This window comes from Dermacentor silvarum, chromosome 3 (assembly GCF_013339745.2).
Source record: "Dermacentor silvarum isolate Dsil-2018 chromosome 3, BIME_Dsil_1.4, whole genome shotgun sequence".
Taxonomy (NCBI): Eukaryota; Metazoa; Arthropoda; class Arachnida; order Ixodida; family Ixodidae; genus Dermacentor; species Dermacentor silvarum.
Window position 1 is genome coordinate 139,982,528 of NC_051156.1, and position 60,948 is coordinate 140,043,475.

The 60,948-nt window shown below is 46.4% G+C and overlaps 2 protein-coding genes across 3 annotated transcripts; one reads left to right on the plus strand and one right to left on the minus strand.

The window, feature by feature from the left end:
- Positions 1-5,260: 5,260 nt before the first annotated feature.
- On the minus strand, positions 5,261-58,661 carry LOC119445827 (histone-lysine N-methyltransferase SETD1). Of its 2 annotated transcripts, XM_049663665.1 has the most exons (16): positions 57,387-58,661; positions 57,174-57,254; positions 56,995-57,085; positions 56,321-56,457; positions 55,632-55,736; positions 53,677-53,947; positions 51,285-53,041; positions 42,587-42,760; positions 39,303-39,369; positions 38,131-38,250; positions 33,140-33,404; positions 28,656-29,659; positions 26,991-27,148; positions 21,846-21,974; positions 16,323-16,580; positions 5,261-5,778 (listed from the first exon to the last, which is right to left on the minus strand). In XM_049663665.1, the coding sequence occupies exons 4-16, from the start codon at positions 56,453-56,455 to the stop codon at positions 5,605-5,607; spliced, it is 4,617 nt and encodes a 1,538-aa protein (XP_049519622.1). In that variant the 5' UTR covers positions 56,456-56,457; positions 56,995-57,085; positions 57,174-57,254; positions 57,387-58,661; the 3' UTR covers positions 5,261-5,604. The 2 variants fall into 2 exon arrangements, with proteins under 2 accessions (XP_049519622.1, XP_037566048.1); XM_037710120.2 differs by lacking the exons at positions 56,995-57,085; positions 57,174-57,254; positions 57,387-58,661 and adding an exon at positions 56,613-56,928.
- Positions 58,662-58,858: 197 nt separating this feature from the next.
- LOC119445828 (uncharacterized) lies at positions 58,859-60,283 on the plus strand. The gene has a single exon (XM_037710125.2). It carries the CDS (start codon positions 59,088-59,090, stop codon positions 60,030-60,032), a length of 945 nt encoding a protein of 314 aa, XP_037566053.1. The 5' UTR covers positions 58,859-59,087; the 3' UTR covers positions 60,033-60,283.
- Positions 60,284-60,948: the final 665 nt, after the last annotated feature.

The following is a 60,948-nucleotide window of genomic DNA, read 5'->3' on the forward strand; positions in this document are numbered from 1 at the left end:
AGGAATGGACAAACCGGCCCAAGTGGCACAAAAGCTAGGCGCGCTGGCAGACGAGGGGTTAGTTCCAGGAAGCGACGCCAGTAGAAGGTCTGCCACCGGACCGGGAGTTGAAGACCGGCCATCGGGTTCCGGACCCGAGCCACCAGAACTTTACCTGAACGGGGCCTCCTGCCATCCTGTTCCCGGGCGTCGCCACTCCACCCGATCACGGACTGCTGCCCAAGGCCGGCGAACTCCTGCGCCCGTAGGCAGAGCGTAAGCAGTCGGGCTACGGACCCGAGTTTGTGCCCAGCTGCCTGGTCCGAACGCCGCCTCCAACTGCAAGTGCCACCAAGCCGCCGGCGTCCCTCTCTCCAAGCCAGAGCTGTCGCGCTCTGATCGCCGCCGTTCAACGGTCCAACACATCGACCTTCGGTGAGACCAACGCCGCTTCTCTTGTCTCGTTTACGCTTCTCCACGCAGAACTGTAGTGCGCACTCACACTCACGGCCTGCCTGAACTTGTGTGTCGTTGATAGTGTTCTAGCTCCGAGTGTGTTTCTAGTGAATTTTTCATTGTTTGTTTTGAGTTTATTTTCACTCTAGTTCCATTAAAAACTGTGTTCGTTTTTTGGAAACAAACGGCTTTGTCCTCAATTGGTTTCCGTATGAAACATTAAAGAACCTGCATCACACTCATCATTACGATTATATATATATATATGTGTGTGTGTGTGTGTGTGTACGCCAGTGTCGTGTTCTTCCTTGTGTCCTTGTCTACCCAGTGGTGTTATTTTTTCCAAAACATGAATATATATATATACGTGCTCGCTGTGAAGGATTCCGGCTGTAAGAGTACGGACTAGAGCTCATCGATCCGCTGGTATGTCAAGACAATGTCTGCATCGGTAGCCGGGTTCTTCACAGCGAGATTGTTGAAGGCCACAGTCCCAATGTATTGTACCCTGTCCAACTCAGCCATTACATCATTGACAAAGCTACAGAGTGCAAGAACATTCTCAATGTACAATGTGTACGACTCGCCGGAGTGTTGTTAGCAAGCATTGAGTTTGCTTCACAATAGCGGAGCGAACCACCAGCATGCCAAAAACTTGCCGAAGGTGCTGCTTGACATTGGTCTAATCAGAGAAATCAATCTCATGGTTGAAGAACCAGGTCTTTAACCCACCTGTCAGAATGAGACATGGCAAAGCTTGGGGAGATCCCACCGATTAGCAGAGCTTACCCGCTCGTAATCGTCCAGCCAGTCCTCAACATCTTCACCGCGAAGACTAGCCGATGAAGAAGGGACGGCCGCCAAGAGCCACCACTGCAAATCCAATAGCTGCTCCTGTGCCGCAAGCACCCAGCTTGGAGAGTGACTCTCATGGCAGCAGCAGTCATCATGCCAAGAGGGGAAGGGACCAAGGAAGATCGAGGCACTCGTCTGGCAGTGACCAGGGATTAGTAGTGCCTCATGGAAAGATGATGCAATGTTGCATACAGAGTGTCCCAAAACTTCCTGCAATTATTTTTTGCAGTCTGCAACGACGCCTGGTGGGGTGGGGCTTCGGGTGGAGAAGTTAGTGGGGGATCTAAGCTTCGAAACGAGACCAGTCTCAGTTGCCTGCGGGCAGTTGTTGAGGCAGGTCATGTTCCACACTGAGGTTTCTACTACCCTCGCTGAGAAAAAAAATGGCCCAGTTTTTGGAGCAGCGTTATGCAATCAAGTTGTGTGTGAAACTGGGGGAAAACGGTGCGGAGATGCTGGAAATGCTTCGGAAAGCCTACGGTGACGACACAATGAAACGAAGCCACAGTTTAATGTGGCACAAGAGGTTCCGGGAAGGTCGGGAGTCCGTCAACGACGACGACCGCTCGGGATGCCCGTCGACATCATAAACGGACGACTCGGTGCAAAAAGTGCATCATGTTTTGAACAAGGACCAGCGATTAAGTGTTCGGATGATCGCAGAGGAGTGTGGAATACCCAAAACAATTGTTTATTGCATTTTAATGGAGGATCTTCAAATAAGGAAAAGCTGCGCGAAAATGGTGCCAAAAGTCCTGATGAGTGAGATGAAGGAAGAGCATTTGTTGAAGTGCCAGGAATTGCATGAACGCTATGAAACGGACCCAGAATTTTTGTACAGAGTGATCACAGGGGACGGGACGTGGATTTTTGAGTACAATCCCGAATCAAAGCGTCAGAGCAGTGAGTGGCACACCAGAGAGTCTCCTCACCCGAAAAAAGCAAGGATGAGCAAATCGCGAATCAAGGCAATGCTCATTGTGTTTTTTGACAGAAAAAGTGTGGTTCACAGTGAATTCGTGCCACAGGGACAAACAGTCAACAAGGAGTTTTACTGTGAAGTGCTCAAACGGATGTGAAACAGGGTTTGACATGTCCGAAAAGAAATTTGCAACAATTGGATCTTGCACCATGACAACGCGTCAAGCCACACCGCACTCACTGTCTCCGAGTTGCTGGCCAAAATTGGTGTGGCAATGCTGCCCCAGCTGTGGTACAGCCCCGGTCTGGCACCACCAGACTTCTTTATGTTCCCAAGAATCAAATGAACCCTGAAAGGAACTCGGCATGGGACGCTGGAGACGGTAAAAGCAGCTGCGACGACCCTACTGAAGGAGGTTCCCGTTGACGGCTTTCAGGGTGCCTTCAATGATTGGGTGAAGCGTTTGCAACGGTGCATCGACGCAGGGGGAGAATACTTTGAAAAGTTTTGAAAATATTGTAAACAAATATTGAGTAAATGATTTATAAAAAAAATTCCGGAAAGTTTTGAGACAGACCCTGTATTTTTGCAGTATTTTCTTCGTTCTATGTCAGACCTTAAATTTTTTCCGGTCGCTCTATTTCTTTGATTAATGTCGGGTACGTTTTTTCATTTGCTCTATTGTTTTACGGGCATGTATACGTAGACATTGTCTTCCTCCATATCGACTTTGGTTAACATGCTTTTTTTGACTAGGACACCAGGTGGGCCCATCCCGGAGAGAGGACCGTTTATGATACAGTGTTGTTCATTCTTTACTATGTTGGCGCAATTACGCTCGTACCATTACTTTTACTTATTCTGCGTGTCATTCCAGCCTTTTGTCTCCTTGAGAGATTCCTTTTGCGACTCGCTAAGACGTTCTAGCGGCGCAAAAGTACTGATTTTTTACCACGAGGCCAGATAAATATCCAGATTTCATGCACGTTAAACCCGTGTGGAGTCGCCAAAGAAGCACCTGTCTTCAAAAAAGTCAAGGCGACAGCGTACATCGCACGCGTGCACAAAAAAAGAGAAAAAAACTTGGATTAAGCACGGCAGCACCCGGCCGTCGTTCCCATTGCCATACACCTCCGCCCCGCAACTGCAAACCCACCCTCATCCAACTCCCCCCCTCTCCCCCTCTAAACACGCACCACCAGTTTTGGGCTTGTCCTTATCGCAAAAATGGCGACGCAAGTTCACGCCACTAAATCTAGACTGTAATAGCGCGACGCTTTGACAAATACTGTGAAGTTAGGAAAGGTGACACATGTCTCAAGGGGCACAAAGGAGGTGTGTGAAAGGCGGCACATGCTATGTGAACAGAGACAAATTACAGTTAAATCTGCTTATAACGAACCTCCATATAACAAATTCCTGTATATAACGAAGCTTTCTATTCCCCGCCGTTACTCCATAGAAGCACATGTATTTGAGACCTCTGCGTAACGAGGTGGCAGCGGGAGACCCCCTCGATATAACGACTTTTTCCCTCTGACAACCTAGAGATTTCGCCCCAAATTTTGTCATTTTTGCGCGAGCAGCAACCGGAAGCACCTCCGCCGCGACGGAATGCGAAGCGAGCGCACGTGTGCGAGGCGGGCCTGCATCCCTCGACTTGGCGATCTTGCCGCCACGGGCGTGACCTTTCCCCCTCCCTTCATTCAAACCTGATCCTGCCGCTTCCTGCAGCTGGCCTAGCCCGCCAAGCCGGCACTCTCTCCGTTTCCTGTTGATGTTGCCGACGCGCTGGTACACGCTGTGACACATCACACTCGATGAGCGCAGACACGTGCTGTCAAACGCTGGCGGCATGTGGAAACGCCTCTGGAGAAGCGAGCGAAGTGACCTTCGTGCTGTTGTCTATCGCTTCAACGCAAACTAAGCGCTGAGAACACACAGCACGCACAAAGCTACGAGCCGCCTGACGCACCTACACTGCTAGACTCTCAGATCGCTTTCAAGATACAGCCTGCGCGACCGCGCACTGCCGCGCAGTATGCAGTTGATGCCAGAGTGCAGTACAATGCCGCCCCACTATCTCTCCCCCCTCGCTCCCTCGCCGGTGCGTCTAGCAAAACGGAAGAAGGCGCGCTTCCTCCCTGCTTTTCTTGCGCGCGCGAGATTCAGACGCGGTTGTCGGCTCCCCTTGCACGTTTTCACTCGCACATACAGCATACGGCACGTGGCGACTGCGTTATCGCCCTTGGACTAAATTATACGGAATATCCATGAGCCAAAACCAATTTAGGGGCCATAACGCGTCATAGACACCATCTTTAAATAGCAAATACGGATGGATCTCAAGGGCCATACTTTTGCTGGCGGAAACCGAAAATACGTCATAGTTGTCGCCCCCGGCACTTTGGGCGGCCAATGCCATCATCAAGCCACCAAGCCAAGCGACATGAAAAGTCAAAATGGCCGCTCGGGCCGGCGCGGGGTGAAAATTCGCAACATATGATGCGGGAACGGTCCCCCAGTTGCGACGCAACAGCGGGGTTACCAATGCATTGGGTTCTATGGGAACTGTGCTGGGACCGGCCGAAAACGATCGACGTAACAGCCGGGAAAATGCAGCCCCCGGGAACGTAACTGCGGGGTTCTACTATAACACTATACGACGCTACGACGCCATCGTGACGCACGCTCTTCGTTTCCGATGCCTCGCGCTTGTGGGAAACGACACGCGTTCATGCATCCGGTAACTGGTGCGACATTCCAAGGATGAGTGCTTTGACGAAAACGGAAAACGGGTGCGCGTTACAATTGAGGGCGCGTTAGAATCGAGTAAATACGGTAAGCGTTTCTTTTTCGAATTTTCGTGCGGAACCTGCATATAACAAAATCCTCTTTATAACGAAGTTTTTCGGGAATTTGTCAATTTCGTTATATCCAGGTTTAACTGTAGTAGAAGAGCTACTTAACTACAAGCGTTCATGTAATCCAGCCAGATCTTATTCACTGCAGCGTCATTTCAACAGCACAAATGCATCTCGACAGGTGTTATACAAAGTGCATTCCATTTAATACAAGTGTAGAAGTAACCAATGTACATGGGAAATTACAGGAGAAAAAAAAACAAGGCGGGAATTAATGCATCACAATATGACTCTTATGTACATTATGACGTATGTGTGTGTGTGTGTGTGTGTGCGTGTGTGTGGCCAGAGGGGACTATACAATGCCAACACCGGGAAAAGGCTTCGCGAAGACTCGGGAACATGAATTCCAGCACTGCTCCCCAGGCCTCCCCTTTCCAACACAACCAGTACAGAGATGAAGATGATGATGAGTTGATGAGTTGCAAGCTGTACACTGTACAAGGTGACTACGCCACCGATGAGAGTTCAGTTCAAGAAGCCCCTGCACTGCGGTGCTCCACACAGACACACAATTTTTTCGTCCTCAAGTGGGAACTTGTAGTCATAGGTGATCTCCTCGTTGACGTTGATGGGCTGCTTTGAGTAGATGACGATCTTCTTCTGCCCTTCCACTGTAATCACCTTGGCATAGCAGTTTGGCTGCACAAAACATGGAGAAAAAGCTTGCTTTTATACTCGCAAGTGCAATAAAGAAAGCATGAAAGATTCTCTCCTAGACTCGCTTGCTTTCTGCCCAGCAGTAATTCTACATCATGAATGCTTCAGTCAAGCTCTTGAGCTCCAATGAAAAAAAAATGGAGAGGGAAGTTGTTTCTGGAAGTACTATGATGAAGAAATTTCAAGCAGAGCAAGTAACCATAACTGTAAACTATATTGTTCAATTGATACCGACCACCTAAGAGAGCCTGCATCCTAATATGTTCCCAGCCTATTATTCTATGCATCTATTATACTACCACTGCGCTTTTCTTCCAATTTAAGAGAAACCATTGTTTAGGACTTTTGATGAATGCCAGGAGCACGTAGCTTTATATAATCCAGCCTCAAAGGGTGGCATGGCTTGGAACTTGTTGGAAACGTCTCCACGGATCATGAAGCAACTACGTACATCCACAGGCCAACAAGGCTTGTGGTACGTACGGGATGATGGGAAACACATGCTGAAAAGAAATCCTCTGAAGGAAGCAACTTCACAGCACGCAATATGGGACGAGGCTCACAAGGCAGTAGAATTCACACTAAAGAAAACTTTGAATTGTAACACTAACACGAACTCTCTAAATTCGAGATTTGTTCCACAAGTTTTGTACAATGAGAAGACACACAGTTATACTTGAGGCTTGTACCACTGTTAGCTAGAACTCAAGTTCCGTCAGGCTGCGCATGGCCAACAGCACCAGGTTGAGATTTAGCTTTTATTTAGCCTACTCTGTCACACTATATATGAGCATTTATTTAAAAAACCGGCAGATGCCACGCCCTGTGGGAATCGATGTTATGCGAAGCAGTGTGCCTACCAAGTTAACGAAACGACCATGAGAGCACCAAGCATGGCGGCTCCTTTATGACCTACATGACACGCATGTCATGATGTCATGAGTCCTCAGGAGCCCCTTTAGCTACACCTAAGAGGCCTTAAGGTAAAAGCCTTAGTCATGCTCATGACTATTACTTCTACCACCATCCTTTAAGTGTTTTCTTCACTTAGTGCCCACGTCCGAACCCATTCCAGTGGTTTTTGAGTGTTAAACTGTTTTCGCCGAGTCACTGACATTCTTTCCGAGTCATGTCATTGTCATTTTTGCTCAGTCATGGTCATGACTACGACTTCTACCATGATCCTTTAGCGCATGTTGGTCCAAGAGAACCCTGCCAACCTTCAAGTGTCAAGGAACACCCCCCCCCCCTTCCCTTCTAGTAAAGATGCTAGGTGTAGCGTGCAACATGTTTGGGGCCAACAGTTGGGGTGGACAGGCTATTTTGATGGCAACGTGCAACCCACGTGATGCAAACTGGGTGCAATCGGTCTTAGAATTAGTGCCAGCTCTGCTTTGCATACTGTAAAACCTCGTTAATTCGGATTTCAAGGGGCCGAAAAAAAAAATGGCCGAATTAACCGACTGTCGAATTATCGCGGGTATAAAGAAAATAACTAAGAAATGCCTAGTATGTCAACCCGCTTTTACTTACTGAATGAATTGCCAAATCCTGTTTCAATTTTGCACAAAAGCAGTGCAGAAACTTCAATTCTCGTCATCTTGTATCTGATTAGCGCTCACAGCGGCAAAGGCCTCGCGACTTCCTTCGCACCGCGGCCGCGACGCGTGTCTTCATCTGAGGCACGTTTTTCACTACCGCACTCACATACATGATTTTTAAATGCGTCAACATTTCTATGCATACTCAACGAGAAAACTGTCCGTGCGTCAGTCCGTCAGTCTCTCGCGTTAGACGATAGCTTTCAAGATAGAGACCGCAGCAGCGAGCGACTTCACCTTCGTGCCGCCTGGCGCTTCAACGCAAACGAAGCGACGAAAACACAACACGCAAAGTTAGCAGCAGCCGGCGCAGTCTGTCCGCTTAGCAAATCACTTTCAAGATACGGTCCGTGCAGCCGTGCCAGAGTATGTTTGATCGGCCCGTGCCGCCGCCGTAGTCCTTTGATCACGGTTGATAATACAGTGGAATCTCGATGATACGATCACAGCTAATACGAAGCCGTGATCGTATTTTCGGATGATACGAACTTTTCTGTGGTCTCGGCCGAGCCCCTATACTTTGCAACGTGCTCGAGAACGGTTGTTACGAATTGATTTACGACCCGCGTCGGTTGATACGAATAAACGCCGCCCCACCGACGGCCGCGAAAGAGAACAGCGCGCATTCATACGCTTTCTCCCTTTCTCTTTTGGTGCAGAGGCGCGAATGTGGCGCCGGACAGCGCGGAGGCCGCGACTGGGCACGAAGAGTTTGAAGCGGTGGCTCTTTTGTTGCTTTTGTGCTTTTCCTTTTGTGCTTTTCCCCACGCAGGTGTGGTGAAGTGCGGCCGCCGCAGCAAGCGCAGGTTCGTGCGGTCTATCGGAAACTAAGCGGCGTAAGGGCACAGGGAATACAAAGGTCAGAGCCATGTGGAGATCGCTGATACGTTTCCTTTTGTGCTTTTCCCCACGCAGGTGTGGTGAAGTGCGGCCGCCGCAGCAAGCGCAGGTTCGTGCGGTCTATTGGAAACTAAGCGGCGTAAGGGCACAGGGAATACAAAGGTCAGAGCCATGTGGAGATCGCTTTCAAGATACGGTGCGCGCGACAACACCGACAGCCGGCACAGGCGCAAAGTACAAGAACGCATTTGTTGGCAGACTAGAAGCCACCCCACCCCCTCCCTCCCTCCCTCCCTCCCGCGCTGCCTTCCCGCTTTGCTCCTTCCGCGTGGGGGATTGCGTCGCCAGTTACCCTTGCGCCCGTTTGCAAGATACGCATTTGGTGCCGCAGCCACAGCGTCACCACCCCCCCTCCCTCCCATGGCCCCACGGCCTTTCGCGCGACTAAAGTCGTGTTTGCTCTCCGCTGTGCGTTCGCTCTCAGTGAAGGCGCGGGGGACTCGCACATACGGCGCACAGCGACTCGCACATACTCTCACTCGCACATACTCGCACTCGCACATACGGCACTCGCACATACGCATACGCACTCGCACTCGCACATAGGGCGCACAGCGACGATCGCCCTTAGACTCATGCTCAACGTAGTAGTAGTGATTTTATTGAATAAGAAACGTCTCATGTTCCTCCTTCGCATCGCGCTCGTTGATCTCTTCTCCCATCGGTGGGCGCACCTTGTTGAAAAGCGTACTCGCTTCCGCCCTTGTCGGCGAGATTTTCTCGCGGAAGCCGCATTATAACCGGTATTTCGTTTCACGCGGCTGCACTGTAAGCGGTATGCGTATACAGGGAGTTCTATGGGAGGGTAAATGGGAGTCTGAAAAGGCCACGTTCTAGCCAGTTCTGCACTATAAACGGTTACGTTATAAGTGGTCTATACTGTAAATGCTTTTTACGTGCGTGTGCCTGAGTGAGCTCACCTCTGACTCTTTAATTTAGCTAGCTTTAATTGTGTTTTGATGATACAAATTTCGGCTAATACGAATATTTTTCGTCACCCCGTGAGATTCGTATCATCGAGATTCCACTGTAGTTCGGCAAGAATGAACAGCTTATAATGATCGGATTGTCATCAGCACACATGGCGCAGCCACCTGCAGTACTTTGCTTGCGTTATCAATGCACCTTGCGCCTCCGTCCTCACCAATTCGTGTCGCCGCAGCGTTGTTGTTTGTACTGTTTGTACTGGTCGGATCAAGTGTCTTAACACTGATAACGACACCAGGCTACGTGGAGATGCGCAAGTGGTACAAAGCTTACGCATACTTAGACAACTACCGGAGGAGTTTCTAAGGCCACATTGTAGCCAGTTCTGCACTATAAACGTGATTCCACTGTAGTTCGGCAAGAATTCCTCACCAATTCGTGTCGCCGCAGCGTTGTTGTTTGTACTGTTTGTACTGGTTGGATCAAGTGTCTTAACACTGATAATGACAGCAGGCTACGTGGAGATGCGCAAGTGGTACAAAGCTTACACATACTTAGACAACTACCGGAGGAGTTTCTAAGGCCACATTGTAGCCAGTTCTGCACTATAAACGTGATTCCACTGTAGTTCGGCAAGAATGAACAGCTTATAATGATCGGATTGTCATGAGCACACATGGCTCAGCCACCTGCAGTACTTTGCTTGCGTTAACAATGCACCTTGCGCCTCCGTCCTCACCAATTCGTGTCGCCGCAGCGTTGTTGTTTGTACTGTTTGTACTGGTTGGATCAAGTGTCTTAACACTGATAATGACAGCAGGCTACGTGGAGATGCGCAAGTGGTACAAAGCTTACGCATACTTAGACAACTACCAGAGGAGTTTCTAAGGCCACATTGTAGCCAGTTCTGCACTATAAACGGTTACGTTATAAGTGGTCTATACTGTAAATGCTTTTTATGTGTGTGTGCCTGAGTGATCTCACCTCTGACTCTTTAATTTAGCTAGCTTTAATTGTGTTTCAATGATACGAATTTCGGCTAATACGAATATTTTTCGTGACCCCGTGAGATTCGTATCATCGAGATTCCACTGTAGTTCGGCAAGAATGAACAGCTTATAATGATCGGATTGTCATCAGTGCACATGGCACAGCCACCTGCAGTACTTTGCTTGCATTATCAATGCACCTTGCGCCTCCGTCCTCACCAATTCGTGTCGCCACAGCGTTGTCGTTTGTACTGGTCGGATCAAGTGTCACTGATAATGACACCAGGCTACGTGGAGATGAGCAAGTGGTACAAAGCTTATGCATACTTAGACAACTACCGGAGGAGTTTCTGCTTGACAATTTTTAGCCATTGAGCTGGTCGCCAACAAATTGTCTGTCCAATGCGTTGTAGATGGTGTGCTTCATCCGCAACACCTTTGCACTAAGATCAATGCGAAACTGCTTTTTATGTGTGTGTGCCTGAGTGATCTCACCTCTGACTCTTTAATTTAGCTAGCTTTAATTGTGTTTCAATGATAAGAATTTCGGCTAATACGAATATTTTTCGTGACCCCGTGAGATTCGTATCATCGAGATTCCACTGTAGTTCGGCAAGAATGAACAGCTTATAATGATCGGATTGTCGTCAGTGCACATGGCGTAGCCACCTGCAGTACTTTGCTTGCATTATCAATGCACCTTGCGCCTCCGTCCTCACCAATTCGTGTCGCCACAGCGTTGTCGTTTGTACTAGTCGGATCAAGTGTCTTAACACTGATAATGACACCAGGCTACGTGGAGATGAGCAAGTGGTACAAAGCTTATGCAGACTTAGACAACTACCGGAGGAGTTTCTGCTTGACAATTTTTAGCCATTGAGCTGGTCGCCAACAAATTGTCCGTCCAATGCATTGTAGATGGTGTGCTTCATCCGCAACATCTTTGCACTGAGATCAATGCGAAACTGCCGTTTGCCGCAACCGCTGCAGACGAAACCGCAGCTGCTATAGACGGCAACCTTGTAGCTCTGAAGGCAGGCGGCCAACACACACACCAAGACAAAATGAAACTACCGCACACACCAAAACAAAATGAAACAAATGCGAACAAAGCTGCGGTCACTGTCGCTGTGATCATAGATGGTGAATACGCATTTTTTAAGGCGGGCGGCCGACGCGTCCACTGCTTCAAAACGAAACTACTGTTTGCTGCAACCGCTGCAGACGAAACAGTGGTGGGTGTTGACGCAATTATGGATGGCGAATGCGCAATTATGAAGGCGTGCGGCCAGTCGCCAAAGCGGTGCTATGCGTGGCGATAAACGCAAGAATAACGGCTTTAAAGGAGCAATTAGGCACGAAGCGTTCCGGCATTGCTGTTACGTACGATTTCCACTATGATGACTATGGCGATGCGGACTAGGCGAGCGCGGAACCAGGGAATATTTATCAGTGGCTCGGAACCCCAAGGAGGGGCCTGTGGAACCTCTGGGTTCCGTGGAACCCACTTTCAGAACCTATGCTTTAGCGATTTCTTCACTTAGTACCCACGTGAGAACCCATTTCAGTGGCTTTTGAGTGTTAATCTTCTTTCGCTGAGTCATTGTCATTTTTGCTGAGTCATGCTCATGATTATGATTTTTACCATCATCACTGAGTGTTTCCTTCTACCATCATCCTATAGCGTTTCCTTCACTTTGTACCCACGTCAGAACCCATTTCAGTGGTTTTTGAGCGTTAATCTTTTTTGCGAGTCATTGTCATGACCTACATGACACGCATGGCATGACATTTATGTCATGACCTATCACTTATGTTCGTCATACACTCCTGTCATACTATGCCAATTTTGGTACCAACCAAGTTAATGAAAAGCACCAAGACGTAGGCGGCTATTTCATGACCTGCATGACATGCATGTCATGACATTAATTTATGTTCGTCATATACTCTTGTCAATTGACACCAACCACCTAAGAGAGCCTGCATCCTAACATCTTCCCAGCCTATTATTCTATGCAACTATTATACTACCACTGCGCTTTTCTTTTCTTCCAATTTAAGAGAAACCATTGTTTAGGACTTTTGATGTATGCGAGGAGCACGTAGCTTTATATAATCCAGCCTCAAAGGGTGGCGTGGCTTGGAACTTGTTGGAAACGTAGTATGCCAATTTTGGTACATACCAAGTTCACGAAACGACCATGAGAGCACAAAGTCGTAGGCGGCTAGATAGATAGATAGATAGATAGATAGATAGATAGATAGATAGATAGATAGATAGATAGATAGATAGATAGATAGATAGATAGATAGATAGATAGATAGATAGATAGGTAGATAGATAGATAGATAGATAGATAGATAGATAGATACTGTCAAAGTAGCAAATGTGACAGACAGACAGACAGACAGACAGACAGACAGACAGACAGATACTGTCAAAGTAGCAAATGTTCACCAACGAAATGCTTCACACTTAAAACCGTGTTCAGTGTGATGCCTCAAACAAAGTTGTGTGCATTTAACGACATTACAACACACATGCTGTGACATTATAATATTCATCATGCATTAATGACCTGCCTGTGTGAAAACTGCCTTGTGCACACACTGATCAGAAAGAATTCGAAAACAAGAGGTAAGGTGACAGTCACATTACACCAAGCCAGTTGGACTGCCTTCAGCCTGGTGTCAGCTGCACCCTGTCAGCACCACAGATGATGAAGCCAGAAAAACAATAGGGTTAATTGGTGTTTAATTAAAATGTTGAAATAATCGGGTGAAGGGAAATGAAAATGAATGAAAAGGTAACCTGCCACAAGTTGGGACCGAACCCACATCCTTCACACTATGAGTGTTGTGCTTTACCAATTAAGCTATACAGTAGAACCCCGCTGTTACGTTCCCGGGTGCTGCGTTTTCCCGGCTCGTAGTTTTCGGCCGGTCCTGGCACAGCTCCCATAGAACCCAATGCATTGGTAACCCCGCTGTTACGTCGCAACTGTGGGACCGTTCCCGCATCATACGTTGCGAACTGCCACACCGCGCCGGCCTGAGCGGCCATTTTGACTTTTCATGTCGCTTGGCTTGGTTGCTTGACGATGGCATTGGCCGCCCAAAGTGCTGGGGGCGACATTTATTACGTATTTTCGGTTTCCACCAGCAAAAGTATAGCCTTTGATATCCGCTTTTGCTATCTAAAGATGGTGTCTCTGATGCGTTGCGGCCCTAAAATTGGTTTTGGCTCATAGATGTCCCGTATAAAGTCCACGGGCGATAACGCCGTCGCCACACCATATGCTGTATGCGCGAGTGAAAGCGTGCGAGGGGAGCCGACAACCGCGTCTAAATCTCACGCGAGAAAGAAAGAAAAGCAGGGAGGAAGCACGCCTTCTTCCGTTGCGCTTGAGGCACCGTTCGGTTTTCACCAGCTAAAAAAAGTATGGCCTTGGAGATCCGTATTTGGTATCTAAAAGATGGTGACTATGACGCGTTGCCGCCCTAAATTTGGTTTTGGCTCATAGATGTCCAGTATAAATAAAGTCCACGGGCGATAACGCTGTCGCTGTATTCTGTATGTGCAAGTGAAAGCGTGCTAAGGGAGCCGACGACCGCGTCTAAACTCATGTAAGAAAGAAAAGCAGGGAGGAAGCGCGCCTTCTTCCGTTGCGCTTGAGGCACCGTTCGGTTTTCACCAGCTAAAAAAAGTATGGCCTTTGAGATCCGTATTTGGTATCTAAAAGATGGTGACTATGACGCGTTGCCGCCCTAAATTTGGTTTTGGCTCATAGATGTCCAGTATAAATAAAGTCCACGGGCGATAACGCTGTCGCTGTATTCTGCATGTGCAAGTGAAAGCATGCTAAGGGAGCCGACGACCGCGTCTAAACTCATGCAAGAAAGAAAAGCAGGGAGGAAGCGCGCCTTCTTCCGTTGCGCTTGAGGCACCGTTCGGTTTTCACCAGCTAAAAAAAGTATGGCCTTTGAGATCCGTATTTCGTATCTAAAAGATGGTGACTATGACGCGTTGCCGCCCTAAATTTGGTTTTGGCTCATAGATGTCCAGTATAAATAAAGTCCACGGGCGATAACGCTGTCGCTGTATTCTGTATGTGCAAGTGAAAGCGTGCTAAGGGAGCCGACGACCGCGTCTAAACTCATGCAAGAAAGAAAAGCAGGGAGGAAGCGCGCCTTCTTCCGTTGCGCTCGAGGCACCGGCAAGGGAGCGAGGAGGGAGGGATAGCGGGCAGCGTTGTGCTCTGGCATCAACTGCATACTGCGCGGCGGCGCGCGGTCGCGCGGGCCATATCTTGAAAGCGATCTGCGTTGGGGGCAGAGTCTACGCAGTGTAGGTGCGTCGGCGGCTCGTAGCACAAAGCAAGGGAGCGAGGAGGGAGGGATAGCGGGCAGCGTTGTGCTCTGGCATCAACTGCATACTGCGCGGCGGCGCGCGGTCGCGCGGGCCATATCTTGAAAGCGATCTGCGTTGGGGGCAGAGTCTACGCAGTGTAGGTGCGTCGGCGGCTCGTAGCTTTGTGCGTGCTGTGTGTTCTTGGCACTCAGTTCGCGTTGAAGCAATAGACAACAGCACGAAGGTCACTTTGCTCGCTTCTGCAGCGGCGCTTAAATTCCTCACCCCAGCATTTGACAGTGCATGTCTGCGCTCATCGACTGTGACGTGTTCATGTTTGTCTGTGGGCGCTGACACCATGCTTGTTAATATAATTAATAAGCGAATGTTTACAAGTTTACACGGACGATAAAACCACTATTCTTACTTTGTATAGCTGTCTACTACTTTGCTATCGCAATCGACAGTTCGGCTGTCAGGCGAAACTACGACTTTTTGTCACACGTAAGAATTAAACTAATATTGTGTGCAGTTCAACATTACTCCCATTTTTCAATTTTTCCTGTTTCCCGGCTCTTACGTTTTTCTTTTTTTACGGTCATGTGAAAAATGTATCAGCGGGGTTCTACTGTATTAAGATGATTAAAAATTTGATGATTACAAAGGTGATGATTAATATATCATCATCACCCTCATTACGATAATCATGAACTGTGAGTCATATAACGGGCATAATACTTTAGCTTGGCAGCGGTAAAGAATTGCTGATTGCCACTCAAAAGATTGCTTAAATGCCACTCAAAACAGCATTGGCACGCCTCATGGCGGCAACCTCGATAAGGGCATTCCATACCTGCATGGTCGTGACATGACAAATATTTTTTGTAACAACATATGGATGGACACAATAAACAAAGAACACAAAATAGTAGTGATATAATTTTCTAAAATGTTCTAAAGGGATCACGATGCACTGCGAGGTGCCAGATGCATGTATGCCATCACAGGTGCACTTGTGCAAGCAAGTCCACACAGGCATGTGCTGCAGTAACGGATCGGCTGTTCGACTGCCTTGCACCTCTGTACTCTTTCCTCCTCGCTATGTTCTTGCTTCCTCTCAAGCCCATGTCCCCTCTCATGTAGGCAAGCCAATTCATCAAGGGATAACAACTGCTTTTCAGCAATGACCTTTTACCAGGGGTTTCAGCTCGCTGCAAATTTCAGTGTAAAACTGAGAAAACAGATTACGTATCACATTCAAATCATGCCTTGCACCTCTGTACTCTTTCCTCCTCGCTATGTTCTTGCTTCCTCTCAAGCCCATGTCCCCTCTCATGTAGGCAAGCCAATTCATCAAGGGATAACAACTGCTTTTCAGCAATGACCTTTTACCAGGGGTTTCAGCTCGCTGCAAATTTCAGTGTAAAACTGAGAAAACAGATTACGTATCACATTCAAATCATGGTTTTAAACCCAAAGTAAGGTGATCTCCGACGCTTGTTGACACACACAAATGAACCAAATATGACATGATGACTTGACAAAGCCATGTGGAGTCACACTGGTATGCAAAATCTGTTTTCCCCATTCTACACACGGGAGAAAAGATCAGGTACACAGAATTTCCTTATGTTGACAATAACGGCCTATGTTTGTGAACAGTGAAGATCTGCTTTGAATAAGATCGTAAGTGCAGTTTGACCTATTATCTGCAGCATAGCAATGAACTTCACATTCTTTGCGCGCAGCACTCACATTGCAGCTGTGGTTGATGAACCGGGCCAGGTTGCCGCACTTGGTGGCGTCAATGATAGTTTCGACATCTACTCGGAAGAGGTACGAGCTGCCGATGCCAATCTGCGTGTAGAACTGCTCCCGCCGGTCAGCCATGATGGGGCGCACCATCTGGCCCACATACTCGATGACCATCTCGTCGGCCGCAATCGGCTCCAGGGCAAACAGCCCCCAGTCGTGAATGCGACTCTTGGCAAACTTAAGCTGCTTCTTGCGGAACTGCAACGGTGAAGAAAAGGCAGGCAAGGCAACCATAAATGATGGGTACAACGGCCAACAATCTACCTTTCAGACACTGCTGCATTTTTCCTTCTATCAAAGAATCAATTAAGTTTGCACTTAAAGCATCTAGTTTCAAAAGTCAGCTAAATCTGCTTGCTGAAGCAAATGCGTGCTACTTCAACTTAATTTCCAGCACAAAAGAACTTTCGTTGTTCCCCGTCAGTCTCCCATAAAACTGCAAAAGAACAGATAACTGGGCTAGGTGGATTGCCGTAAAATTTTAAATATAGGTAAATGTCTTTTTTTTTGTGTGTGTGTGAGAAAGTGCACCTTTGTCCTATATCGTGGTCTTTGGCACAACTGCCTTCTGGCCATTATGGTACAAGAAAAAAAAAAACACCGAGAGAGAGAGAGAGAAAGCTTCACCATTTTGGTTGTCGCCGTTGCAAGTGTGCAAACTTTGCAAACTCTGTGCAATCATGCTCTACTAATGTCTTGGGGTGCAAAGTTAGCAGGTCTCAACTTGGCTTTAGCTCTGCATTCGAAAATGGTGCAACAGTATATGCGGAAGCAAACCGGTGCATGGCGGCACTGCACTGTTTGGTCTCCGCAAACAGAGTAAAATGGTGCAGCCACCATTTACAGCTGAACGCCGTCGACGGTTGAATGCCATTGCCATCGGTTAAACGCTATCGCGAGCCAATATCAACAATAACGTACCTAAATGAAGTGTCGACAAACCGTAATCGCCGACTCTCTGCAACTTTACGTGGCATCAGCGCGTCGTGCCGCGTTCGCGCCGACTTGGGCCGCGCGAATGTCGATAGCAATGCTTGAGCGGCCGTTAGTTAACATTGATCCTCAAACAACGCGCGGCCGCCTTGGCACGCGTTTTCGCACTGTAGTGAGCACGATAGTACGTAACGCACTGCATGCAGTGCCGCACGGAGAACGGCACAAAAACGAGAGTGCCACAGTTGTAGCTTCCGAGATTGGTGCCACACAGATAACTTCGCACTAGGATGCCGTCATCGTGGCCTCCGAGATCGAAAGTCACGCCCACCGTATGCTGCACTGCTTTGCCCTGAAGCATGCTAGACACATGCCTTAAAACGACTGTTTACCCTAGTGACTTTCCTCATGGCTTTTGAAATCCGAGCGTGGCGCTCCCTCATCTCCGCGGTCTAACTGGAGCGTGGGGGTGTGCTGCCGTGCGCCTAGTTTGGTCGGGCTTCCATGCTTTGGAATGTCGCGTGCGCCCTCCTTTTACAGCGACCAGGTTTGATGTGTTCGTCATAGAGAAACGAATTTGTTCGTAGTAAAAGCACATCGCTGCTGAAAATGTTCATTATATCTGGAAGCAGCTTCAAAAGGCAGGGTCGCAAAATCGTAAATGCCGTGAAATGTGGTCGTTATAACCGATAGATTGTTTTATCTGGGATAGCTATAAGTGGGTTCAACTGTATACACTATTCACTAGTACAGTGGAACCTCGTTGATACGATTCTGCGTAATACGTTTTTCCGGATGATATGTTTTTCTCTCGTTTCCCGGCCAATGTCCCCATAGGGGCAATGTATTTTCATGCGGTTGATATGGTCGCGTTTTGATATGACCACCTGAAATTGGATGATACGGCTGCAAACTGTTATTTCTGAAACTCGTAGCTTTATATTCAAGTGTACTAGATTAAATTACATTCCAACGACCCACAACGACATGTTAAGGGCCAGCGACACTAGCGAAAAAACACACATCTGGGATAGCTATAAGTGGGTTCAACTGTATACACCATGGGTTCTCAAAGTGGGTTCCGCGGAACCCGGGGGTTCCGCAGGCCCCTGCACGGGGTTCCGCGAGCCACTGATAAATTTTCCGTGGTCCCGCGCTCGCCAAGTGGCGAAAACGGCGAGCACGAGGTGCGCTTGATCCACAGAACCTCAATTACCTATGCCCGAGTGTCAAAAAGCACACCACAGTGCGTAACGGCAACGCGCGAACTGCGCAATAAATCCGCAAGCAGCTTGTAGCCACCCAATCTCCGAAAACGGGCAGCCATGGGCAGCGCGCCTAAGCTTTCGCACTTGAATCTCGGAGGCTCTAACTTACCACCATGCGCATTTCTCCCATTTGTAGATAGGGTAGGTGCCGATAGCGTACGTGCGCACTGATGTTATACTTCGGAGGAATAAAAAAAAAACTGATGCGCGGAGCACCACAAGTGCGCGCCGCAAAAGAGCTAAAACGGCGCTAGCGTCCAAAAACGAAGCGATGCAGTCCTCATTGGTATGGTCCTCAGCGGCAATCGTACGCTATACGTGACTGACAGCAACGCTGGAACTCTTCGTTCCTAATTGTGTCCTCAAAGCCTTTATTCTTGCGTTAATCGCCGCGCGTAACACCGCGTTGGCGGCTAGCCGCGTGCCTTCATAAGTGCGTAATCGCGATCTATGATCGCGTCGATAACCAGCACAGTTTCGTCCGCAGCAGCGGTTGCGGTAAATAGTAGTTTCGTTGTGACGGTGCGCGCGTGGGCTGCGTGCCTTTCGCAGCTGCGTAGTCGCCATCCATGATCGCGTCGATAGCGACCGCGGTTTTGTGCGCACTTGTTGCAGCAAACGGTAGTTTCGTTTTGACTTGGTGAGTGCGTCGGCTATGGCGTCGGCCGCCTGCCTTCTGAACCGCAAGGTCGCCGACCATGATCTCGTCGATAACGGCCGCGGTTTTCTCTGCAGCGGTTGAGGTAAGCAGTAGTTTCGCTTTGACTCAGTGCAAAGCTGTCGAAGATGAAGAGCACCGGCTACATCGCGATGGGCGGGCAATTTGTTGGCGACCAGCTCACTAGCGAAAAAATAATCGGGATGTGCGCGCGGTAGTGAAAAGCGTGTCTCAGATGAAGACGCGCGCCGCGGCCGCGCTGCGAAGGATGTCGCGAGGCCTTCGCCGCTGCTAGCTCAAATAAGTCATGAGATGACGAGAACTTCAGCTTCCGCACTGCTCTTCTTCTTTCTAGGGTTTTACGTGCCAAAACCAGTTCTGACTGTGAGGTACGCCGTAGTGGAGGGCTCCGGATTAATTTTGACCACCTGCGGTTCTTTAACATGCACTACAACGCAAGCACGTACACGGGCAAAAGTTTTTGCAATTCGCCTCCATCGAAATGCGGCCGCCGCAGCCGGGATTCGATCCCGTGACCTCGTGCTCAGCCACGAAACGCCTTTGCTAACTGAGCCACCGCGGCGGGTGCCACACTGCTCTTGTGCAAAATTGAAACAAGATTTGCTAATTCATTCAGTAAATAAAAGCCTGTTGACGTAGTAAGCATTCATTTATTGTTTTCTTGATACCTTGGGTAATTCGACATTCGTTTAATTAGGACATTTTAATTCGGTTAAATGGGGGGGGGGGGGTTCCTTGGCGCTTCATGGAGCTTAGCAGGGTTCCCTGGAACGAACATGCTTGAGAACCCCTGGTATACACTATTCACTAGTACAGTGGAACCTCGTTGATACGATTCTGCGTAATACGTTTTTCCGGATGATATGTTTTTCTCTCGTTTCCCGGCCAATGTCCCCATAGGGGCAATGTATTTTCATGCGGTTGATATGGTCGCGTTTTGATATGACCACCTGAAATTGGATGATACGGCTGCAAACTGTTATTTCTGAAACTCGTAGCTTTATATTCAAGTGTACTAGATTAAATTACATTCCAACGACCCACTAACGACATGTTAAGGGCCAGCGACACTAGCGAAAAAACACACACTGCGTGCCAGCGGTGGCAAAATGAGCACGCCACAAAAGCTGCCCCGAAGCAGGTTTTTCGTGCCATGGGAGGGATCAGTCCTGGACTGACTTAAATTGCCACGTGGCCCTGTGGCAAACGAGCCGCGGGCGTAGCTGACCAATGAAAGCTGCCCCCTTCAGTGATATGAGCGCGGGCACGGCCGGTCTAGAGGCGCGTGCTCACTCATTAAAGAAGGAAAGGAGCGTGCGCCTTTAGACTGGCCGTTTCCCACTCACAGTATCGTCTGCTTACGTCACCTTTCGCTCGCGCTTGTTTGTTTACCGTAAAAAAAAAAAAAACACAGAAGACGGCTGTGATGACGACCAAGATGACGGCACCGAAGGAGGTGGTGACAGCTGCGGCAACCGGTGCTTATAACTATTGGCAACGCACTCGCAGTGTTACATACTCATCGCAGCTTCATCGCAAATGCGCAGTTGAGTGAGGAACCGGCGGCTTCATTTTTTTTTTTATCTTTCAAAAGAACTTGTTTACACACTTCGACTTGTTTACGGACTTCAAAAAAAAAAAATTCAGCGAAAACTGTCAAGCTATTTTAAAGTTGCTGAATAAAAGTGTGTTGGCTGCGGTTCGTGTGGTGTTGTGATGCTGCTTTGCATAACAGGCATGTTATGCGGAGCAGTATCACTCGACGCTACAGGAAACTTTGCTATCAAGTTTGTCACCAAGTAAGCCTGTTTTCTTACATATTGGGGCTTGCTTTGGATGATACAATTTTTGAATGATACGTTTTATTTTCTGGTTCCCGCGAAGATCGTATCAACGAGGTTCCACTGTATAACCAATCAGCCAAAGTGAGATTTCACTCAAACAGGCATTTAACCTCCTCGGAGCCAAAGACTGCTAAGGGAAATAATTGCTTTTGACTTCTATTCTTATTACCTACTGCTTTGTTACCGACATGTAAAACCCATTTTTTTTAATATACCGGTTAGATGCTGAAGGCAGGATCGCCATGTAAGTTGAGAAGGTAGCCATCTCCTCATGATCCTTGCATTAAAAACTGTTTTTGTTGGCCTAAACACAAATATAATGATGTCACACCGTGTGGTAGATTGGATGGGGTAGATGCATCTTACATTTTCCTGTCAACTCACGGTATTCAAAAGGCACGTCACTGGTGATTTTCGAGGGCTGCAACAGCACAACAGTTTAGACCAAATCGTTGGGAACATTCACAAAAGCTGACGCCAATAATGTGCTTAAACCATTTCTATACAGTTCCGCATGCATCTGACTTTATATACGGTATGAATAATTTATGCAACTCTTTCTGAATTAATCCTTGAAAAAGATTAAGAGCAAGGTACCCCATTGGGTACCAAAAGAATTAGGAGGTTAAACAAAATGTAATGAAAAGTTTTGATGTCATTACTAGGCCAACATAAGGCAACCAGACAGGGCCACCTCTTCCTTAGCCAGTGCATATTGCTCATGACCAAGCCAACTTACCTTCAGCTGGTTGAATTTGAGCAAGTCGCTAATCACTTCGGCTTCTCCAAAAGATGTCAGTAACCTCCTCTGGTTTGACCGTGCTTCCCTGCTTGACTGGGCAGCAAGACGAGCTTTGCTCGCTGGGTCCTGCATCACAAACAATGCATCAGTAGTAAGTACAAATAGTAGGCGTTCACAAACATTCACTAACCGTAAATGTTTGATACCACAATTGAAGGAACACACAAGCTACATTAAGTTGTAGGTGAATACTATAAATGCTAGTTCTCTCACAAGAAAAAGCTTTAAAGCAAAAAGCATTTTTAAAAAGATGGGTGGTAATGTCACTGAAGGATAGCAAGTCCAATAAAACATTTATGGCTCATTATTATGAAAAAGCACTGTCAAAGCAACTTAAAAAAGAATGAACTGAGGTTGGAAGGTGAATTCTTCAGCTTGAAGCTTGACAAGGAACAAACAGTTCAGAAAGTGAATATGAAAAGGATAAGCAATGAAGTATTGTAATAAGTGCAAATAGAAACGACAATCGAGCACTTAACATTCCATACTCGTTCTGTACACTTCCTAATAACCACGACACCCATTTCAGCCAGTGCCATGCCTGCAGTCTTTTGCCTCTTTGTTGCTATGCTTAAGCCCAACACAAACTTGAGCGTGGAGGCCAGCCACTCCGTGTTTTTTTCTTTTCTATCCAGATTATCCAGAGCCTGTAGCTCATCAAGTGCTTTGTCAGGTGGCAGTTTGTCAAGTGGTAGTGTGTTTGTTAAGGTGCATTTGTCAAGGTGTGTGTTATGGTGCATTGTAAAGGTGTGTTTGACAAGTGTGAAAACATCTTCATCACCCACATCCTTTCAGTATCTAACCAGTCTTTTATCCTTAATACTTCCTCCACCCTGCTGTCATATATTGCTTAATGAAGCTCAAGAGCAGAAAAGAAATACGCTGAGTGCTCCCCAACCATAACCTACACTCAGCCTGCTAACCAATAACAGCCCCCTAACATCATAGTGGCACCACAAAACTTGCAAAGAAATCAGTCTTTGCTCCTGCATTAAATTAAACTGGCATTGGACCATTGGACCATTCAATTTTAAACAAGCAAGCTTGGTGACACTCTGGAATGCAGATGTCTAGGGTTGTGCGAATAGTGAATTTTGAGTGAAGCAAATTCGAAGCGAATAGTGATTTTGGCCGAATATCTTCGAATCGAATATCGAATAGTTGCCGTTCAAAAATCTTGGCCACAAAGTGGCATGCAAGATCATTATTAGATACGTGCAATGATTAAGTGGACTAATTAGTGGAAATGAGGCCGCAATTAAATCAAGTATGACTGTATTCCAAAATGTGGATGTCATTCACTCATCTTATCGCTTTCTTTCGGAATATCATAGTTATGAAAACCGGATCATGTAAATTTGTATATGAAACCCTTTTTCCATCTCTTCGACGTGGCTCTGGGCCTCTCCTTCTCCCGGCACCTGGCACGGCACCATCCATGGACGCTTCATGGCCGCTCAGACCCTCGGACTTCGCAACAGCATTTAAATGTTTTGAAACGGTGTTTATGAGTTTTCTCGCAAATAAAAGTTTCTGAGCAATTACAGTAAAACCCCGGTGATACGATCACGGGTGGTACGAATTTCAGTGTGATACTAATTCGTAACATTCCTCGGCCGAAATACATTGCTCTTAATACGAAAAACATCAGCTGTTACGAACGCGTTGCCGTGCTGCTGCGAATCATATGATCGCATGAGCAACAGCGGCGGCGGCGGCCAAGCTAGCGAAAGGTGAAGCAACGATTGTGATAATAAATTAGTAGACAGATGTACAAACTAAGGATCATACTTTTATCAGCCGTATAAACTTGTAAACAATCGCTTACTAACTAAACAAGCACGGCGTCACGCACGCACAAGTAAACAGGAACCCATCTCGCTCGATGACCGTGGACACTCACTGTCTAAACGCTACAGTCAAGAAGCGCAACAGCAGCGAGCAAATTGACCTTCGCGCTGTCTCTCGCTTCAAAGCGAACTAAATGTTGAAAGCACAGCGCATACGAAGCTACCGGCACTAGGCACATATTGTCAACATCGCAGATCATTTAGAAGATGAGGCCCGCGCGAGCGCGCACTTTGCACACGTCGCAGATCGCTTTCAAGATACGGCGCCCGCGCGGCCGTGCCGCATCAGCAACATTTCGGTCGCTTGTTGCAACGCACCGGTCACTTGTTGCAATGTACTAGCTGGCTGCACTGCTAAATTTACGTGACCGCCACATTCAAACGCAACGTAAGATGCAGGAAAATTACAGATTGGCGACGTATCAAGGGGAACTTGATACATGAAAGTCAATGTAGGATTTAGGTTGGGACCGCAAAAGCGCGACATAGTAGCCGGGAAAGCGCAGCAACGAGGTACGTACGAGGTCTGTTAGAACAGTATCCGGCCTTTGGCCGAATAAAAAAAACTGGCGTAACTGGAGTCTTGGAAACTTAATCACCCTCGAAAGTAGTCTCCTTGCGACTCCACACACTTCTCCCAGCGGTGCTGCCATTGTTGGAAGCATTCGGAATGGAGTTTAGCTCAGCTGTCGTTGCAGCCATAATGTTCTCTCGTCTGAAATCACACTCCTTTCAATGGCCTCTTGATTTTGGGAAACAGCCAGAAGTCGCAGGGGGCCATATTAAGAGAGTAAGGAGCCTGTTGAACTACAGGAGTCTGGTTTTTGCCAAAAAAGTCTGAATTAAGTGTGAGGAATGTGCAGGAGCATTGTCGTGATGCATGCGCCAATTTCCTGTTGACCACAACTCCGGTCTTCCGCACAGCATCACGTAGGCGACGGAGGACATCCCTGTAGTACTCTTTGGCGATTGTTTGACCCTGTGGTGCGTACTCGTGGTGTACCACACCGCGGGAGTCAAAGAAAACATTCAGCATCACTTTGACGTTGCTGCGCACTTCGCGGGCCTTGTTTGGTTTTGGTGACGTGGAATGCTTCCATATTTGGTTTCCGGGTCATATCCGTACACCCAAGACTTGTCACCAGTGATTATGGTGTTCATGAAGTCGGGGTCACTGTTAGTGGAATCCAGCATGTCCTGCGAGACTTCAACATGAAGTTGCTTTTGCTCCATCGTGAGCAGCTTTGGCACGAATTTCGCTGCAAATTCTCTTCATGGCCAAATCTTCAGTCATAATGGAATGTGCAGAAAAAGTGCCGATGCCCACCTCTTCTGCAATTTCTCGGATAGTCACACAACAGTCCCCGCATCAGCACAGCTTTCACTTCGGCAATGACCTGGTCATTTCGGCCGAGTGTGGCTCGCTCTCCACTGATGTGCGGCCGTCTTTAAACCGGTTGTACCACTCCTTAATCTGTGTGCTGCTCATAGCATCGTCACCAAAAGCCGTCTGAATCTTCCGAATGGTTTCCACTTGGCTGTCGCCCAGTTTCTGGCAAAATTTGATGCACTAGCGCTGCTGCAGTCGCTCCGTCATTTTCCTTGCAATAAAAAAACAAACGAGAGCACTGCGCACTACCTCACTCAAACGATGCGTCCCAGCGACTGACGCTATCGGCAGGCGGGAAAAAATTCGCGCATGCGCACGAAGGTTCAAGGTCGGCTGATGCAAGCGCGCTTGTTTCATATCCATCAGGTGTTCGCAAAAAAAAAAAACTACGGTTGGATACTTTTCTAACAGACCTCATATCAACGGGGTTCCACTATTAGGTAATTTCCCTGCTAAAAATAAATTCATTTTTTCCTGATTTTGTGTATGTTTTGATGATACAAATTTTGGGTGATACGAATATTTCACGCGACCCCACGAGATTCGTATCACCGAGATTTTACTGTATGAAGGTTATGAGAAATTTTTTAAGGTCCGAAACTGTGTTTTCTAACTTAGTGTCTAGACATGGCTGGTGGTGAGAAAAGAGCACTGGCAACCAGGGCACCAAGATTGGCAAAGATGACGCTGGCGTATACCAGGGTATCTGGAGCTCTCTGCTCGGTTTCTTCTGCCCGTTGTTAAACAAAGTTGATGAAATGACTAGAATTAATATACAGTCCACATCTGATTTTTCAGATTCCCTAGGAGATGCGAAAACGTCTGAAAAATCGGGCAGTCCGAAAGCATGAATGCATGCCTTTTACTGCTACCAAGGGCTCAAATCGCCACAGGCACATCCAAAATACCTTTAAAGGCCTGCCAGTACACGGTAGGCCTATCGGTGCTCATGCTGAGATAAGAGACGGTGGGTGCACACATGTATAATTAAGGAACACATACTGTGTCCCATGATAATTGCCCCTTGCCACTGCTGATAAGCTTCACCGCGTAACACTGCTGCATTGAGGCGAAGCTGACTTTCGGGAACTGGCATTACGCAACGCTCCACGCTTTCCCAGCTGCGAATCCATTGGTGAGGACCACAAAGGCGGAGTCGGCGCCATTTCAGTTCGCCAACAACGGCAAACTATTTCAATGAAAAAAACAGCACTCAACAGCAAGAAACTTGGTAGCGTACGTCAAAGTAGCTAGGCCTAGCACTGTCACAGTGGTGGCTTCGGCTGCCAGCAGATCTATGGCTGCCAGGGGATCTGGGGCCGACTTCACAAAGATTTTCGTTCGTAAGTGATCTTCTGCTGTTAGCTGGCCGCCTTCGCTAATGATATGCCCAGCATCAGCTAAGAGCTTTTTGTGAATACGGGCCCTGATTATTAGACAGTGAACAAACTTGTGGCCGTTGGCCAACACTTCGAAAAGCACGAATATTACAACTACTCTCGAAGTGAATATCGAATAGCGTAATACTCGAAGCTACTATTAAAAAATTCGAATATTCACACAACACTATAGATGTCACAAGTAGCAACATAAGCAAATCCAATGTTGGGCCAGCTTTGTCCAAGGTAGCATCAACGTGGTGTAACAATGAACCAACATTTCATAATGTAAGGCCACCATGACCACTATGAAGTTGTGCCTACATTGATCCTGCTTTCTGTGTTGCTAGGGGCACCAGTCAGGGTAACAACCACGAATACAAATCAAAAGGGAAAATTGGTTTAGACAAGGTCAAATCATGTAAGTCAACTACAAGCATTTCATCATGCATGGAAGGCTTACCTGTGTCTCCAGCTGAGGCACAGCGCTGCCAGACTGCTTGAAGCGTGCCTTCTCCTTGACGTCCATTTTGTAGTAACCCTCGCTGCGGGCACAGCCCGTCACGTGCACTCTGGCCTCGTCCTTCTTCTTCTTCTTGCTCGGGTTCGGTATGTTGGTTGGTGCACGGATTCGTTAAGGGCACATGCAGCTGTGATAATGCTCTGGAAGCTGATCTTAAGCTTCACATTAAGCTGCAGATAAGACTGCCTGTCCACATGTTTAAAATAAAAGTGACATATCTACACATTCCAGGCCCTGAAGTACAACAGTTCCAAATGTTACAAGCTCAAGGTCATGTGTTCTGTGCATTTAGGTACAGGAGAATTTTTGCATTTCTTCCATCCTAATAGGAATCTGGCATAGCCGCTGGAAATCAGGCCTACGACCTTGCGCCCAGCAACAGAACACCATAGCCAATGGGCTTTGAATGATACAATTATATATTGCATTTAATTGTGCAAGGACGATAAAGAACAGATGTACCCAAAACAGCATGTGTGCTACGTACCGTATCATTCGAATATAAGGCAACCTTTCTTTTCGCACAATCTGTAGCCTTGAAATCATCCCCCCCCGTTATATGCAAGGCTAATAGATTCAACAATTACTGTTTCATTATGCGGCAGCAGCACCACATTTCCGGCTATCCACATATTTTACAGCAGTGCAAATTATAGCAACTAATAAACCTCGTCAGGTAAGCAGCACAAAATTTTTTCGCGTATAACCCGCACCGAGGATTCGAAGAATTGAACAGTAAAGTGGTGCAAATTTCACCTTAAGGTGAAATTTGCATGGTGCATGCTTCTGTAAAGCCATACTTCAAGGGAATGTTTTCATCAATCCAGTTTCATTATCTCCTAGAGAGAAGAGAAGGAGGGACTTCCAGTTATTCAGTATTTCAAGCAATTCCCACCCATTCTGCATAATATGTCGGCTACTCTGTATCGCCTTATAAGTATAAGTATAGTACATACTTAAAGTTCCTTTTCGTGGGTCCATCAACAGCACCTTCGCCTTATAATCATGGTCACCTTATAATCGAATAAATACGGTACTTCTGTGGCTCTGTGTTCTTGTCTTCTATCCACTGTGTATCTAATGTGAAGCTCAAGCAACTCACCATACCTTTTCAATGTTGCATGAATGCTTTGTTTATTAAAATGAAATATAAAAAGCGAGAATAGTATGAGTACTTCAAAGTGTCATTTTAATGTTTATATGCTTGTTCCACCACTCAGTCATTTTAATGTTTATTTACTTCTTCCATCACTCCATACCCACACGTGTGCTTGAATATGTTCGATGCGGACAACGATGAACTAAAGCCTGCTCAGGCCAACACCAACAAACAAGTGCTTACAGGCAGAGTTGGCACCAGAGATGGCAAAAGTTAATATGAAGCCCTCCACAATGGTGTCTCTCATAGCCTGTGTGTTGCTTGAAGACCTTAGACCCAATCAATCAATCAGTCAATCAATCAAACCTTTGTCAGTAACCTTCACAGAGTTGCAGCTGTTTGATATAGGGCATAACTGCCTGCATTTCCTACTAGGTACCACTGTACTGAAAATGAAAGCCTTGCCAACATTACTCTCGAATTGGCATTTCTGCAGCAAAGGATATGCGGATGGTCGACCCAGTGCGTGTCATTGAGCCAGTATCCTTGCACCTCATCCTGTAGCATGGCATCGTAGCTGCGCTTGAGGTACTGAACGTCCTCCAGGTCCACTCCTGTCCGGAGGAACTCATAGAGGATGTTCATCTCCTCCACCACATTGCGTCGAGCAAACGCCACCTCCCGAGAGAGCTTGGCAATTGGCTCAAGGGGCATGTCAAACATGAGCTGATCGCAGATGGACTCGTCTTTGGTTTTCCGCTTCTTCCTCGGCTTCGTTTTCGTGGGTAGGGGTGGCACAGCTGGAGGTGGCGTTGACAACCGCTGTTCCGTGGGAGTTGTTGTAGCCGCTGGGGCTGCAGGAGGGGGAACCGGCGGAGGCGCCGAAGCGTACACATGGTCACCAACGGCTGCTTCTGCCTTGGCTTCAGTGGCTTGCTGGGGCAGGCAGTAGCAGTGGTCCGAAATGAGGTAGGTGGATGTGGAATCTTCAGCCTCATCCATCTGCTCCATTCCTTGGACGACGTCGTTCTTCTTCACTGGCACTGCCTTCACAGCATCGCCATTGACGAGGAGGGGCTGTTCTTCCTTTTCCTTCTCCACTTTCACCGGTGGCGGGGACACAGGCTTCTTTGCCACGTCTGTCTTTGCATCGGCGGTGTCAGAAGGGGCAAAGCTAGAGGCGAGGGCCATGAGTGCTTCGGACGCTTCGTACTCCAAGTTGCAAGGAGGTTCCTCTTTGGGACTGCTGCTCTTGACATCTTCGGCTGGCGCCTCTTCAACAACGCCTGCAGCCACCTTGGCTTCCTCGGCAGTGTCTTTGTCATCTCGCTCAACCTGTCGAGGCGATAATACTGGCTCTTCGTCCTCTTCTTCCCGTTCGTCAAACAAAGGAGTGGGCGGGAGCTCAATGTCTTCAAGATCGGATGTTTCGTTTTTCATGTCTTCTTCGACTACAGACGAAGGCGAAGCCTCTACAGCAGCTGTCGTTCGCTGCTCTTGTGGTTCCGTACTGCAAGGAGCATTAGAAAATTCTAATTTAATGTTTACTCTTAAAGGGCCACTTACACAACTTTGTGCCAAAACCCCAACACTAGTACATCAGCGTGACATCATGCTTTTCAATGTGTTTTCTTTCATTTTGGTCGTTTTGGTGCAGAAAAAAAAAAATGGCATAACTTCTTAGGTTGAGTTTTTGGCTCCATTAGAATGTGATGTAGTCCTTGTTCCCCATAAACAATAATTACACCAGAGACCACTACATCAGAGACCACATCTGACAACGAGCAGAGCATAGTCGTCACCCATCTATTGCTTTTGCATCCTTTTCTGGTTTATCAAAACCTTCTCTTATGGTAACAGTAGCTGGTTTGATACTGTAGAAACGTGACTTACTAATACAGCGCAGCTTAATACAGTTGAATCTCTATGATTCGAACTCGAAGGACCCCGAAAACTTGTCGAATTTAAACAGAGTACGAATCACAGAACGTTCACTGAATGTAGGACTTACCTGCAGCGCTACATTAGGAGGCTCATGTGCAATGACCTAACACATGAGTGACAAGTTCTAGAAGTGTGGCTTTACGGCACCATAATATGTTTTGCCGTGAAGATACTTCTAGACAAAATTTTCACTGCCATGAAACGACACCTCAAGGAAACATTTGCGTATATAACCCATTCCCCAACTTTACTATTAATTTTTTTTTAATTCTTGGTGCTGGTTATAAGTGCCAAAATAGGGTACTTGCAAGGGGAGACAGAAGGAATAGCCGGTGCACTACCGTACTGCTGCGCAAGTTAGCGCAGCTGCTGAAAATAGCTGAGAGCACGGTCGGCACCGTGCTATGTTCGAATTAACCATCACAAACAATTACATGTTTGAATTACCATGTACAGTAGAACCCCGCTGTTACGTTCCCAGGTGCTGCGTTTTCCCGGCTGTTACGTCGTTTTCGGCCGGTCCCGGCACAGCTCCCATAGAACCCAATGCATTGGTAACCCCGCTGTTACGTCGCAACTGTGGGACCGTTCCCGCATCATACGTTGCGAACTGCCACACCGCGCCGGCCCGAGCGGCCATTTTGACTTTTCATGTCGCTTGGCTTGGTTGCTTGACGATGGCATTGGCCGCCCAAAGTGCTGGGGGCGACATTTATTACGTATTTTCGGTTTCCGCCAGCAAAAGTATGGCCTTTGATATCCGCTTTTGCTATCTAAAGATGATGTCTATGACGCGTTGCGGCCCTAAAATTGGTTTTGGCTCATAGATGTTCCGTATAAAGTCCAAGGGCGATAACGCTGTCGCCGCGCGCCGTATGCTTTCTTTCGCGCGCGAGACGCAGTCGTCGGCTCCCCTCGCACGCTTTCACTCGCACATACAGCTCGCACATACAGCATACGTTGCCACGCGGCCGTATGCTGAATGTGCGAGTGAAAGCGTGCGAGGGGAACCGACGACTGCGTCTCGCGCGCGAAGGAAAAGCAGAGAGGAAGCGCGCCTCCTTCCGTTGCGCTCGAGGCACCAGCGAGGGAGCGAGGGGGGGGGGGGGGGGGTAGCGGGCAGCGTTGTGCTCTGGCATCATACTGCGCGGCGGCGCTCCCGCGGGCCCTATCTTGAAAGCGATCTGCGTGGGGGTAGATTCTACGCAGTGTAGGTGCGTCGGCGGCTCGTGGCTTTGTGCGTGCTGCGTGTTCTCGGCGCTCAGTTAGGGTTGAAGCGATAGACAACAGCACGAAGGTCACTTCGCTCGCTTCTGCAGCGGCGCTTAACTGCGCGTGTCCGCGCTCATCGAGTGTGATGTGTTCATGTTTGCCTGTGGGCGCTGACACTATGTTTGTTAATTAGTTAATAACCGAATGTTTACAAGTTTATACAGACGATAAAACTACTATTCTTACTTTGTATAGCTCACCGCAACCGATACTTCGGCTGTCGGGCGAAACTACTTTTTGTCGCACGTAAGAATTAAAATAATATTGTGTGCAGTTCAACACTACTCCCATTTCTCAATTTTTCCTGTTTCCTGGCTCTTGCGTTTCCCGGCTCTTACGTTTTTTTTACTGTCCCGTGAAAAACGTAACAGCGGGGTTCTACTGTATCTTTGTACATTGAAATAGGCATCATTTTGGCAGAACCACAGCATCTGTTCGAATAAATCGAAAGTTCAATTAAGCAGGTTCAAATTAACGAGATTCCACTGTGTTCATCGTTACTTTTACTTTAACTATAGATATCTCATGAAATTTCTTTGAAGATTTGAAGACAAGTCAAGAAAACAATACACAAAGTCAGCTAATCATCTCTGTACCCTATACATGGCTTTCTTCAGGCCAAAATGAAACACAGTCAGTGTTAGGGACTGAACTCGTGGACAACTTTATGTGGCAATGAAGGGAAAACTACAGAGGTGGTCAGGTTCTCCCTACAGTGGGCGGCAGGAGAAATGCCACCCACTGCTCTGGTTGACCACTCAGCCCTTTCGGGAGGGAGTCAGCGATTAGAATGGTTGATTTGGTCAAGTGTCAGATTCTTCTTTCTTTTTTTTTTTTTTCACCATTCCCGGGTGTTCCTTTATCACATGAAGAAACATTCTAAGACAAAAGTCTGAAATAGAAGCTGAGAATATCCTCCTTTTCTAGTGTGCTGTCAACAACAAAATCATGTAAAAAATCAGGCTTAGGAATATGCCCCATTAGGAAGAAAAGGTGGAGGGGGGGCAGGCAAAAAAAAAAAATGCAAGAGGCAACCATGCAGTTGCCATGCTGAAATGATGAAAACAGTTATGTTCATCAGCACACTGCTGAAGTAAGCACACTAAAGTGTCGCCCTCCTGCTAAGGCCGTAACTGAAGGAGGCTTCAGCACTAGCATCGACGGAGCATCTGCATTAAAAGAGCCAATGAAAGCCATGCAGAGATTCACCCCCCCCTGGATCGCGGTATGCTGCATCACTAGCTCATGTTTATTTCGATCGTTCAAAATTCAAAATTTTTTAATGCTCCATTCAAAACAGCATACTGAAAAAAAAAAAGTTAGTTTGCGTGTCGCCAAGCTGCGTCACGAGGTCCCACTTCTTTAGTTTAATACATCTATAATGCACAAATGTTGAACGTACCATGCAAAATCGCAGCATGGTCATAACAAAAAAAAAAAAAAAACCTGGATAAAAAAGCTTATTCGTCTGTTTTTAGATCACAGTGGCTTTTTCAGCTACTTTGGCCCTGCCTGCTACAGGAACTTGTCTGAATAAACTTTCCCAAAGGAACTGCCCCTCTGGTGTCCTTTCACCATTTGAAGACTTCCAAGCCTTGCAGTCATAGACCGGTGAGCTAAACTTTTTACCAAACAGAATTTTCACCCAAATTTGAAAGGTTCATGAAAAAATCGGGAGAGTTAGCAGCTATGCAAATCAAGAACTTGTCAAGAAAGGACTGATTTCAGCTATAAACAAGGATCTACAAAGTGCACTATAAAACTCTGTTCTCACCTTTGCTGTGCAATGCCTGCGTCCAATAAAGGTTCTTCATCTTCCGAAATGTCGGATGCAGACAACTCCAAAAGGATCCGGGATCCCTTTCCCATTGGTTTGGACGGTATAAGCTCTTCATCACTGCTGGCAGCCTTCTCGTTCTTCTCGACTTCAGACTCGGAATCCGATTCTGCAGACTCCGACGATGAAGAAGACGCTTCGTCGTCTTCCCCTTCTGAACTGCTTTCAGACTCCGAGCTCTCCTCAGACTCCGACTCTGAATCTGTCACAAGAACGCAAGCAATGCTGTCTTAGAAAGGAGAATAAATAAAGTAAACATTTTCTTTCCCTCTTTAACATCACTTTTACTTCCATCTTTTTATACCTCAAGCTTACTTGACTTTCAAAGCTTACAATGCCATGCTGTATCAATTGCACCTGCTGAATGACAATGAGAAACCACCAAGTAAAAGAACCTCTGAAATCTGTGCAGCTGTTTGCAACCATTTCACCTATAAATCTTTTTAAAATGGGAACAATACTACTCTTACTGTAATGCCCAATGTATCATCTATGGCTATGCTATGATGAGTTTGATGTCTGAAAATGCTCACTTCAGTGCAGTAAATGTAATGCAAAACTCATAGTTGCATTTCTGATATGGTGGAGCGAAGTTTGAGCTGCAGATAGTATATCAAACTAATTACTAATTAATTATTGACTGCACAACTAGAGTTCTAATTCAGATAACATTTCTTTTTTTTACACAAGTGTACTCTCCATGGCCATAAAGAAAGGTGAACAATTTGTTTAAATTTTCTTTGATCTGGAAGTGCATTTGGGCATTACAGGGCTAAAAAAGTACTGACATCAATACAGTTTATTTTCGTTATTTCAACCCTGACGGGACAGATGAAATTGGTCAAATTATCCGGCAGGTTAAATTAAACGAGAGACGGAACCAACACGACCACACACCACTGATTCATATGGCAATATTTGCCACGATTTCAATGCCCACTCTTTATGGGTTCAAAGTAGATAACTAACAGAAAAATGACACTAGAGCTCCCGAACAAAGAAGAAACTGAACGTTCACCCAATCATTTATCAAGAAAAACGTAGCACACCTCCAATTCTGGCAAAAAATAAAGACAAAGCCATCGAACTTTACCTTCACAGAATGGAACCTTTATCTACTTAAGTCGTCATCACTCTCAGACAGCACTTTATTGCCGTCTATGAAGAACCACAACACCTCGTCCTCCGTGCGGCCCAAAACACATTTGATATCAACTCCGCAACAATTGCAAACAGGATGGTAGCCCATGCATAAACTAACCACTTCGCTAGTTCATACTGCGACGCATGCAATTCTCCACAATGCCAAGAACATGTGACGAGACCCTGTTGCTGCTAGCCTAACATCGTAACATGTAAACCAATTTGTCGTTTGAATGTGCTTTCATAATCAGAACAACAGCAGTGGATCCTCGTCAACATGCTACGCGTGAGCTTGTTCTGTCGCTATCTATGGTTGCCATCTTGTGATTGCAGTGGCGATGATGCTGGCTAGGCTGGCTCAACTTAAGACTAGCTCTGATGGTAGGCTGTTGCAAACGCGGTTTTCATTTCGTGTCAGGTTGCACCACGGAAGCAATTTTCAGACGAATTTTCTAGGGGAAAAAAAAAGTGCGCAATGGAATAAGGTAAATAGTGCAATAATTCATTGAGCTACCGTTTTTCTTTAAAGGGGTCCCGAGCCACCCCTCGGGCTTGGTAGCATATGCGGGTAGCATATGCTGCAGGTAGCATATACTGCTGTGAACATCTCAGTCAAGTTTTGCTGTTGTACGTGGTGTGTGGAGCTCGCAAGCGTAGCACGAAGTAACCTTTCTCTGAAACGCTCTCTTTTCAAACAGAAGCCGGCTCCTCACTCTTTTCTGGACGCTTTATTTTGTAATAAAGTGCATTCCATACGTGGCTGCTATTGGTACCGGTCAGTTATGCCGCATAGGTGCCGCCGCAGGGTGTCGCCACCAGTCCACTGGCTAAGCGCCCTGCGGCTCGCTGAGGACAAACGCTATTGGCTAACGTTTAGTGCGTCACAGGCCAAAAATCTGAAGTTGTGGCATCTACATTAACATCCAAAATAAAATTTCAACTGCACACCACGGTGACATTTAGAAGGCGGAGCATCGTGGCCACGCCCCACCCCACTTTTGAAGGCCGTTGCCAAGCGAGGAGGGAGGGGAAGGAAGGGATAGCGAGCGGCGTTGTACTCTACCATCAACTGCGTACTGTGCGACGGCGCGCGGGCCGTATCTTGAAAGCGATCTGTGTTGGGGGCAGAGTCTAGGCAGTGTAGAGGCGTTGGCGACTGTTAGCTTTGTGCGTGCTGTGTGTTCTCGGCGCTCAGTTTGCGTTGAAGCAATAGACAACAGCACGAAGGTCACTTTGCTCGCTGCTGCAGCGGCGCTTCCTCACGCCAGCATTTGACAGCATGTGTCCGCGCTCGAGTGTGATGTGTTCATGTTTGCCTGTGGGCGCTGACACCATGCTTGTTAATATAGTTAATAAGCGAATGTTTACAAATTTATACGCACGATAAAACTACTAATTTGCTATCGCAATCGATGCTTCGGCTTTTGGGCGAAACTACGACTTTTTTTCACACATAAGGATTAAAATAATACTGTGTGCAGTTCAACACTACTCTCATTTCTCAATTTTTCCTACTTCTCGGCTCTTGCTTTTCCCGGATCTTACGTTGTTGTTTTTTTACGTTCCCGTGAAAAACGTATCACAGGGTTCTACTGTAGCAACTGCAGTTTCGTAGTCAGCGGTTGTGGCAAACAGTAATTTCGTTTGGACTCTGTGCATGTGTCGGCCGTGTGCCTTCGAAACTGCGCAGTCGCCATTCATGATCGCGTCGATGGCGACCATGGTTTCGTCCGCAGTTGTTGCAGAAAATGGTAGTTTCATTTTGACTTGGTGCATCTGTCAGCCATAGAAGTGCAAGCTTGCCATCCATTGTGTAAATGGCAGCATACATAGTTTAGTTTTGACTCAGTGCAAAGCTGTCCAGGACGAAGAGCACCAGCTACATCACGATAGACAGATGATCTGTTGGTGACCAGCTCAGTGACAAAAAAATAAAGGGGACGTGCGCTTGCAAATGAAAACCGTGTCCCAAATGACGCATGCCGCGGCCACGCTGTGAAGGAAGTCACGAGGCCTTCACCGCTGCGAGTGCTAATCAGTCATGAATGACAAGAATTGCAGCTTCTGCACTGCTTTTGTGCAAAATAGAAACTGGATTTGCTGATTCACCCAGTAAATAAAAGCGTGTTGGCGCAGAGTGACGCTGTCGTGGCATCAGATATCACCACCGACGCACGCGCCCACCCACCTCCCGCACCCTGCTGTACGCGGCACGCCTCGACCATGGGGGCGTTGAAAATGCATGTCCTTCTTCGCGGCTTCTGAAATTGCTCATCTCGAAGGCCATATCATCGTTTGCACTTCCATGCTTTGGCACTTCGCGTATGCCCTGTTTTTTTTAAAAACCGTGACCAATTTCGAAGCGTTCTTTGTAGCAGTAGGCCGACTTAAAAATGTTCATTTTACCTGGAAGCAGTTTCCATAGAAAGGGTCGTAAAATCGTAAATGCACTGAAATGTGGTTGTTATAACCAATAGATTGTTATACCTGGGATCGCTATAAGTGGATTTCACTGTATAACCCGCACCTCCACTTGACTGATAAAAAGGGGTGCGTGAATATTCGAAGCTTTCAAATACCGATTCGAACAGTGTCCCATTTGATCCGATCTTTGAATCAAATATTCACTACTCGCAAATGCAAATATTTTTTAATACATTTCGAATATTTAAAAATGTCAACTACGCTCAAATAAACATAAAATTTGGGCATATCATGGACATAAAACATGAGAAGTTGTGTAGTGGAGCGGCTACGTCACTTAGGTAGCCATACTTGCGCTAAAATCGTCAATGCTCCATTTGTGCCTTTCATGAGCAATGCTTCACTACGTGCTATGTAATGACAGAAACTTGCTAATATAAAGAACACTAGGATGTGAACATCGTTTTATGTTGTGATAACGGCTCCTCATTATTCGTAAACTATTCGATAGTTGATTCGATTCACTTCTGGCACTATTCGATTCGTGTTTGATTCGGTCTCAGAAATCACTTTTCGCACACCCCTACTTATAAATCTGTCGAAATTTTGGTGCGGGTCATACGCACAAAAATACGGTATTGTCAACACGGCATGAAACCTAATCTTTCGTCGCTGACCCTTAAAGTCAACAAAATTATTTTTTCTCATTCAAAATTTGCTTTTTCCAATTGCCCGACAATTCGGAAAGATTTGGGGCCCCTTCCATGTAAAAAAAAATCCATCGACGGCCGTACTTGTTCGCAAAAAAATATTGAATTTCAATACAACGCAGTAAACCACCGATTTTACTGACTTCATTATATAGAGGCTTAACTGTGTTTGCTAACACAACAAAATCTTCCTAAGAATTTTAGAAATAAGAATAAAGTTAACTATAGCAAACACGTCATTTGTTGTCTGTAAGAGAACGAATTATCACAACTGCTCAAATAGTACTAGGAAGTTAATTTAAGACTCATAAATCTTAGCGGTGTTGTTTGTTTCGCATCGACAGCAAGCTCCTTATTGAACATGTCTTTAAGAATGTTTAGACTATCACGAGAACAAAATAAAAAAGAACTGTGCCCTACAACTATAAATTTAATTTCATTATAACCTGCCTATATATTACCAAAATCTATTGTTGCCATGTTTTTCTGATACTGGTTCCATGAAAGTGGCATTTGGAGTTCATAAGAAACCACAATATAAATTTGTGGGTAAGATGGTATCCCTGAAAGAAACTTCATTTGACAAATACACGGTGTAAAATAAAATCAAGATATAGTGGAAAATATGCTAAGACGGCTACAGTAAATTACCAGAATCTGCCTTGTCACTGTCGCTCTCCTGAGTGCTTTGTTCCTCCTCAGTAAGTGGAGGTACCCTTCGTGGTCTCGGCGAATCCGTCTCAGAATCCGAGATTTGCTCATACTCCAAATCTGGAAGAGCATACAGAGGACCGGACGTCAAAAAAGACCCTGTGCGCATAGCTCTCTATTTTAGCAAAAGACGCTTCGTGCAAACAAGTTCTACAAGAAATAAATCACTGCTAGACGAATGCGCTGTAGAGAACACACATCCTCTCGAAACCCCTTGTACATTGCATACTGCCTTCAATCCTTTCAAAAATTACCTCGCAAGCGATTGCGGAAAATACTCATCTTGGATACCAAGTCAGATGAATGCGGAACTTTATGGAAGTGATTTAATCATGTTCTCATGATCAAATTTCGAAAAATTGATGCCAATTTTATCTAGACCATTTAGCCCTCACAGACAACAAAAGGCACCGGTAAAGTTCATTTCGAATAATGCAAGATGACATGGAATTTGAGGATGGAGCATCAATGTGCCAACCCAACACATGAAGTTACATCTCTGTTTCTAGGAAAAGAAAAGCAATTTTTATCAGAACAAAGAGGAGCACATGGTTATACTTTTTCCGCGAACACGGAGACATTGCTTTCATGATGTCATCCCTGCAAGTTTTCACGTCATTGTAGACGCTAGCACAGTTGTTTCTCAACAGAAACACCATTTCCTTCTCGTGTAACTAGCAGAGTCGCCTCCTCCAAGTCTACCGATACAGGCCTACCTCTGAGCACGAGTTACTTGCAGCTGCTGAAGTTCAGCTGAACAGAATTTGCAATTCATATTATGCACTTAGTTTGTTTGTTTGTTTTTTTCGTTGGGTCGGTGGAAAACTAACTATACATTTGCACATTGTTTTCATATCCCAAAATTTGGCTAAACTGAATCTGTCATGGAGTCTACTGTGTTGTGTTCTCTAATCAAATAGCATGAACTAATCGATTCACGTTCGAAATATTAAATTTTCGCACACCTCTGACATGAATGCTTTGCTGCTGCCATAACATAAAAATTTGTTACTTTACTTGGTCCCCTGAGACTTTCACCATCGAGATGCTACTGTGGACGAAGGAGCAATAAAAAATCAAATGTTAATTTAGAAAGCATGCTTCTTGCTTACCTGAATCATCGGGCTTTTTGCTATCTTCATCATCAAGGGGTGGTGGTGATGGTGGTTTTCGTATTCTCTGCAAACACAAAGCAAATTCACTGAATTCACGCTTTCCACTAGGATACCCTACAGGCTTGGTATCATGGGAAACAGGCAAACTGTGTCCTTTGAGTACCTCCAGATACTACAACATAAAACTAAAACAATTACAACAGCACATCATCAGCACTACAAGCCACTTTCAAAAAGACTAGCCAAGCTTCAGAATGGCTAGGTAGCATGTCTGCTACTTAGTTAATGTGCTCACAAGGATGCAGTTGCCCAGCAAATGGCTGAATAATAATGGCCATCCTGTGCAATTACACATTTGAATAATTAACTGTGGGAACCAACATTACTATGGCCTGCACAGCCTAAAGATATATGGGCTCAATTTTGATACATTGCAAACATCAGACAGCATAGGCTCATGTTGTGGCAGTACCTATGCCTCTCTAGCTTACACAGCACCACGCTTTCAATACAAACATTTCAATTACGTAGGCTTTTTAATAGATTTAGTTTAAATGTACACATTCCTAACACGCTAGGGCTGCTCCATGTACTATATTTTCCCACAGAAATAACACGCGTCAGGGCTCGACGAGTGAAGTTTATGATGTTGGTATGCGTGTATTCACATTAAAGGGACCTTGAAACGGTTTTTGTTATATGCCTAGACATAGAGGGTATCTCTCAGGGAATGCTTTCTCACTTGAGTTTTGTGTCAGTGCGTTATAATAAGATAGTTACGAGTGGTTAAACATTACGCTCCCCTCAAGCCACAGTGGTCCCCCTTAACTTTTATGTCGTGCAGCCATCGTTATGTCCCGCCTCCTTCATGCGGTGATGCAAGTGTTGCCTATTACCTATTCATTTGAACCACGTGTTACCGCATCTTTTTCCTACGTAGTTTTTCTCTTAACCCTGGGCCCACAAGAAGCAAACCTTCCCAATAAACTTCGCATGGCGAATGGAGACGCGGCATATTGACACGCAATGTTCACTGGCTTGTGCTACATGCAGCAAGAAAAGAGGCCCATATTCAAAGTGCAAGCTACAAAGTAGTTGTTTACAGTGCTATTTAAGATTGATAATAGCCTGATAATGTAAATATACAAGCCTACAACTGTCTCTATATCATGCTCGTAAAGCTCCTCTGTAGCCGTCAACGGTAAAAAAAAAGCTCACAGTTGGGCTAGAGCTGCTTATAAATCGTGAATGTGGTGAAATGGGCTATTTATAACGTTTCCTCTACTCTGGAACTGCAAAAAAAAAAAAAAAAGTTGCCAACATTGGGAATTGAGCCCAAACATTTAGAGTGGGAGGCAGAGACGCTACTACTACGCTAAAGTCTAACACAGTATGGTGGCATTCTGGGGGACATTTTGAAACATTGTAAGGCACATTAAATTGCCTTTGCAGCTCTTTTTTTTTCTGGATCTTTTTTTCTGGATACTTTTCTGCTATCACTCTAGGAAAATTATACACAAAACTTGGCTCTCTGACAGATGCGGAACCTGCAGTTGCCGCTAAAGTCGCCTTTCTTTTCAAAACTGTGGGTGATCGCTGTGTTGATCAAGGAGGTTGGTGTTTACATTGATGTGCAGCGCTCGAGTCTTCTACAGCGTGCAGTCACTGCAGTTTACTCCCTGCATACGTCTGCAGTGCAAGACGAGCACTGGTACATTCATGTTCCTGCCGCCAAAGAAGAAATTGCTGCACCTATATTCATTTAGAACTCCTTCGTGCTTCATCGGCTACCATCGGCACAGCTGCAGCAGACGATCCACATTCTTAGGCGGAAGTGGGCGATTGGTTTGAAGAAATGTATACATATATTTATTGCCCTTGTGTATTTATTCTTTAGAGTGTGCAAATTTCTATGCATATGTATGCTATTAAAAATAAGCTTCATGAAGCGACATGTTTCTGGCATTCCTGATGACATCGCCTGGATAGCCAATCGAATCGCTCGCCCAAATGACATCATTCATTCATGCTACATAGCAAGGGAAGGGCCAGCTTAAATCACAAAAGGGCAGCGCCACTGTGATCGGTAGCGATGCACATTTTTGAAACTTTGTAATGAATTACTCTTTCGGCAGAGCGCTTAAATCTTGTTTTGATCAAAAAGACCTACCCTACCAACTTAGTACGTTTGTACCCAATCCCCAAAATCATTTAAGGGTCCCTTTAAAGATGGTTTCCAGACAGGCCCAAAAGGAAAGTAACAGTGCAAAGTACATGCATTAAAAATTGCCCAACGAGCACCATGTGGGTCGCTCTAATGTCTCAATCCAGTACTCGGCATGACAGAGCTTTTTAGGCCTAGCTAATACAGTACGTATTTGACATTTCTAGCAGAGTTTAAGGTCCGCTCTGCTCAGACTGGCATACCCTAACAATTCGCACACAGCCACTTGTGAGAGCACAACCGCACAAGCGCACACACACATGCTCACACCAGCAGCGAAACGTAGAACCCAGCCCATGCTCTGCTACGAAGGTATCTGAGCAAAGCACGAGGATGCATCTACTCGGTTTCTGTGTCGTTATACAGCTGCTGCGCTCTGCTGGCACTTTTGTAAGACATGCTTGTCAAAAAAGCTAAATCAACACAGTTCTCTGCAGTCACCCGAGCACATGATATGTGAACAGAGCTCAGCACAGGGGATGCTCTGTTAAAAATGTCTAGTGATGACACCTTTGAACTGCAGTCCCAGCAATAGTCACTCGTACTTGTTTTCTGGACACAACTACAGTCCTTGCTACAGTGTTTTATATTTATGCCAAACCCCTCTGCTGTTTGTGCCGCCTCATGCCACAGCATAATTCGCTAATGCAAGTGTTGCCTGTGGCAATGGTGCGACAAGCACCCAAAATGTGCGCAGCACATTTTGCTGGGCAGAAAACACCGCCTGCGCTTTTTCCAACATGTTTGTTTCGGAGCGTATAATGCGGCTTAGAATGATGCCAACACACAAAAATCTCAGCGTAACGAAGCTTTCAGTGCAATGAAATACTTTGTTCTATGGCATGGCATGGCAAGAACTTTACTTTGTTCTATGACCTCATTAAAGCATGACCTCACTAAATCGAGGTTTGGCTGTATTGTTTAGTAGATCCTATATGCTATCAAATGCTCTTTCACAAACTTTCTTTATCGCTCAAATTTCAACGTCTGCAAACCAAAGCTGGTATCCAGCAACTTGATGCACCGAAGACAGTGCAGTAGTGAAGACTCCACTTACCCTGAACGATGGCATTCTCGGCATGGCTGCTCGAAGACCAAATCCAAAACCGGAACTGAAACTTTCACCAATGGAGAAGCCAGATTCACTTCTTGCACCGTCAAAGAGAGATGATAATGATGACACAGTTTGACTGCTGGTTGTATCATTTTTCGTAGCTTCCGAAGTCTTTGACTGTTGGAAAAAAAAAATGAGCAGCAATTCATTTTTCCTGCCACCTACAGCTACAGAGAACAAAAACAAGCTAGTGGTTAGAAAAACAATTCAGTTAGAAGGAAACTTAAAGCCAAGCACAGAAGTCAGGCTAGCCATTCGGAACGTTATAAGCATTTGTTCAGCAAACAAAAAGGCTTATTCGGAAAAAAAAGCTGTGAAAACTGCAATGAAATTTCGGATTGTGTAAAAAGTGTAGTTTCAGATAGCATAGATATAGAACAGCCTCTGCACAAAGTTTGACATTTGAAATATGAGTGAATGTGCTACAAAAAGATGTTTTTGATACCAAAATTGGTAATGCCACCATTACCACTTGCCAAAGATGATGCAGAACCTAGAATGCCAAATACCGGCACCCCACCTCAGCATGACCTCCGAGATTAGGCAGCACCTGTGGCACGCTGAAGGTCTCGGAGGCCATAATAGTCTGGGATTTGCATCATATCCACTAACCACCTGGTGCTCATGTCATCTACCACCAGTGCCCCGTCAGCATTTTCCTGCATGTACATTACGAATGATTTGCTTCAGTATTTTTCATAGTCATTTAACCTATTGCATGGGAGACATGGGGTCATACGTATTCACCTTACCTACATCTTGTAATCAAGCTGCAGAAAAGAGAATTGTCCGAATTATCTTTCTCTAGGTATACAGAACACACAGCACCTCTATTTAAAAAATTACGGCCAAAAATAGGTGCAGGGTAGCTACATAGTACAATATAGACCACTTATAACGTAACCGCTTATAGTGCAGGACCGGATATAGTGCGATCTTTTCAGACTCCCATTAATTTTCCAATAGCACTCCATGTATACACGTATCGATTATAGTGCAGTTGCGGGAAACGAAATAACGGTTACAGTGCGGCTGCCTGGGAGTACGGAGATCAGCGGAGACGGCGAACGCTCCCCTCAAACGGGCACCCCTAGGAGTGCTAGAGGAAGAAAGAGAGACGAAGTGGAGGAGAAGGGCACGTGGTGCGAACAAACATCGCCAGTGAGGCTGACACTAGAATCTTGAGTGCGAGTCGTGAAATATCACGGCGCGCATAGCGAGCGAGGGCCACGAAACTGCCAACGCCGGCCAACGCTCGCTTCACAATAACGGCAGTAAACGAAACTTCTGGGAGCGGGCGACGCCGGCACGGCACGGCGAAGGGCGCACGCGAAGACCGTGGAATGTGAGGGAGGAGGGCGGCAGGGAAGCGGATTTCGCCTCGGCAACTCCGCCGCTTCGGTGGCTCCCCTCGCCCTCCCTCGTAACTCCCTGACTTTCGACTGTCACCGTGCGCGCCCGCCGCCATGCAGGCGCCGCCGCTCCAGCCGGCCCTGCGCCAGCTCCCCGAAGTTTCTTTTTCTGCCGTTATCAGGAAGCGGGCGTTTGCCAGCGTGGGCAGTTTCGACAGCGCCGGTGCTTCCCTCTGCGCCGTAGCCGCAGCGTGCAAGGTCAACACGTGACTAGAAAGTAGAGGAAGCATAAAGGAGGAAGAAGGGTTCACTGCCATTTTCTACGCGTGGCTACGGTAGCGTGGCTGAGACGTCGGTACGTACATGCATGTTCCAGCACAACGCAGAATCGGCGACCTTGCCATTTGAGAGAGGGTGAAATTTCCGCCGCATTTTTTTTTCTTTTTTGTTTAGTTTGCGCGCAACACTGAGGGGTCTCTCCTAAGCTTTTACTCAATGGCGGTGCCGGAGCAATGCCGGTCAGAGGTGCCGCCGCGTGAATTATTTCGAATTAACGAGATTCGACTGTAAATTGAATGCAAACGTTCCAGCTGCATTCCTCGACTGTCGCATATGTGCGGGCCTTGAAAATTGTTGCTTTGGTTATAGTGCGGTACCGCTTATAGTGCGGATATTCGAGACTCCGGCGACTTACGTTATAAGCGGTCTACACTGTACCAAAACTATGGAACAACTTTTCAAAGACAACAAACGAGAGTACGAAATTTTCAGCTCTAATCTATAATGAATATGTTTCAATTGTGTTGCTTTTGCTACTTGTTGACCTTTCAATCTGTGCAGTAACAATTTCATTTATGATACATGAATCTGTACTTTCAATTCACGTTACCATTCAACCTGAGTTGCAATGATGTATTAATTCCATGAGCCTAGAACTAGCAGTGTTGCTAAGGGCCCAGGTGGTTTTTCAGCAACCATTTTGTAAACATATGGAAATAAGCAGATCATTATCTCATGTACCTGCTTAGGTACTATTTAAAGACTGTTAATAAGAATATTTAACGCATTCCAGCCCGGCAGCTTTGCCAAGATTACTGCAATAGCATATGATATACTACTCATTTAAAACCAATTTAGCCAAACTGAAATATCACTGCAGTTAGCATTAAAATGGCTGAGCCTGCCTTCTGAAATCCTCCTTGCAAAACAAGAACAGTACGAATCCAGCACCACTAACATCCCAGATTTTACAGCTTCTCTGGAAACTGCCGCACATTGATGTACAAGAGAGGGCTGGCGAAATGCTCCACGATTACCGTACTTACATAATTCTAATGTGACCCCAAATCTAATGCGCACCAAATTTTCGCAGGCTCAGAGTAAGAAATTAAAAGTGCACCTGAATGTAGTACATGCCCGATTTAAAAAAGAAAAATATCCCCGCATTCGCGATCAGAACAAAACAAGACGTGCAGAAATTAACTTCATAGAAAGGAGTTTTTTTTTATAATGAGCTTTCATAATGAAAGCAGCACATCATTGTGCCGTTTGCGCTTCAATGCGCTGTCTACAAGGTCGTATTCTCGAGCGATCACTTTTATAGATACTACTATCACTTTCATGAGACTTTTCGTGACTCTGCATCGAACTTGTCGAAACATGCTGCCGAGAACGTTCTTCTCTCTGGGGTTTTCGAGCCAAAACCAGTTGCGATAATAAGGCACGCCGTAGTGGAGGGCTCCAGATTAATTTTGACCACCTGGGGTTCTTTAACGTGCACTACAACGCAAGCACATGGGCATTTTTGCATTCCGCCACCATCAAAATGCAGCCGCCACGACCGGGCTTCGATCTCGCGATCTCGTGCTCAGCAGCGCAACGGCTTAGCTAACTGAGCCACCGCTCGTTCCTCTAGTAATGGCCGAGAGCGTTCCCGGCACTCTGCCCAGATAGCGAGCTTGGCACAGCACCAGAAACGCTGTTAGCCATGTATGCTTATGCGCAACAATGCACAGTCATGTGAAATCTCTCGAAAGTGATAGTATCTCTGAAAGTGATCGTAGTCGAGCACAAAATGAACCCACAGCAACCTTCCAGAAAACATGCTCTACCACCATCTCATGATGGCGATGACGCGTCTGACGGCTCTGGTGGTAGGTTGTTGCTGAACGCCGTTTTAATTTCGCATCCGATTGTAACACACAGCCAATTTGTGGATCCACTTTAAAAAACAAAAAAAGGTGCGCGTTAGATTTGTATAACAGTATGTGTAACAGTCCTCATATAAATGTGACTAGTTTCTTGCAAGGAGTGCTGAGGTTGTATTCTCGTTATTCACTTTTGGGGATACAACTTTTGTTAGGTCTCGTCTAAGTAATACTGAACACGTCGGTGACTACGGGTGACAGCAAGCTTGGTACCATGCCAGCAATGCTGTCCCCCCAAGGTCACCGCTGTGACCAAGTTTAGTCACGCAATATCTTGCGAAAGTGCTTGTATCCCCTGCGAAAAGTGATTGTATCCCCGAAAATACATGAACGAGAATATCGCACCCAGATTACGGTTCATATACTGGCACCGTATGGAGCATTAAATGCATATGAAAGATCTACAGAACACGAGCTAAGCAGGTACAAGCATCACCACTAAAGGAGACTGGTAATTTATGCATAAAATTTCACACATATTTCAGAATATATCAGGGCTGTCACATTCATTACAGCAAAAAAACCACTAAGCAAGGGGAGAAGGAGGGAGAGGGGACATCACAAGGCCTTTTGCTAAAACATACCAAACGCTCAAATAACAAACTACGATGGGCAATGTAGAATGTGTAAGTGAAAAATATTTTTCTGTATTTTCCTGATCCACAGGCGAAGAAGCACAAAGTACGCTCACTCTATGAAACACCTTACTAAAGGTAATTTGCATTTTTGCTGAAATTGGCATTTCAAAGCTCGAAACATACTTCACTGATTTTACTATGTCTTATTCATTCTGCATACATGACAGATGTTCTCGCAAAGTAGTTACTTTTTTTTTTCTTTTTTTTTAATATGAGAGGAGCAGAGTAACTGCAAATGCATGCCGTTCAGGGCATTGAACTGGCAGCAGCCAGAAACATCTGCAAAGAAATAGAGCTGCATTCTTGATGGGTCAAATTCGGAGATATTTTCGAGTCACACACAATGAGTGTCCAACGCTTCACTGAATCGACCAGCATCCTGCCCACTGTGTGCACCATCAGCGTGCAGAAAAGGCAGTATCATCGAAATGATTGAGAGTATGGCCTCCTGGTTGAGCCTGTCAAAATTTGCAAGACATGTGACAATCCTATGATCTGTGCAGCTCCCTTGTCAGCAATAAACTGGCCATGACAAGATTTAGTTGTGTATGTTCATACATTCACGTCAGAGCTCCTAGAGTGCATACTGCTCAAACAGCTGAATGTTTTTCTTGTTCAACGTGTTTGCCAATGTTTAAGACAACAAATTATTCCAGATGCAGTGCAGATGGTACATTCTGCTTTATGGCCACTCTCACCTTGTTCCCACTAATGGTTCGAACCATGCTTTTAGTGCATTTTGTGACGTCCGCTATTACCATAGTTGTCACAACATTGCCTTAATGTTTCTGTTTGCTTTTGGAAGTTTAAACAAAAAAGACAATCAAGTTTCTCTCCAGTGTAGACTAAATATGGATGCAGAGAATTTTAATGACCTCAAGACAGCACATGTTGATTTGCTCGCTTCTAAGCCTACTGGCTGCCACATTTGCAATCTACGACTGTTTTTCTCCAGGAGGGAAATCAGCTGATCCCTCGAGAAATCGTAGGCTCATGATTTGAAGATTGCTGCACCACCTACTGAACAAAATGGCTCAGATAACCACTCGATTACAAGATCTACTAACACATTTTGAGGAATTACTTGAAATCTACAACCTAAATATAATGATTGTGCCTGTTTACCACGACTTTCCAGTGTTAAGCAAATAATGCAAGAGGGCCCTCCCTAGCCTACTGTCTTATCCCTCTGGGCTCTATCAGAATAGTTCCCCTCATAGATTATTGCATGGGTCAAAGAGAATGCACTCAAAGATGCAATTGTAAAGTGCAACACACCCTAACAGCCAAGATCGGCAGAGGCGAGGATGAAGCTAGCAGCATGAGCATGTGCACAGTGCAAGATATTGAAACGGGATCCGGGGAGGGATATCCTGAGCTCCTATCTAAAGAATTACCTCCCCAACCCTTGAGAGCCACAAACAGGTGTGGTAAACAGAAACGTACACTCGGCAACACAGAAATAAAATAAACATTGATGTTTCAGCACCCACACAGTGCTCAGATCCCCCCCAAAAAATGGACAACAAGGTGTTTATATATGCACTGATTGCATAACGTCTGTCAATAAATACTGGGAGGGGGCTAGTCACTATCATATGCACGCACAGTAGATTGTATAATGATTCTACAAAAAAAACGGACTAGCAAAACTTTTTCTTTAGCAATGAAGGCTTAATGTACAAATTCCAGCTAATATGATTCTGCCACTACAAACTTCCCTCACAAAGCAATGTTTTGTCACACCCTTGACTATATAGAGGTTCTCTAAAATAAGGTCAATAAAATGAACCACAGAAGGTTTAGTGACTGGGCTATCCTTCCGAGAGATACAAGGATCACACCTGATCAAGGTTAGTTGTCTCTGCAGTTGTTTTTTCAAGGAAGCTCATCAACTAAGTATCGCAGTCATAAGGAAATTCGTATCCCAGTGCCCTGCAGTTTGACCTGTCACGCTTTCACCTGTGCGTGCTCTCACGCTTTCACCCTGTGCGTGCTGTCACACTTTCACCCTGTGCGTGAACATATGTATACTACCTTCCATAGGCAGCAAATGCCACAGCACACTGCCTTAAACACGTGCTTGTTGCACACGGACTCGGCACTTCGTACATAGTGTACATTTTTGCAGTGATCTTTTGTCGCTCCCGCACCTCACTTGGCTAGGTTCCTAGGTGTGTTGCATTCACCAAGCAACCCCACATAATTTAACAATTTAACCAATGGTGCTTGTGGTACAGTTTTCATTTAATGCCTCAGTCTTCCTACATGGCAGTGGTGAAATTTCATTACAGTGTAATCACAGATAAACACATCTGGTCACGTCGATAAAAAATGGTCGCTAAAAGATGTCACAGTAAAGCCTCGTTAATTCGGATTTCACGCTAGCAGAAAAAATGTACAAATTAACCGAATGTGAAATTATTGAGGGTACTAAGAGAACAATAAACAAATGATTACTACAGCAAGCTTACTAAATAAACACGCTTTTATTTACTGAGTGAATCTGCACATTCTGTTCCTACTTTGCACGCAGTGCTGCAGAAGCTGCAATTCTTGTCCCATGACTGATTAGCATTCGAAGCGGCGATGGTCTCCTGCCTTCCTTCGAAAAACTGCGGTCATTATCGACGCAATCATGAATGACGACCATGCAGTTCTGAAGGCACATGACCAATGCACACAGCCAATGTACCCACCAAGTCAAAAGGAAACTACTGCTTGCCGCAACGCCTGCCAACGAAAATGCGTTCATTATCAAAGCAATAATGGATAGTGACCATGCAGTTAAGAAGGCATGCGGCCAACATGTGCACCGAGTGAAACGTCACTATTGTTTGCGGTAACCACTGCGGATGAAACCGTGGTCACTATCGATTGCAAACAAGTTCTGGTGGCACGCAGCCAACAGGTTTCGTGTGCAGTGGTAAATGCAGAGCAAGGGCTGTCAAGGCACAAATACGAATTAAGAGTTCCACTGTGCCCTTATGGTTCCCACTAAAGACTATGGTGATGCAGACTCTGCCACTTCATTTCGGTTGGACGCTAGTGCTGCTTTTACGACGCACTCAGAGGGTCGACCGAATTAACCATTGTGTGGCCAAACACATCTTAACAAGTTTGATGCCATTAAATAAGGCATGCAGCTTGCTGGAACCAGAGGATGAGTCTGAATTATCCGATTTTCTGAATTAACAAGGGTTAAATTAAAGTGGTTCTACTGTACAGCATTCTATGAACGTCCAAGTTACAAATAAAATTATTTATGTTGAGGATTTCGTATATTAATGAGAAATTATTGGCTAATTGGTTATTCATATTCAGGCAAGAATAACGCTAAGGACACCAACAACATGAAGACACATAGAAAAACTACAAGTTCCACTGACTAAGAATTTATCTATTTTTGCCGTGAACAAACAATTGAATACATTGGAACGCTTCATCACAGGCATAAAAATGTGAAAACTAGCATGTTTTTATGCCTCTTACAAAGCATTCAGGTGTATTTTATGGCGACACTTGACTCTCACGCGTCCCCCAATATTTTCCCCACATGACTCTCGCGTCTCCTGTAATCTGGCTTCTCCGTTAGCTAAGCGCCGGCAGCGGTCGGTGTAGGTGCAGAATAGTACGAGAGATGGCGCGAGTGTTATGCTGCTAACGCTCTATAACGGCAGGGTTACTCGGGCGCAAAAGGGAGTAGCCTTTTCCTCTTTGGCTTGGTGTCGGCAGAGTGGGCGGACTTGTCGAGCACCTATTGGCACGCTCTGCGGGACTGTCTCATGAGACTTTGGAGCAGGGCACCGGGATGGGCGAACTCGACCGTTTGAGCGCAGCACGGTTCGCATGAGTGTACACACGAACGATTAGGCTTAGTGTCCAGCATGGGGGCACACCTATTTGCTTAATATCCTGTCGCGGTGAGTCAGACTTCCTCGATTCATCTGCACCCATCAGCATGTTCTATTGGTAGTAATTCGGCTAGCTGGCATTGGTATATGAATGGTGCATAAATGCACGTTTGATTGTTTGCACTACTGTGATGTTCCAAGAGCACGGGTGAGACCCAACAATTTAAATGTTGGTCGCACAAAAATATCAGTTGTCAGCACAATCGGTCGTTTTTCTACATGTTTCACTTAGTACTTGTCTTATCACCGTTCCCGTCCAAAGAGGATTTCATAACACGCATTAGTTAACTACACTGAGGTTTAACTGTATGTGTATATGTAAAACTGAGATACCATCTTATGCATTAAACCCTTCCTGTGCATCTCTTGCGTAGCTTCCCACTGAAGCAATCTTACTTAACAGCAATTTTTTGAGCACACACAATTATATGCAACAAAACAAAGCTTGCAATGCACAACAAAACAAAGCTTGCAATGCACAACACACTCGGCACAACAGAACAAAACAAAATGAGAAACACCACTGATACCTTAGATGCAGCTGAAACCTGCTCGTCCCACCAGACTTCGAAGCGCTTGAATGCGTAGCTTTCCACCATGCGCTTACATATGTCCCTCTTCACAATTTCCCTTAGTTCCGCCACCAAGGCGTCTAACACAGCACGCACCGTTGGTGCATTGGGGTCAGTACTCATGGTGCCTGGAGGCATGGGTGGGCTGTTTGCCCTAGCAAATCCAACACGAGGCATCGGCACCATGGTGTTGTACCACTTGTAAGGTGAAGGTGGCATCCGGGCTGCCGAATAGTCTGCATGCCCATACTGCGGTGGCGTAGATGCCGATGGGTAGTAGTGAGGTGCATAGTGATGGGAATGCACCGATGCTGGGCTGTAGTGGGGCAGTGGTGGAGGAGGGTAGAGTGGATTGAAGGCAGGCAAGTGCGTAGGTGGGTGCACTGTGGCTGCCGTGGGTGTCGAAGCGCTGCCGTGGTAGCCATAGGCCGACCCTGAACGAATTGGCGATGGCGGAAGTGGTGGCTGTGGCTGCTGTGGGTGTGGAGACAGTGACTGGACACCGGATCCCATGCCAGGCTTCCAGATACCCATCTGGGCCATCATCTGCACCTCCTGACTCGGATACATGGGGTGCGCGCTTGGGTAGACGGAGACTGGTGCGTACATTGAAGACGTCCCCGGTGTGGCCTGGTACGCCACTGCAGCCGAGCTTGCAGTAGCCTCCTGGGTGAGATACACAGTGGGAGCTGGTGGTTCGGGCAGCGGGGCATTCACTTGCAGTTTCTCTTCGCCACTGCTTAGCGAGGAGAGTGACATGCGATCGTCGTCGTCGTCATCAACCTGGTTTCCAGTCGGGTTTTCTTCTTCTGGTGGTGGCTCTGGCAGTTCATCATGGACAGGTGTGGAGTCTCGCGTGCTTGGCACTGACTGGTTGGTTTCTTCATTTGACTGCAGAGTCACATCGGCACGCCGATCGTCAAGCTCGGAGTCCGAAAGGTCCCTGGTCCTCGCCTCTCTCGTTATTCTAGCCCAGTGGTGGTACTCGTGCTGAGATATGAATGGTGATGGTGGAGTCGACAGCAGCTCCATAACTTCATCCTCTTCTTCAGGCGGCGGAGGCGGAAGCTCATCTCTCTCTGGCAACGGTGGCAGAGGAGACGAGTCTGGAGGCAATGGTGGGAGTGGAACTCCCGCCAGTCCATCAGAGCTTGGTGCCGTGGAGGGCACTGGAGAACTCTGCTGAGGAACCAGGCTTTCCCCAAAAGGCGGACTTCCAAAGGGCGGCCCACCAGTGTCCAGAAATCCACCCCTGCCCTCCGTCTGCTTCAACAGCAGCTCTATGCGTGTGTCAAGGCTCTCACGAGCCGGGCTTTGCTTGGGCGGGGGAATGGCATCGGCGTGGGGGTCCCATGCAGACCCTTGCTGCCACGCCATTCCATCAGCCCCCCAAGATGTTCCGGAGTGATTCACTTCCCAAGAATGGGATGGCGCTGCATACTGAGATGACGAGCAGTAAGAATAGCCACTGTCATAGCTCAATGGGGTTGACTGGTTAGAACGGTATGATCCTGAGCCATAATCAGAGTGGTTGGAGTAGCCATAATCAGCAGGTGGGGGAGGGGCTGGAGACGGATGGTGTACTCGCGCCGCAGGTGGCGGCGTTGGCAAAATCTGCGATGGAGGGGGAGGGGGATCAGGAACATAAGGTGTTGGCTCGGAAAACTTGGGACGGTCCGACGACATCTCCTCGTAGAGCCGCTGGCACTCTCGACCTGCAGCAAAGCATAACAGTAAAGTGTCCATTACATTTCTGTACAATTTGTAACTACGCTAGCCGGCTCCCTGAAAAAAAAAAAAAGTATGGCCTTCACTTTCATTTCCAGAAGAACCCATGCAAGGAAAGATCTGTGATGATGAAAAATGATTTAATAAGGAAAAAGAACACCTTTAAGCCTCTTGAGCACATAGCTGTGTATAAAGCACAGACAGATATCTGAACTCTTTGCTAATCTGCAACTGTGCGTCACATGTCCTCACCCTTTGCACACAAACTTCTGGGCAGCTTTTGTGCATGTACATCTTTCTCATTCACATCATACCTGCCTTTTGGTAAAGTTAGTTGAAGAAATAGCTTAACCAGAACCTCTGACCCTAAAATTTTTTTAGTTGTTTACGACTTCTCAAGTTTTTCATGAAATTACAATTTCAATTCTTTTGTCAGAATCATTCACATGTGTGTGTTCCCTAGATCTGAAGTGAAACTGCGGGCAACATAATGAAAACATGATACTGTGGATAAATACAGCCAGTAAAAATTACATGTGTAGTCAACAGGTGTCTCTGTATATTGACTTGTCCTCTGTCAATAAAGAGGCATCATGGACACAAGCAAGAAGGGCAAGCTTACCAAAAGGATCAAGGAAAACATTGAGGATGTTGCCCATAACTGAGGAAAGATGCATCTTCTCGACACAGTAGCGGGCAGATTTCGTGGTTGAAAAGATGACGCGAGCCAAGCCCAGGTGCTTTCGCGTACGTGCATGGTAGTAGACGACAGACTCATCTATCTGCCCAAACTTCTTGAGTAAGTCATCCAGGAACGCCTTGCCAATGTTGTCATTCAGATTGGTCAGGGTCACCTCCAGTGGTGGTGGTACTCCCACATAGTGCTCATCAATCTGGAAAGCATAGAGTTTGCAATGCACCTCAACAAGCATTTGTCAGAGCACCTGCCAAGCCCAAGTACACATGAATTACATTTAAATAGAATGAGAAATCCAAGAAAAAACTTACCAAGACTGCGCCTTTTCAACAGTTGCAAACACTGATTGACTGATTTATGTGGTTTAACATCCCAAAGAACTCTGGTGCTATCAGAGATGCCGTAGTGGAGGGCTTCGGATTAATTTTGACCACCTATGGTTCTTTAACACAAACCTGATTCTAACTACATGAGCATTTTTACATCTTGCTTTATTGAAATGTGGCCGACATGGCCGGGAATCAAACCCGCAACCTTGAGTTCAGCAAGCGGAACAACATAGTCACTGAGCTACGCGGCGGGTAAGCTTCAAAATACTGTTAGTATCCCTGCTGAAGCTTTACGGCTATAGCATGCTCCGCCCCATGTTCTTACATTACGTAACTTCGTTTCACTTAAACCTCTCCACTGATATACATGTCAGTAAAGGATTATATACACACCACTGAAGTTAACCACACATAATAAAGACTTAATCGAGCATGTATGCCAATGCTCAGCGACAACATTGCATCACAAAATACATAATATGACGTTGTGTTAGAGGCAATGGACGGCATGTTTAAAAGATGGCTGCGCCGTCTGTTGCCCCTGTTGATGCAGTTGGTGTGACTGTTAATTTGCCACATGCAAAACAAAATAGCACCATGTTTCACCTGCTTAATTTGTCGTGCGCACACAGTAAAACTAAACCATTGCAACATGCCCTGCATGATGCCACCCAAAGCACTTAGCCAAGATAACGGATGGGCATCACACATCTAGAAGAAACTGGCTGACATTGTCAATGATCAGCATGACTGCCTCTAACACAGTGGCGCACCGACAGCGGGGGGGGGGGGGGGGGTTGGGGGTTGTAACCCCCCCTTTTGTTTAATCCCTTTTCTTTCCTTGCGCATTTGAGTACTGCAACTAAGATGTAAGACGCGAAATCGTCTGCACACTCGCAAAAAGCGCATTTTTTGACAATTTCCCGTGAAGAAATTGAAATTAGTGCTGTTTAGATGGTATTGGCAAACTGTCAACCCCCCCCCCCCCCCCTGGCAGAGATCCTGGGTACGCTACTGCTCTAACATACTGTGACTACACATCTCATGTGTAATGTGAGAAAACATCACACATCAGGTTTTCGAAGTAATCAACAGCACACCGTTTATATTACGACCATGCGTCAAGCAATGCGTCATCCGTCAGATTATTGGCCGCAGTAGTGAAATGAGTCCTACTGCTGTAACCACAAGCCCTGCGTGAACCCTTACACAACTACAGCTACTTTTTCACGCTGTTAGTTGCATGAGACATGTGCGCAAGCACTTCAGTTCCATCTTAAAAAGTGTATCTAATCTGATTAATGATAATTTTTACAAGAAACCTCATTTCTTGTGTTGCACACTGTAACTCTGCACAGTACAAAGTGTACATGCACGGTTAACGTCGAAGGCACCTTTCTAAGCAATAATCAACGCAAGAATGCATTCAAAATTCAACTTTTCAATGTTTGCACAGGCGTGTCAACATTTCAGTGTGTCCCTTGTCGAGTTCCAGACATATTTGGCCAGGCTGCAACACAGTACGCCACCAGGCACCTGCCAATTACGCACCTTGAACTTAGGAACTGGCAGATCTGCCACTTCTGTTCTCGCCCACAGCAATGTGAGACGGGACCTCGGATCTCGAACTTGAACTGGTGGATACAGGTTCTCTTGCTGAAACAGAGGACAAGAGTAACGTGTAATCACTACCCTGTGTCGGCAAAGGCGCAAAAATTAAACTAGACGCGTTCAGAACTGCTGAAGCATCAGTATATGAAGCGTCTACGCCAATGCACTGTCGAAAACGCTACACCACGGCGTAATTTATATATAACCGTGTGCAGTCATGTTCTCAACTCAAATGGGCGAAGGCTGAGCTAACATGCGTAAGAGGTACGGTCATGAGCAACGCGAGGCACTTCGCGCGAGTCGCAGCTAGCTGCCAAGAACTCAACGGAGTATGCACCGGACAGGTAGCCAATATGAACATCAGGTTCTGATAGTGTTGTGCATACAGTTATCCATTATCATACGTCATCATTGAGCAACACAGTCGTTCTTAGACGCCGGAGGAGCAACACAGTCGTTCCTAGACGCCGGATAAATGTAAACACGACCAAGAGAAATGTAAACACGGCCACCAGTCGGTGAACAAGCGCGAATGGAGACGTAGTGCAAGTGCACGGAGCGAGTCGCTTTGCATCGCGATCCCGGCGGCGGCACGTTCAAAGGGAGCCGGTCCTAGGGTGGCATCGTACCCCAGGGACGACTCCATCGTATCTGTAGACTTTCACGGCCCCTTTTTTCATCGCTGGATCCACCAGAAGCTTGTAGTTCCTCTTCTTCTTTTCCCCATGGCTGGCGTCCTGTTGAACGGGTCGAACGCCATTCATTGCTGCAAAAGCAAAATTTTGAGAGTTAGAACGGCTCTCGGCACACAAACAGTCGAGTTAAAGGCTGCCCCGATGTAAAGCAGCTGTCGGTTTTTACGATCCGCGATTAACTGGGCGAAAGACATTGTGCATCGAGCAGCAGCAAATACTACACCACCTGAAAGCTTGGCTAGCTTCGCATTCACGCGGATCAGGACAGCCCCGTCTCATAAGCTATAGCTCGTCGACGTCCTTGCCATTACACAGCCCGGCTGAAACAGCAAAGATGGGCTTCTTATTTTACAATAACCACCAAAAGGTGTACTCCAACTGGTCCACATTACACATTAGTTCGCCTCTCCATCACAGTGGCGTTACCAAACTCAGGCACTCAAAAGGAGTATGGCCGCGCTTACGCAGCACTAGTTTCGTATGTGTGGATCGCAAGTTTTGTAATAATTGGTTACCATTCGCACTAAAACATGTGGTGTCGGACAGCCTTTTATTGAGTTATACCCACATGCATACTAGTCATGACATTGTAAACAATAATAACTTACGTTTTAAAATGCGGCACTACTACTTGAATCTGGAAACTGAACAAAGAAATCGGGCCAGCAGAGAAGGGAAGTTGGAATCTACAAACGATACCTGAAACAAACAGGCACGTTTTAAACACCGCGTTCACTTCAGTAGTAGTGGTAAATACGAAGTCGGATAGGGCAGAGTTCACTTCTACCTAAGTGACCGCGGATGGACGCCCACGCTTGGTCCAGTAGGGGCGTGTGTTGTGTTGCATCGAGTAGGTCTCTCGTCCTCCCTGAAAGGCTAAACAATCGGTAAACTTTCCTGCGGCACGTGGCATACAGCCTTTCAGGCAGCGCCTACAACGAAAAAAGCACGTTCTCGGCTATTCCATGCAACTATCGCATTGCATGGTGCAAGACAGTACCTCTCTATCATTGTGGAATTTCATCCGTGGATAACTAACGCAGCGATGTCGCCGCAGCCAATGTCTATCAAACGCAGCTTTGCCAGCGCTGCCATAACAAAACTGGCAGATATGTATGCACAACCTCATCACAAAAGGGTAGTTTTACGTTGGCACGTTAGTGGTCAACTACCAGTTTCTATTTCTGCTCGTGAGAGAGCACTGCTGTCGAGGTTGCGGTCACAGCTAGCGCTGTTGTTTTTGTCGGTCATGTGCTCAAGACGTCATTCATCAATGGAACTGGACCTTAGGGCAGTGTGCCATGTTCCGCTACAAGTGTTTCTCAATGCTGTCGATGTCACAACTGGTGTGCGATGAGGTGTTCTCGCTGCTTGGTTTTTGTTTTGAGTGTGATGCATACAGTCATGCCCTGTCTTAGCCCAATCTAGATCGGTGAAAGCAAAACGCGACTAATGCAACCTTTAATACCACAGAACTTTCTGTGATGAAAGCATTATTATTGAAGACTGCTTTTTCAGCTTGATGAATTACCCACCCGGTCACGAATGGCGCGCAAGCTTTCGTGGTGATTGCAAGGATGTATACGTCGACTTTTTGCTGCAAGAGTTGGGAGTGAGTGTTCAGATCATGGCACTTTAGTGCAGGTGTCCTACTACAGGAGTGACTGAAAACTTGATGTTTAAAATGTAGCGGTTCACTTCGGATAAACTAGCGGAACGTGCAATAATGTTTTACGACTTAAGCCACACTGCATGCGGACTGGGGAGAGGTCGTGTGTCAGGACCACGGTGCTAGAAGTACCGTGGTGAGGACCTCTGTGGTTTGTGACCACCTCGCTTTCTCCTCAACGTGCACTTGAAAACAAATATGCATGGATGCATTCGCATTCCGCCCCGTAAGAATGTGGTCGCCGCAGTCAAGGTTCGAACCAGCGACCTCCGGAAGTGCATATCGTATGAATCAAGCGATTTGCCATGCAACCGCTTTGCATTTAATGGCTGCCCAGAAATGTTTTTTTTTTTTTTCGTTACACACAACTAAACATATCCCAACTGAATAATACAGAAATAAAGAGAAAATTTTCAGTTCTAAAAGTGAAGCTCATCGACAGCTGTTGCTACAAATGCGGCGATCCCCACAACGTTGGACACGTGTACGAATTAGTCAAACGCAATAGGAGACTCCAAAATCTCCCAAGAAATTGCGATGTAATAAATGCACCAGCTGTATCTAGCACTTGCTGTCCAAGCCAGCAATAAACAAGTTCTATTCCATTCTTGCATTGCTTTGCAGCTGCATAGCAGCTGTGCTACTACGCACCCGACGCCCATAGCTTCGCCTTCAGTTCGCTTTTCTCACACCGAATCCAAATAAAAAGTGAATGGCGCTAGTGTACAACCAGTGTGTAAAACCAACGTCTTTATAGGAGGCGTTGGTAAAACTAAATAAATAAATAACAAAAATGTTAACTGTCACGCTAAAAATTATGAGTAAATCAAAATTTTGAAATGATATAGTTAGAAACGAAATCCACGTTTCTTATTTCCTTTTTAGCCGATGAGAGACGTATGGCGACATGCGGCGGCTTGCATCGATCGCTGGTTGGCTGGCTTACCAACTTGCCCACTCATTCAAATTCAAATCGTCCAGACGGCGGGTGCTTTAAAAGCAACGTTTGGTTAAAGCCGTGACGGATCAGTTATGCCGCCGAAATGTCGCAAGACTTCGAGACACGCCGCTCTAGTGGACGCCCGTGGTCGTCAAAGACGGCGAGTCATGGACAGAGACGCATTATACCGCCGCCGAAGGACGGCAGATGCTCTATGGCGGGCCGAGATGGCCAGCTGCTTCAACGCACTGCGCTGCCTGGTGCTGCCTTCGGCACCGCGTAGCCGAATGCACCGATCCAGACGCGCCGTTCTGCAGGCAGCAGTTCAAAGGTTGCGTTACTTGGAAGGCGTCGTATCCGAGCTGCTTGCGAACGACAACGGCCGTCGAGCAACACCGCGCAACCTTCGGGGTGTGAGGAGCCTCTTCCGTCGTTGCCTTGAGACAACTCTGCCGACTAGGCGAAAGCGACGCCAGAGCGAGCAAAGCTCGCAGGAGCTACTGCCGTCTCTGGAAGTGTTGGGGGAATGCGACCAGGAGACGTTCACGGGTGTGCGCGAGCCTGGCGGCGCAAGCAACCGTGCCGATGCCGCCACGAGCGTAGCATCGAGCCCAACCATTTGCCAAGTTTGGTGGAGTAACCGCGCGGTGGAGGCGGCCATCATGTCGTCGCCGACGGTGAAAAGACTCGTGGAGAGCTTCTACGACGACGTTCCCCTTCCTGCGAACGGTCCCAACTCTGCGCAGCTCGTTCCCGACGAGGTCTTTGTAATCGAGGCTGTTCCGCCGTCTGATTCCGAGGACGAACAGTTGGTCCCAATTGCAACGCTAGCCGAGGACTTTGACTCCAGTAATCTTGCTGGCGACTCCGAGGTGATCGGATCAGAAGACCCCTTGCTTAGTTCGGCCATTGTGCATGCTGCCAAAAGCCCCGAGAGGCATCTGCTCTTGTGCAATGAACATGATGCTCCCAACTGGCTAGCTGAGCAACTGATCTCAGGCGCACAAGTAGACTGGGTTCTTGATATTAATCTCTAGACAGAGCACACAAACTGACGCAGCCCACAAGTTGGGCGAAGATTGCTTGTTTTCCTTTGTCTTTGACCACATGTAGTCCATGTGACACGTTATACTTTTAATATAATTCCTGTGATGTTGTTTTAAGCAGTTACTATTGCAGCTGTGTTGGCTATCCTGCTGTTAAAAACACTTGCGGTCCAACTGTGATCTCAAATAGGTTTATGTATATGTTACTACAGTACCTGAGAGCTTATTAAAGGCACTTGTTCATATCCATGTTGCCGCTTTTGTACTTTGTAAATATTGGAAACCCATTGCGGCTGAAGCCCAGAGATTGCTAAATGTTAGGGGTGTGTTAATATTTGAAATCCTGAATGCAAATCATATAGTCTTCACTACATATTAGATTTGAGAATTCACTACAGTCGAACCCAGATATATTGAACCTGAAGGGGATCGCAAAAAAGTTCGATATATAGGTAATTCGATATATAAAATAATAGGCCCTGAGGCAAACGGCGGCTTACCAATTGGTACGTCCGTCCGAGGGCCACCAAGTTACTGCAGACAACACGGGGGGGGGGAAGCAAGCACACTTTATTTACTTGCTAAAAATTAATTGCTGGATCACTTCCAACTTCATCGCAAAGTCCAAGTTGATTCTTTTCTTTACACTTGCAGCAGCCATCACTTGCGGAAAATTGACTTCCGAATAGGCACTCAACCAACACGACGACGCCACTAAAAGAAGGAATGCTGGCGTTCGAGGTAGCACACGGGCTAGCCGCACAGCTCGACAGGACTCGAATTACTGCATGCATGACTCGCACGGTTCAACTGACTGCACGTTTTCTTCTGCACCTCCAGGTGCCAGATGACCTCAAAGTGCACAAAGAAGTGCACTTTGAGCTTTCTGGCATGGCGCCGCGCTCGA

Bases quoted from the DNA above. Each gene is read 5' to 3' on its own strand.
- LOC119445828 (XM_037710125.2), top strand. From the start codon at position 59,088: ATGCCGCCGAAATGTCGCAAGACTTCGAGACACGCCGCTCTAGTGGAC.
- LOC119445827 (XM_049663665.1), bottom strand. From the start codon at position 56,455: ATGAATGGCGTTCGACCCGTTCAACAGGACGCCAGCCATGGGGAAAAG. The intron at 38,251-39,302 runs GTAAGCAAGAAG...ATGCTCTTCCAG, and splicing joins CAAAAAGCCCGATGATTCAG to ATTTGGAGTATGAGCAAATC. The intron at 16,581-21,845 runs GTAAGTTGGCTT...TCACCGTTGCAG, and splicing joins TCAAATTCAACCAGCTGAAG to TTCCGCAAGAAGCAGCTTAA.